This window comes from Aethalodelphis obliquidens, unplaced genomic scaffold, assembly GCF_003676395.1.
Source record: "Aethalodelphis obliquidens isolate GAN/ISIS:26980383/991018 unplaced genomic scaffold, ASM367639v1 scaffold53, whole genome shotgun sequence".
Taxonomy (NCBI): Eukaryota; Metazoa; Chordata; class Mammalia; order Artiodactyla; family Delphinidae; genus Aethalodelphis; species Aethalodelphis obliquidens.
The window spans coordinates 7658833-7728663 of NW_020837997.1; the positions used below are offsets into that span (position 1 = coordinate 7658833).

Sequence of the window (69831 nt, forward strand, 5' to 3'; positions counted from 1 at the left end):
GCATGTGGGATCTTCACGGACCGGGGCACAAACCCGTGTCCCCTGCATCGGAAGGGGGACTCTTAACCACTGCGCCACCGGTGAAGCCCTTGCCGGTTGTTTTTGTTTGACATAAATAATATAGCCACATGGTCCAGCATTCCAAAAGGGCAAAAAGATTCAGAAAAATTCCTTTGCCAATAGATTTAACCCTGCTAATTAACATTCCTTATCTCCAGGAATTTATCCATTTCTTGTCTCTTTCCCAAGATTTTATGTGTAAATAAGTAAGTATACATAATTCCTTCCATCCCCCCCTTTTTTACATAAACAGTAGCACACTATGCTTTCCGTCTTATGTCTTTTTTTATACCCACTTACAGATAGGAAACAACCTCTAGGATATTATATAGAAAAATATTCTTTTATTTTTTGTTGTTGTGGAGTCTGTCACCATATGAATGGTAAACAATTCCTTTATCTAATCCCCACTGATGGGGAACTAGGTTCTTCCCGGTATTCTGCTACAGACAAGGCTCAGTGAATGGCTGTGTCCACTTCTCTCTCTCTCTCTTTTTTTTTTTTCTTGATCACACCTCCCGGCTTGTGGGATCTTAGTCCCCCGACCAGGGATTAAACCCCAGGCCCTGGCAGTGAAAGGGCCGAGTCCTAACCACTGGGCCACCACGTGCAGTCCTAACCACTGCACGTGTTTGTGAGTACATCTTAGGAGCAATTCCCAGAAGTAGAATAGCTGAATAAAAGGGTGTGTGCATTTGTTGTTTTGATGGATGTTTGCAGACTGAGCAGTTAATGTGGGGGAAGAGGCATCACACGCTCACTCATGCAGGGCTACCTGAGCCTTTGCTGTGTGCCAACTACATCGTAGGTACTTTGCTGGGTGCTGGCATAAAGTTATCACCCCAAAATGTGCGATCACCAGCTGAGGCAAAGGCTCTAAAAGAAAGATCTGTGGTTTTAAGAGCCTATCGAGACACCCTGATAGTGTTGGGGGAGGTCAGAAAAGGCTCCTTGAAGGAGGTGATGGGTGAACTAAAATAGGAAGAATGACTAGCGATTCTCCAAGTAGGAGAAGTAGGCATATGGAGCAACAGGGCTTTCCAGTTTAAAGGAACAGCAAGTGCTAAAACCTTGCAATAATTATTTATGGCCGAATAACAAAAAGCCCCACAGTCTAGTGGCTTAGAACACTACCACCCATGTATTCTGCAAGATGCTATGGAAAAACCCAAAGGAACTTTTTGGCCAACCCCACATTATCATTCAGTGGTTTCTATAGGTTGGGAAATGGGGAGCAGCAAAGTGAGCAGTTCCAGCTGGAGGGGTCTCATGAGGTTACAGTCAGATATAGGCTGGGGCTACAGTCGTCTGAAGGCTTGACTGGAGCTGGAGGAAACACTTCCAAAGCAGCTCACTCACATGGCTGACAAAATGGTTCCTCTTCCCATGGGCATCCCCATGGGGCTCCTTGAGCATCCTCACAACATGGTGGCTGGCTTCCCCCATGAGAACAAGGCGGTGCTGTGATGGCTTTTATGGCCTAGCCTCAGAAGTCCTGCACCTTCACTTCCAGGGAGTGGCCCTGATTCACTGTTGGAGAGGACTCCACAAAGGCATGAATACTGAGGCAAGGAATGTTGGAGGCCCTCTAGTAGGCTGGCTTCCACAGCCCTGAGGCAGGAAGGGGTAGGGAGTGTCCAGGATGTAGCTCAGCTGGGGTGAGTCAAGGGATGAGTGGCAAAAGCTGATGGGGGCAGAGCTAGGGGTTGGCTGTAGGGGTAGGGGTTGGCTTTACCCTAAGAGCACTGAGAAGCCATTCAGGTACCTTCAGTGGGGCAGGGAGGAGGTGATACGATCAGATCTAGATTCTAAGAAGATCCTTCCCAGTTCCTTGCAGAGAATAGGTGGTGAGAGGGCTTAGTGGCAGCCCAGGAAGGAGGCCGGGCAGGCATCCGGGACAGAGGGGAGGATGACCTGAGCTGGGGTAGTAGCCCTGGAGGGGCAGATCAGCTAATGGACTCAAGGGCTGTTTGAAGGAAAACCCCTCCAGGCTTGGCAGTAAGCCTCCTTTGGTCCCAAACAGAAAGCCCTTCGCCCGCTCAAGGGCCCTGCAAAGGAGCAGGCTGGTTTGCCCAGCATACCCCAGAGTTGGTTTCCCCAGATCCGATTTCCGGTCACTTGAGCCTGGAGAGAGAGCGTGCGAGGGCTGCCCTTGCGGTCTTCCTGCCTGGCCGCCTGCCTGGAGTGAGAGTGGCGAAGTGTTCCTGTCGAACCCTCGAGTGCCGCTGTCACCGCCCGGGGCCTCTGCTGGGCTGGCACCAAGCGAGAGCTCAGACTAATTCCCCAGCATGTGGCGTGACTCAGCTTCGGCCTTCTGCCTGACTGTGGCTCAGGACACGCGACCATCCCTCCACCAGCCCTGTGCTCTGGGCTGCCTGGACCTTGGTTGTGCTGACCCTTGGTCTCTCCTGGCCTCTTGAGTATGGCCCTCTAGCTAGAGGCAGGAACGTGGCCTGGGAAGCAGGGAGCTGGGGCAGATCTTCTGAGGGGTTTGTGAACGCTACCGAGAGGTGGGGTCAGAGTGAATGCCCACAGGAGCTGAATCTAACTTTCTGGAAGTTCCGGTTGCTTCTCTCAAGGGATGAGCCCATTTCTAAGTGGGGAAGGAGTCTCTGGTGGTCCAGCCAGTCACTCTGGAGCCTCCTGGAAGCCATCAATATCCCTTCCCCATGACCTTGACTGATATATTACTGGTCAGGTGAGTCGAGTGAGGCAGGTGATTCAGGGATTAAAGACAGAACCTGGGGCTTCCCTGGTGGCACAGTGGTTGAGAGTCCTGCAGGCGACACGGGTTCGTGCCCCGGTCGGGGAAGATCCCACATGCCACGGAGCAGCTGGGCCCGTGAGCCATGGCCGCTGAGCCTGCGCGTCCAGAGCCTGTGCTCCGCAATGGGAGAGGCCACAACAGTGAGAGGCCCGCGTACCGCAAAAAAAAAAAAAAAAGACAGAAACTGGGTTTGCAACTGATCTGATTTGGGCCTCAGTCTCCCTGTTTGTGAACTGGAAATCACTGTGTTGTGGGACAGAAAACAGCTCTATACCTACCAACATTTGCATCAGGCACCTCCCAGGTGCGATCTCCCATGTCCTATATATTTTTTTAACCGATGTTTGGATTCCTACTGAGTGAGCCCTTGGAGGTCAGCTGTGAACGAGGCAGATCACCAAGTCCTTGCCCTCTGGAGCTCAGTCTTTGCAGGGGTCGGCACGCTAAGGCCCATGGTCTAAATCTAGCCAGCCAAGTTTGTTTTTTTTTTTGTCTGTGCCACACCGTTTGCAGGATCTTAGTTCCCCCACCAGGGATTGAACCTGGGCCCACGGTAGTGAAAGCACCGAGCCCTAATCACTGGACAACCAGGGAATACCTTGGCCTGTCAAGTTTTTATAAATAAAGTCTTATTGGAATACAGCCATACCTATTCATTTGTGTATTGTCCATGGCTGTTTTTATGCTACAAGGGCAGCACTGAGTAGTTAAAACCGAACATGTGGCCCACAAAACCTAAAATATTTACTATCTGATCCTTTATAGAAAAACTGCTGACCTCTGCTCTGCTCTAGTGGAACAGAAAGGCTACAACAGACAGAAATGAGTCTGTGACAGTGGTAAATGCTATGAAGCAACAGGATAATAGGAGAGAGAGACTGGGGATGAGGGGTTGCTTCCAGGTGGGCAGGGGGAAGCCTCTGGGCAGTAGCAATCTTTGAGCTGTGAATCTCCCAGAAAAGTGGCCTGGGCAGAATTGGCAGCAAAGGCAAAGCCCTGCGGCACTTAAGAGCTTGAAAGACTGAAAGTGGGTCAACGAAGCTGGAGCTCAATGAGGGAGAAATGAGCTGCATCCAGGCAGGACCCTGTAAATGGAGTTAAATGCTTACATTTTATTTCAAGGGCAATGAGAAGTTCTGGAAAGTTCTAGTGGGAAAGAAAAAGGCATTAACATTTTTTTAAATTAATTAAAATTTATTCTTGGCAGCATTGGGTTTTCGTTGCTGCGCGCGGGCTTTCTCTAGTTGCAGCGAGAGGGGGCTACTCTTCGTTGCAGTGCGCAGGCTTTTCATTGTGGTGGCTTCTCTTGTGGCAGAGCACGGGCTCTAGGCACACGGGTTTCAGTAGTTGTGGCGCACGGGCTTGGTTGCTCCACGGCACGTGGGATCTTCCTGGACCAGGACTTGAACCAATGTCCCCTGCATTGGCAGGCAGATTCTTAACCACTGTGCCACCAGGGAAGTCCCACATTTTTTTTTTAATGCCCTCTGGATGCAGTGGTCTGGGAGACTGCGGAAGAAAGAGGCTGTTACAATAGTCGCGGTGAGAGATGATGGCAGTCTGGGTTGGAGCGGCAGCCCAGTCAAAAAGCAGAAAGACCTGGGTGTATTTCATCAGAGGAAGAACAAACAAAGATTGCTCACCTCCTGCATGTGAGGGAAGAAGAGGAATTAGAGGTGGTGCCTGGCTTTTTGTCTCTGAGCAACTTGAGAGCAGAGCAGCTGGGCTGGAAGCCCAGCTTTGGCACCAACTTGCTGGGGGCCCTTAGGCAAATCTTTGTCCCTGAGCCCTTGCCCCATCTGTAAAATGGGTCAAATCATCCCTTGGCAAAGGGATTAAAAAGAGAACCTACCTGAGAGGGAGGCTCCAATAAGTGCAGCTGCTCTCCTGTGAGCTGAGACCCCTGAAGAGAGCAGGTCAGCTCATCTATCTCCTCTTCCTTCCCTGTCCTGTGAGCGCCCCCTTTCCTAAGGTGGGTTAGGAACCCACATGCTGGCTTCTGACAGGTCTACAGGGCTTGACAGCTGGGTCACTGTTTTACATTCAGGCTTTGGAACTAAAGACACCTGGATTCATTGTCCCTGCTGCTTACTGAGCCTGTGATCTTGGGTATAAGCAGCTTCCTTTGTGACAAATATCCTAGGCCATGGGAAATAGGGGTCCTGATATCTCCCTTTATGGCGGCTAAGGATTAAATTAAATAACTCCTAAAGATTCTGGTACAGTAAGAACAGAAGTGCTGATTAAATATGAAATTAATAGCTATTAGTTCTATTCCTAATATTTCAGTCCTCCTGGATCCTGCCCTGTGTGGGTAATGCATGGCAACCAGAGGGTCTGAGGTCCACTTCTAGAAGCTGTCCACCAGCTGTCGGAGAAACCTAGTTTGTGTGTGTTTACAAACATGTTCATTTGTAAATCTTAATACAAAAATGTAAATATATGCCATAACTTCTAACTCCATTCTGATGCTTTTTTTGTTGTTGTGGCAGATAAGTACTTTTTTTTTTCAACTCAACCCTATCCTATTAATGGTTTATTTCTTCTTTATTGTGGTAAAAAACACATAGCATTTACATCTTAACCTTTAAGTGTATAGTACAGTAGGGTTAACTACATGCACATTATTTTGCAGCAGATCTCTGAAACTTTCATCTTGTAAAACTGAAACTCCATTCCCATTGAACAAATCCCCTCCCCCCCCCCAGCCCCTGGTAACTACCATTGTTCTTTCCCTTTCTACAAGGCGACTAAATTAGATACTTCAAATAAGTGGAATCATGCAGTGTGTCTTTTGGTGACTGGCTTATTGCACTTAGCATAATGACCTCGAGGTTAATCCAGGTTGTTGCAAAAGGGCAGGATTTGCTGAATAATCCACTATATGTGTATGCCACATTTTCTTTATCCATTCATCTATCCAAAGACATTTGGGTTGCTTCCACCTCTTGGCTATTGTGAATAGTGCTGCTATGAAGGTGGGTGTGCAAGTATCTCTTTGAGATCCTGTTTTCTATTCTTTTGAATATATATCCAGAAGTGGGATTGCTGTATCATATGATAATTCTATTTTTAATTTTTTGAGGAACCTCCACACTTTTTTCTTTCTTTTTTTTTAAATTTTGGCCGTGCTGAGTGGCATGCGGGGTCTTAGCTCCCTGACCAGGGATCACACTCGTGCCACCTGAAGTGGAAGCACGGAGTCTTAGCCACTGGACAGCCAGGGAAGTCCCCACACTTTTCTATAGCAGCTGCACTATTCTAAATCCCTAGCAACAGTGTACATGGGTCCTAATCTCCGTGTTCTCCCCAATACTTTTTGTTCTGATGGTGGCCATCCTAATGCCTGTGAAGTGATCTCATTGTGTGTGTTTTTTATTTAATTAATTAATTGGCTGCGTTGGGTCTTTGTTGCTGCAAGTGGGCTCTCTCTAGTTGCAGCGAGCAGGGGCTACTCTACGTTGTGGTGCACGGGCTTCTCGTTGCGGTAGTTTTTCTTGTTGCGGAGCACAAGCTCTAGAGTGCAGCCTCAGTAGTTGTGGCGCACGGGCTTAGTTGCTCCACGGCATGTGGGATCTTCCTGGACCAGGGATCGAACCCGTATCCCCTGCATTGGCAGGCAGATTCTCAACCACTGTGCTGCCAGGGAAGTCCCCTCATTGTGGTTTTGATTTGCATTTCCCCGATTGGTCATGTTGAACTTCTTTTCATATGCTTGTTGTCCATCTGTACCTACTTTATGGAACTGTCTATTCAAATCCCCTGCCTGTTTTTTAATTGAGTTGTCTTTGCATTGTAGGAATTCCTTATACATTCTGGATATTAAGTCTTTATCAGATATACGATTTGCAAACATTTTTCTCCCATTCTATTGGTTGCCTTTTCACTTTGATTCCTTTGCTGTGCATGAGTTGGGGTTAGGATTATTTTAATGTAGTCCCATTTGTCTATTCTAGCTTCTGTGACCTGTGCGTTTGGTGTCATATTCAAGAAATCATTGCCAAGTCCAATGTCGCGAAGCTTCCCCCCCCCCCCCCCCCCCCCCACATTTTCTTCTAGGAGTGCCATAGTTTTAGGTTTAGGTTTAGGTCTTTAATCCATTTTGAGTTAACTTGTATATACGGTGTAAGGTAAGGGTCCAGTTTCATTCTTTTGCATGTAGATAGCCGGTTTTCTCAGCACCATGTGTTGAAGAGATTATCCTTGCTCAAGTTCTGGTGTTTTTTAAAGCACACAGACTGTGGAAGTGGCCCAGGTCTCCCTACCAGTGAGATCTTTGGTGCTACCCGCGTATTTTGTGCATCCTCAACATTTTCTGGAGTAAGTGCTATTAGACCCTTTTCACAGATGAGGAAACTAAATGGGTCCAAATGAGCTGCCCAAGATCGTCATAGTAAGCAAATAGGTGTAGGTGGGATTGGAACTGAGGACTTGAACTCTAGTGCCCACATCCTGGAACACCCTGAGGATGTTCCTCATTTTTTCCCTAGCAGGCGGGGAAAGAACGAATGAATGAAGGTCTCAGGCAAAGCTCCCAGCAAACGGAGGAGCTTGGACAAGCCCACTGCTCCACGCGGGGGTGCGCTCCCGTCCCGCGCATGCGCGGCCCCTACGCACGGCCAGCCTCACTGCGTCTACCCACACATGGTACGGCCTCCCTCCGTGTGGTACGGCCCGCTTTCCCCCACGCCCAGGCCGGGATGGTACGCGCTGCCTCCGCTCGCCGCCCCTCCCCATCGGTTTCCGCGCGAAAAGCCAGGGCTGCCTGTGCTGCCGCCGCCTCTGCTGCACCTTCCAAGATGCCTGCCCGTACCGCCCCAGCCCGGGTGCCCGCGCTGGCCTCCCGGGCCTTCTCACTGCCCGACGATGTCCGCAGGCGGTAGGTGCTGCGGGGGACTGCGAACCTGGGGTGGGTTGCACGGCGTTGGGGGTGGGGGTGGGGGTCGTTTCCCCTCCGGGTAGCCCGTGGCCGCCGCTGACAGGCGGGCGCGCATGCGTGGGATGGCGCGGCGCGCGGCGGCAGTTGGCGCGGGCAGGGTGGCACTTCCGGTCGCGCGCGCCCCTGGCCGTTTGGCGCCAAAATGGGCCGAGGCCCTCTCACAGCTTCCTGGTGACTGGAAACTTGGGGGTCTCTTCTGACCTCAAAGTAGAGCAAGCCTTGGGTTCGCCTTGGGGATCCCCTTCCTGGAGCAGCCTCAGGCCCAGCCCCTGCCGCCAGCCTGGTCGCGCAGGAAGTGGGCAGCCCGCGGCCTCAGAATACCCCTCGGCCCGGGCACTAAGGCCTCCACTTCCGGTGCCCGGTCCTCTCGAGGGGGTCGGGCCGGCCTGGTCCCCGGGGGTATTTTGGGGGTCCCCTCGGTGCCCCCACGCCACGCATCCCGATGGCAGCCTCCAGAGACAGATGTCGCCGGTCGGGGGACGGGCGCGGCCGGCTCAGGTTTGCGAGCCCCGTCTTCCTCTGGGGGCTCCCTCCATCACCTAATACGGCTAGGGTAGGCGCATTCTGCAAGGAACTCTTCACATACCGTGAGGGCTAGGGCTCGGACGCCGTGAAAGCTGAGTGGTTTCTTCTAGTAAATCGGTGCCTGTGAGCCGTGGGCATCAAGGAAGCCTTGCTAGGGAGAACTGGCTGCAGTTTCCTCCGTGTGTGTGTGTGTGTGTGTGTAGGGGGAGTGAGGGGCCAGCACCTAACATCGGGGACTTAGCCAGTCTTAGCTAATCTGTGCACAGGAGTCAGCGGCAAGACCGTCGGGCCCAGGCTTCTTGTTCCTGAAGGGCATCAGTTTCACTCCTGGAAGCTTGCACACCTCACTTGGAGCACTAGTCACGGGAGCCTCGACCAGCCCTGAACACTTCCAGCCAGATTTGTGAACCTGATCTTGCCATTTCTCTATTTCCCTGTGCTTGTTTCCTAAAGTTGTGCCAGTCCAGTTCTGATTTGGGCTTTGGGGCGTGGAGAGTAGGTGTTGCAGGCATTTGGGTCTCCCTCCCAGGCGTCAGACCACTTCTTAACCACAGTTAGAGGGTGCTCTGCCTTGCTGAAGAATCCCTATAACTTAAAAATGGAAACATAACTTAAAAATGGAAATGGCGTTAAGGAAGTATCTGGCTTCACTTTAGACCCAGGACAGAGATGTTTGGGCCCAGCCTTCTTTAACTTGATGGTGGGAATGCCACCTCCACTGGCTCATCTGACCTTGGGCAAGTTTCATAAACAAGTTACATCTGTGGACTAGGACAGTTAACATGGGCTTTAAACTGCTATTGGATTAAATGAGAATATGCCTGGCACATAAAGGCCCCCCCCACCCTGTGTTAGCATTATTGACTAATCTAGCTTGCTTTTTTTTCCATTCTGCTAATTGTATAAAACACTTTACATTGTCTCATTTAATCCTCAAGTGTTCTCAAGAGTGGTTGCCACAGGAGTTAACAGCAAGGAAGCAAAGATTCCTGCGGAAGTCTGCTTCTTGCCAAAACCTTTCCCTTCAGCTAGGGCTTTTATTGGGCCAGAGCAAGTGTTTTGTTTGGTTGAATTTGAATGTTCTTAGGTGAGTGTTACAATCCGCCATTCACCCTAGGTTCCATATTACTTTGAATGAGAATTGCTTACTGTGGCTTAGAGTCTTGGGTTTCTGCCTCAGACCATTGACATTGTCAGCTTATGTGACCCTCTCAACAGCTTTTCTTAAATTTTGAATTTCAGCCTATAAAATACACACATAAGCATGGCATTCAGTACTCCTTTTACAATACTCCCTTATACCTCCTTGTAAACGGAGGTAGAACTTTTTGATTCATGGAAATTAGGGACCTCATATTATGGATTATACTGCTAAGTTCAGTAGAATGCTCTAGGAACAAAATGTAGGCCTAGACCTCACTCAGGCATTTCTGTCACTTGTGCTAACTTGTGTTTATATAGCAGCTTCTTTTAAAACTCATACAGTTACATTAACTATGTAACGATACTAGAAAGTATTCTTAACATTTGGGTTTTTAAGTTTAACTTTTTTTTGAAGTATTTTATGTCCTAAGTCTTCTAAAAATAACGCCTTTCAGGACAAGCCACATTTTTCCACTTGAATTTTCTTACTCTGTCCAAGCCACCATCTTTTGTATAGAAAAGCAATAGTCTTCCTACTCATCTTTCTGTTGCCACTCAGGTCTGCTTTCTATAAGTGGAAACTGTGGTCCTCTTTCGATACAAGTTGGAGACAGAGGTTTTCCTGCCCCTTACACTGCCTAATGCACTTGGCTTCAAGTCCGGGATCCCCGTCCACTTGCCTGACTCATCTTGTGCTCTTTTCCTCACAAACCACACAGGTTACCTTTTAGGTTCTCAGGACCTGGGACCGTGCAGAGCAACCAGTGTGAGGCTGGGTTCCACCTACCCCTTCACCATGCTGGGTATTGTCTGTTCATCTGTGAGACTGCTCAGAAAGACACTCCCCTTTCCCTGCGATGAGGTGTTGAATTCTGTCAGCGCATCCCGCATGCTGCCTTTGCAGCTTGGGAGTTGATGATGACTTGTTGTCTGAGCATGTTTGCCCCATTCATTGTACTTGCAGCTCGGTGTCCACTAGACTCGAATGCTTACATGCCAGATGTTCCCCTTCACCGAGGCCTGGATTTACATATTGATTCTAACAACCTCATTGCACAACTCATTTAGCCTTTGTTATTATGACAGCTTTCTTATCTGCTAGCCACTCTGATTAGATTAGAGTGAAGTTCTTAACTAGTTCCATGGCTCCTGAGTAGGTATGGAGGGCAAAACTGAGTTACCTTTTCTAGTTCTCCCCTGCACTAGGATTCTAGAGGTGCAGACTACTGGAGTTCAGATCCCACCCCACCCCTTGCCAGCTGTATGACCGAGTCATCTAACCTCCTGATGCTTTATCTGTAAAATGGGATGGAGGTGCCTGCTCCACTGGGGCATTGTGAAGGCTGAGCTGATAGGTGTAAACGTGGTAGAACAGCACCTGCACAGAAACCTCCTTCACTGCTTATCACGTGGCAGCTGTATGTTTCACTCCTGTTATTGGGGTGGGGGGCGGTGCATAACTTAAAGTACCAACACGCAGACCTGATACTAAGGCAGATACTAATATAGCAGTGTATGTCTGCTTATCATTCCAACCTTCCTGTTTGCCTGGTTTCTTGTATTATCGTCTCAACTTGCTCTTTTTAATTTTATTTATTTTTGGCTGCGTTGGGTCTTCGTTGCTGCGTTAGGGTGTTTTCTAGTTGCGGTGAGCGGGGGCTACTCTTTGTGGCAGTGCGCAGACTTCTCATTGCGGTGGTATGGAGCACAGGCTCTAGGTGCGTGGGCTTCAGTAGTTGTGGCACGCGGGCTTCAGTAGTTGTGGCACGCGGGCTTCAGTAGTTGTGGCACGCGGGCTTCAGTAGTTGTGGCTCACAGGCTCTAGAGCGCAGGCTCAGTAGTTGTGGCGCATGGGCTTAGTTGCTCCGCGGCTTGTGGGATCTTCCCGGACCAGGGCTCAAACCCTGTCCCCTGCATTGGCAGGCGGATTCTTAACCACTGCACCACCAGGGAAGTCCCTGGTCTTGCTCTTTCTGCTGCCACCTTAGCTTAGCTTTTGTGCCGGGTGTCCAGTCTATTCTTCAGTTAAGGTGGTTTTCTACCCTTAATTCTTTGTATCCTTGGCTTTTGTGATGCTGTTTGCCACCAGGGGACCTCTTCCCTGATTTCTGCCATATTCCTTTTCAATTCCTGGACCCTTATTTTCTTCCAGTCTTAGATTTCTGCTTTCAGCAGTTGGGGGTACAGCTGGAGAGGCCTCTTTGGAGAGCCCGTTCTAATTTCTGGCTGCCGAATAGCCATCTAGATAGCTATTCACTGAAATGTCACTCCTAAAATTCATGGTCTGCTTACTTTCTCCCACCGAAAAGTTCAGAATTTCTGGTACTGTATTAATTTTTAATTGCTGCCGTAACAAACTACTTCAGTCTTAGTAGCTTAAATAAAACAAATTTGCTATCTTCTGATTCTGTAGGTCAGAAATGTGGTGTGGGTCTCACTGGATTAAAATTAAAGTGTCAGCAGGCTACATTCATTTCTGGAGGCGCTAGGGGAGGACCTGTTTCTTACTCTTTCAGGTTGTTGGCAGAATTCGGTCCCTTGTGGTTATAAGACTGAGGTCCCTCTTCTCTTGCTGGCTGTAAGGTGAGAGCCATTCCCAGCTACTAGAGGTGATGACATCTGTTGGCTTGTGGCCCCCTTCCTCCGTCTTTAAAGCCAGCAAAGCCAGTTCTCACATCACATCTTTTTGACCCTTCTGTAGTCACATCGCTTGAAATGTAGCTGGGAAGTTTCTCTGCTCCTAGGATTTAAGTGACTCGATTGGGCCTACCTGGATAAGCCAAGAAAACCTCCCCATCTCAAGGGCTGTAACCTTAATCACATCTGCAAAGCCCCTTTTGCCCTGTAAGGTAACATATTCACAGGTTCTGGGGAATTAGGGCATGGATATCTTTGCGGGGGGTGGTCCGTTTTCCTTCGTACCACAAATATTATCTCTGGTAGCCCTATACCAACGGCCATGCAGCCCATTACAAAAGGCAGAGTAGACGGAGCTTTGTAACTTCTCTAGCATGTTCTCAGCTCCTGCTGCTAAACCATATTACAGACCAGCATTTCTAGTTTAGGATGTTAGAGTGATTTAACATCTTATCTCTTCCTGTCTGATATATTGTTTATTTCTGCCAGATTGACTTTATTTTTTCCTACTAAAAGATGCCTGATACCTTGGGTTCTACCACCCCCATGACTCTTCCGATGGTTTGTTAACTATGGAGCAAAGTCAATGATTTTGAGCCTGACATTGCTGACCTCCCTCAGACTGGCACCCACCTCCTCTCTCTGGACTTGCCTTTCTTCCCCTGTGTCAGCCCGACTTGTGTGGGTTCCTTGGGTGAACTCTGAGCCAGCGCCCCTGCTGTGCTGCTCCTGTTTCGGACAGCTCCCTCTGCCCGGTTCCCGCTGAGCTCTCAATGTCTCTGGATCCCTCCTTCCTGATGCTGATTATACCCTTTTGCTTCAGAAGCCTCAGATTTGAACTCTGTTTGTCCACACAGTGGTTTATGTATATCTTTTTCTCCTTTAAAGAACTGCTCTGAGGGAAGCAACTAGGAATGAATTGTGGGATCTTAGACTGGAAGGGAGCTACGGTTTTCTTTTATAAGGTGGTTGCTGTTCTCTGTGACTCCTCTACCTGGTCCTTCATGTCTGCTTCTAATCCTCCTGGCTATGAATGTAAAGCAGATGTGAGGTAGTGTCACCAGTTTTACTGGGAAGGGGATGGGTACTCCAGTGAAAGCCTGGGTGTCAGGAGCGGCGCACTGGCCAGCCTTCTTCCTGCCACACCTCTGGCTCCTCGGTGCCTGCCCTGGGCTCCAACCTTCCACTCTGGGGCCAAGCAGGTCAAATCCAATCTTCACAGGGCAAGACACTTCAGATAGTCTGAAGATTTGTTTCTCCCTGCCAGGCTAAATATCCCACTTCACAGGAAAGCTTCAAAGAATTCAGACCCACAGATCTGTCTCCTGGCCAGATGTAGTTGTCAGCATTGTGGAAAGGGCCCTTTGATGGGCTTCAGTCTAAGTGTTATCCTTGACACCTGAGGTAACCTGGTCGAGGTAGGAGCTGTGTCCTGCCAGGGTTTTGTGAGGAGAATGACTGAAGACAGGTAGGTGTGATGCTCCTGCAGCAGCATGTGAGTACCGAGTTATGCAGTTGTCCTCATCCAAGGCTCTCCCAGGACCTGAGTTGCTTTGAGGGTAAAATGACTTTTGCCTGGAAGGGGCTTCACATGCTTCTGGAAAGCTTGACTCGGAATCTTGAGTCCAAGTTACACAACATATGTGAAATATAGTATATTACCACTGTATCTGGAGGCTGCTAAGTCTTTCTTTTTTTTTTTTTTTTTTTTTTTTTTTTTTGGCCGTACCTTGTGGCATATGGGATCTTCGTTCCCCGACCAGGGATCGAACCGGCGCCCCCTGCCTTGGAAGCACGGAGTCTTAACCACTGGACTGCCAGGGAAGTCCCTGCTAAGTCTTTTCTATAGAAAGGCCTTTCCTGACCATCCAGCAAGTCATGAGGTCCCTGCCTGGTAGTGCCTACATCCCATCACTCAGCTTGTTGCCTGGAACAGGGCCTGGCGTAGAGTAGGCACCCACAGATGGCAGTGGTGGTTGAAGCTAGAAGCAGGATCCACGTGCACTCGGAGTAGCCACTGTATGTCATTAGTCCAGCAAAGCCTGTCACTCAATTCCTGGCTGTGCTGCTTACACTTGCCCTCTGGGAAGGCCAGCCCGGCAGAGCTCTGTTCCTGTCCTCTGGGCTGCTGGTAACTGAGTACCTAGCCTGGGTGCTGGAGGGGAGGAGCCATAGATGGTGGAGGCCCAGTTCCCGCCCAGGGTGCTGCCCCTCTGCTGACGGACGCTTGCCCAGCTGGTTAGACCTGTTCTCACCCGACTGCCCACAGTCAGCACCCAGGCTAGGAACAGCAGCCTCCCCATTTCCTCGGTGTCTTCTAGTTTTGTTCCTTTATTCTTTTTGCTCCCTTCCTCCCCAAAGAGGCAAGATACTAATCTTCAATAATCAAATCAGACCATGATTTTCCAGCTAAACTCATGACAGTTCTGTACTTGTGAATGACTAGGTACAAACATTTACAAGGATGAGCTCTTGGGTGAGGCGCCAGCCAACTTTTCTAGCTTCATCTGTCTTCCTTGTGTGTGGGCACCCCCTGCTGCCTCAGATGCCTTGACTCCTCCATTTTCCTATATTCCTCATCAGGAATATGCTGCCACCACCCCATCCTGGCCTTTGGGAATGTTAGCTGGCTGTTCCCCACAGCATCCTGTCACCCTGGTCCACTCTTTCTAACCTCTGTATGCCCTCCTATGAAATCTTGTCAGGTCCAACTGGAGGAAGACCACCTGTAGGTCAGTTAACTTGGGAAGGACCCCAACTGTGTGACCTGCTTCCCCTTTCCCAGTGTCTTTAAAAGAATGTTAAAAAAAAAAAGAAATAATGTTGTTCTAGAGCTCCTATATCATCTCTTACCACCATCAGAAAACCACCCCCCAAAAGGGGGGCCTCATTCATATTGAAAATAACTTTTTAAAAAATTAATTAATTAATTTTAGTTTTGGCTGTGTTGGGTCTTTGTTTCTGTGCGAGGGCTTTCTCTAGTTGCAGCGAGCGGGGACCACTTTTCATCGCGGTGCGCGGGCCTCTCACTGTCACGACCTCTCTTGTTGTGGAGCACAGGCTCCAGACACGCAGGCTCAGTAGTTGTGGCTCACGGGCCCAGTTGCTCCGTGGCATGTGGGATCTTCCCAGACCAGGGCTCGAAGCCGTGTCCCCTGCATTGGCAGGCAGATTCTCAACCGCTGCGCCACCAGGGAAGCCCGAAAATAACTTCTTAACGTGTAGGCATTACAGTAGGGCATTCTAGACACTGGGGGAGGGAAAAACCATTGTATTTTTTTCTAACATTCATGTTAAACTTATTTCCAAAGTTCTTTAAACTGTGGTATTCTTACAGGTAGACAATGTTGCTTAACAAGTGTTTGTTTCTTCCCTTTTTCTTCCCCCAGGCTCAAAGATTTGGAAAGAGATAGTTTAACAGAAAAGGTAAGGTAATCTCTACCTTAACAAAATTTATGATCAAATGTGACCAATTGACAGATACTGTGTAGTTCATAAAAACAAATTTAAGTGGAATTGGCTCTCTTTTCCCTAAAGTTGAGGATACGTTGGATGTTTTTGTCTAATGTGCTGTACTAATAGGATATTATTGGTTAGCTTTTGGTAGCTCATCGAGTTTCCCCGTCTGGGTTCTGTAGCCTCAAGTCTGGATTATAACGTGTCCCGGTCACACTGTTTTTCAAAATCAGTTTTGTTCTAGTACACTATTATGTATCTGTTTCACCTCTAATCTTTCCATTTTTCACCACTCTGGAGATGGTGTGATATGATCTTAGTGGAAACATCACGAACATGTCTTGTGAATATTTAGTTTTCTTTTTAGCTGACTCAGCATTGCCTGCCATTCAGTCATTGTTAGGTGACCAGGCAGTGTAACTATTTGTGTATTAGTCCATTAGTTCATAGCTTGGGAGTGCGGAGACTTCTAAACCTATATCCTTCCCTTAGGAATGCGTGAAGGAGAAATTGAATCTCTTGCATGAATTTCTGCAGACAGAAATAAAGAATCAATTATGTGACTTGGAAACCAAATTACATAAAGAAGAATTATCAGAGGTAAGTCCTCAGCATCCCAGTGGCTAGAAAATGTTTCCTCCCATGTAACTTGTCTGTGACCAGGGAGGCAGAATAATCCCACCTCTCCCTGTTACCTGATAGTTACACGGGAAGCGCATGTGTTTCCTTATTCTCTCATTGCCACTTGTTTACATTCACTGCTACTTAAATTATCCTTTCCTGCTGTAGGAGGGCTACCTGGCTAAAGTCAAATCCCTTTTAAATAAAGATTTGTCCTTGGAGAACGGAGCTCATGCTTTCAGTCGGGAAGTGAATGGATGTCTAGAAAACGGGAGCCAGACAAGTGGTGAGGAGCACAGAGTGGAAATAGCAGAGAAAAAGAAGTCCCCCAAACCTGTTTCCAAACTTTGCATGCCCAGGAGAAGCAAGTCCGATGCAGAAACAAAATGTAAGAGTGCTTGACTCGTTTGACCTCGTTGGAGTCTGGTACCACCTAAGGGGAGGACAGACTTGGCGCCATAGGGTCTGTCTGTTCCCCCCACACACAACCCCTCCACCGGCAGTACTTGTTTTTTGTGTATCTTTTTGGGTTTTTTTGTTTTTGGGGGGCGGGGTTGGGGGGTGGCTGTGTTGCTCGGCTTGTACTATCTTAGTTCTCCAACCGGGGATCGAACTCGGGCCCTCAGCAGTGAGAGTGCCGAGTCTTAACCACTGGACCACCATGGAATTCCCTCTTGTGTATACTTCTAACTAGCTTAGATATATACCTGCAATTTTTGTCTTCAACCAAGTTATAGAGCATTAGATCCCCAAATGTGGTTGAATTTATGAGGTATAAGATAACAGGAGCTACTGATGTTTATTACGTCTAAGTTACATGCCTGTTTAAGCTGAACATTTATTCTTAGACTCCTTCCCCGCTTGTAGTCAGAGTAACTCTTCTGGAATTTTTAAAAATAAGAGCATGGGACTTGAGCTCAGGTCAGGTGCTTGGCCACTTCATCTTTTGACGAAATAAGCGGAGGTTCTGTTTCCTTTTCCGTCTCAGGGTTGGGCCCCTCATACAAGAGCTTGTGTTGAAATGGCCCAGCAAACTGGCAGGTGCTAATTTGATGACTTTATCAAGATGGTGGTTGCTTAGAATAAGAAGAGAAGGATACTTAATCCTCAGAACCTGGTCTCTGCACCAGCTTGGTAATGCTGAAGAACTGTACCTTCGCTGTGAACTCTTTATTCATAGTGGCTTTTTTGTTTCTTTTTCTTTAAGCAGCTGAAGTCTCATCTAGCCCCAGGATTACAAGGCAAACTACCAGGCAGACCACCATCACATCTCATTTCACAAGGGGGTCAGTATATAATGAATGGACAGCCCCCATTTTAGGGGCCAACTGTTTTTGGTAAAACACGTATAGAATTAGTAGGATGTAACTTAGTAATTCTGACTTCCACATTGTTAGGTTTTCCTTTTGATATTCTGTAATTAGACATCCATGAACAGCATTTCTGAAGACCTCATCCATTTTTACTCTTAACATAGGAAACTTCAAATGTACATACACAAAATTACCAAGGATAGTAAAATGAACCCCTGTGTACCTATCACCCAGTGTCAACAACAGTTAACAGCTCCTGTCTGTTGTTTCATCTATACCCCCATATGCTCCAAGTGAATTATTCCAAATGGATTACAACTCCATACACACCCATGTCCCCCCAGTTGGATTACTTTGAAACAAATCAGACATGTCATCTGATCCACAAATATGATATTTCTAGATGACAAGGTCTCTTTCTTTGACAAGTTTTTTATTCATATTTTGCTATAATTGCTAACATCTAGCAAACCGTCTTTTGAAGAAGACAAAACATGCCTTATAAAGTGTAACAGTTCCTTACTAACAAATACATAGCAGTGTTCATTCTTCCCCTTGTGTAACAGAGTTTGGTTGATTTGCTCCTTAAGCCTTTCAAGTGATAGATTCCTTAGTTTCTTGCCATTTATTTAAAGAAAATAGGTCTTTTGTCTACTAGCTTCTAGGTCTGGCTGACTGCATCGTTTTGGTGGTTAATGTGTTCCCTTGTCTCCAGTTCTCTGTACACTGGTAGTTAGGTCTAGAGTCTTGATCAGATTCCAGCCTTATTTTGTGAGACTTCATTGACGGCATGGGGCTGTCCATCAGAGGCATGTAATGTCTGTTCGGTGATTCTAGCAGCCGTTGATCAAAGTCTAGATCCATTACTTCTTAAGGTTTGCAAAATGGTGGTATTCTAAACCTGTCATCCAAAGAAACATTAAGCTCGAAGCTTCTTTTAATGTCCTGGCAGAAAGGGCTTCTCCTTGGAGGGAAGAGGGTGTCCATGCCCTGAATCTTTCCAAACAGAGGGTACTCTTGGTAGGGAGGAATATAAGTTGTTTCGTGCCCACTGGAGGACTAGGGTCTGGCTGAGCTAACAGTTGGCTTTACTGTGTGTGACAGCCCTGCCAAACGGAAACCTGAGGAAGACGCTGAAAAAGCAAAATCAGATGATTCTGTCGATGAAGAAGAAAAAGACCAGGTAGGGCTCATGTTTAAGTTTCTTAACTCTGCCTTATTTTGGTACACTTGCTGGTAGTTGTGAATGTATACTTGGTCTATCTATGGCCCAGAAGTCACTGAGAGGATGTTAGAACATATCCCTGGACCCTGGGCAGTACGAAGTGTGTTAGGGTTAGACCTGAGGGCTCAGAAGGCCCGTAACTTTGGTCTGTTCCCTCCTGTCTACTTTCCTACCTCTCCAGTTGTCAAGATTTGACAGTCAAACCAGCAGATGTGATGTGTTTAAAGCATTTCCTTCTGATGTCAGATAAGCCCCTTTCCCACATCTAATTTCTCTAGAAAAGCAGAATTGTCATGTTATGTGTATTGTAATAATGCTGCTTAGACTTTTTAGGTTAGAAAACTGGCGGCTTGCCAAAGGCCTCCAATATCGAAAATGTCAGTCTCTAGCACTGTCCCATGTGACTTGAGGGGCAAACCTAGATAATACCAGATGGTCACACACTATCTATTTCAGTCCTGCCACAGGATTAGCTGTGTAAGTCGGGAAGTCTGTAGGTTACAGGTGGGTAGTAAATGCCCCGTTACCTGCTAAAGATGAGTATCCGTGGTTTGCTCTAAGGCAGGGTTTCTCAACGAAGGCATTGACTTTTGGGGCCAGGTAAACCTTTGCTGTGGGGGTGAGTCCTGTGCATCATAGAATGTTTAGCAAGGTCCCGACCTCTACTCCCTAGATGCCCGTAACATTCCCTCTCTCCTCCCAGTTGTGACAACCAAAATCACCTTCAGACTTTCCCAGATGTCCCCTGGGGGGCACAGTTGCACTGAGCGAGAAGCACTGGACTCAAGGCTACCAATATCACTGAGGTGGACTTGACGTCCTGTTGTAAAAGACATACTCATTCTCCTGTTTAGTCAGACTACCCACTCACAGGTGGGACACTGAGACAGAGGGAAACAGCTTGTCCAAGTCACGTGGCCACATCCCTTGCCTCCTAAGAAAACGTGTCACAGGTGAAAGCAAGCTGGCTCTTGTAATATTGGCAAGTCTTTTTTTTTTTAACAAGTGTGCCAGTTTTAGAGTTGTTCTTTGCCCTCTAACCTTTTGGAGGGCTTACATAGCCTTTTAGCTTCTAAAGAAACGAACTGGGGCACTCTTTCCCAAGCAGGAAGCAGTTTCACTGGCAGTGTGTGTGAGACCTTGGGGACTTGGAGGATGAACACTTGTCGAAACAGGGTTTATCCCGATATGCTAGAGTAAGGCTCAGTGCACCACACCAGTGTTATCAGGTGGTGGTGGTCAAATAAGTAGTACTACAGAGAGAATCTTACTTTAGTCAGTTTAAAGTTTTGAGATCTCACTATGTTTTTTAAAACAGGTATTAAATACATGCATTTGGTAAAACAGTACAAAAGGCTGTTTGGTACATAGGGGTGGTACTCCCCCCTCTCCATCCTGTCCTTCCTTTGAGAGGCGAGCATTCATCAGTTTCTTCTGTATTGTTTCAGATGATATGTATGTATGTATAACTGTAGTATAAAATCTATCTTAGGGTTCTCCAGAGAAACAGACCCAGTGACGTCTGTATGTATGAGATTAATTTAAGCAACTGAGTCACACGATTTCAGGCTGGCAAGTCTGAAATGTGCAGGACAGGCCAACAGGCTGCAGACCCAGGGAAGAGTTGATGTTGTAGCTCGAGTCTAAAGGCAGTCTGGAGGCAGAATTTTATATATACACATACAGATTAATTCCGTATAATATAGTACAGGGGTTCTGTGGAGTTTACCCAACTTTCTCCAATGGTAACATCTCACATAACTGTAATAGCAAAACCAGAACATGGACATCGGCGTAATCTACAGACTTTATTCACTGTGCATGTATGGTCACATGTACGCATGCATGCATTCTTGTAACCTCCACCTCAAACAAGACATAGATCGGTTTCATCACCACAATATATTTTTTTTTTCACCACAATATTTTTATCCCTCTTAAATACATAAATACAGATATCCTGGAGATGGCAAGCGTTGTGAACTTAGGGAAGTAGTGTACTAAGGTATTCATCAGAGAAGGGCTGGTGTCCAGTTTAGGTTGTCATCATCACTTCCTGATGTGAATCCCAAATTACTCCTTTGGTTTTTTTCTAGTGTTAACAAATTCCTGACATGAGGCGGATCTTTGACTTTACGTAGCGTCACTAGATGACCTCTAGTGCCCAGATGTGTGCCGGGCCAGCTCCTGGGCCTCTCTTTGTTTTGAGGGTGGTGGGACATCAACACCAGGCTGAAGGTTGCCCAGATCTCCCCCAAACCCAGATTACCCCTCAACCCCTGTTTTTAACCACATCAAATGTATTTATTTAATACTTTGACTCATGCTTTTGGTTTTGATCTTCTTTTGAAATATTGTTTTTCTCTTTTTCCCTTCTCTCCACATAGGAGGAAAAGAGACGTAGAGTTACATCCAGAGAACGGTAAGAATAATAATCTTTTCTGTGCAATATGTAATCTTGATGACTGAAATTACTTTTCTGAAATCTTCTAAAAAGAAGAACTTTATAGTGAGTTGCCGGGGTGACCATAGATAGCTTAAGGATGCCGAGTTTGCAGTCAGATTATTAACCTTGTGATTCAGGTAGAATTGTCTTGCAAAGAGTGAATTGGGGGCAACTGGCCGTTATCAGAACTAGATCTAAAGGTTGTATTAAATATTAAATGTTGAGGTAATATGTGCCTTTCAGGGCTCCTGAGATGAAGATTGATTTTTTGGGGCGGTGGGTAGGAAGGAAGACCTTTTGAAAATTGCTTCCACGGGAGGAGTCTGTGAAAGTCAACATTAGGGTGTGTGATTTTGCTTGACAGAGTTGCTGGACTGCTCCCTGCAGAAGAACCGGGAAGAGTAAGACCAGGAACACACGTGGAAGAAGAAGAAAGAGATGATAAAGTAAAGCCTGGTCACCTCCAGGTTTGTCACTTCCACCTTAATCTCAGAACCCATTTGGTTCTAGGAAGGGGGGTGAGGGTGTGGGGAGCGTGTAGGAACAGAGTGACTTTCACTAACGATCAAAGTGACCTTGAATTTAGCTAAAATGCTCTTCAAACTCATTTTTCTGCTGGTTCTCTATGTGGAAGGTGTGTTACGTGGCTGTGGTGATAGTAAATCAGCGGTAGGCCTGGAAGTCAGCTGAACCTCTGCTACTTGATCAGTCAGTCACAGAGCTTCAGTCTGTCCGCTCTCCTGCCTGCCTCTCCTGCCCATGAGGTCCTTGTGAAGGTCTCATTTTCAAACACATGAGGTGCTAAAGTGCTATAGTATCGTCCAGGTATAGAGTTGCATTCTTAACTGAGATCAGATGAGTTCTTTCCCCAGACCTCCAGCTCCTTTGTAAAATCAGAGTTTAAGGTTCTGTGAAATACAGATGTACCCACTGAACCCCCATGGGAGGGGGTAGGAGAAGGAATAGGGGGTCTGATACTGGAAGCTTTACCATTAGACAGCACTGCCCCATATGACAAAGGGCTGACATTGGTCAGTCACAGGTGGTAGAACAATATCAGGTCCCTTTTGGGTTTTTTGTTGTTGTTGTTTTTTGTGGTACGCGGGCCTCTCACTGTTGTGGCCTCTCCCGTTGCGGAGCACAGGCTCCGGACGCGCAGGCCCAGCGGCCATGGCTCACGGGCCCAGCCGCTCCGCGGCATGTGGGATCTTCCCGGACCGGGGCACGAACCCGTGTCCCCTGCATCGGCAGGCGGACTCTCAACCACTGTGCCACCAGGGAAGCCCTAGGTCCCTTTTGGTTTTATTAAGACATTGATTAGAGGTTTCTTAGAAACTCAAATGGGTGGGTGGTGTGTGCCCTTATTGAGAGCCTGTTAAAGGATGGGTGTCTGTTATTTTGTCCTAATGGGGAATCAACTAAAGATGTATAATTCTTGAATTATTTGGTACTTGAAACTAGTCTTTAACTGATCACTTCCCTACCCTGATCCTAGTTAAAGTTAGCAGCAGTTACAGTTGGGACACATGTTGAATTGTTTGAGAAGAAGCGGTTCTAGTGGACTAGCGTGACCACCACCCTCCAAAGAAGGATTTGAGGGCAAGATTGAAATCCCTTGTCTGTGACCAGACTCCCAGGATCTCTTCTTCCAGGAGGAAGGTCTGCAATGTGTTCCTTCTGTTAACATCACCAACCTTTGTGATCTCCTTACAAAGTGTGGGGTTCCTGAGGCTGAATTCTGCTCTCTGGAGAGGCGTGTTTAGCTCTCTAAATTCAGGCTCAAAACAATTTGTTGTCCATGTTTGAGACGGAGCTCTTTTCCAGATTGGGTCATTCTACTTCATTTCTTTATTAGATTCCTAGTTTTGATAAAGTTTTCTATGAGACTGTCAACACTTAATAATGACAAGTAGATAGTATTTTGCCCCCAAATCCCTCTTAAACATCAGGATCTGTCTAAGAGTTCTTTAACTTCCTGCCTACCTACCCCACCAAAAAAAGTGCCTTTTTTTTTTTTTAAATTTATTTCGGCATTCGGGATCTTTAGTTGTGGCATGCGAACTCTTAGTTATGGCATGTGGATCCAGTTCCCCGACCAGGGATCGAACCTGGGCCCCCAGCATTAGGAACACAGAGTCTTAGCCACTGGACCACCAGGAAAGTCCCAAAAATGTGCTGTCTTGAAAGAAGAGAATCTTTATTCCAACTAGACTGCAGGATCAGTTTAAGTATTTTATTTCCGTAAATCTCTTTAGTAGAAAGATTCAAATCAAATGCAAAAATTAACTAATCTGGGCTTCCCTGGTGGTGCAGTGGTTGAGAGTCCGCCTGCTGATGCAGGGGACACGGGTTCATGCCCCGGTCCGGGAAGATCCCACATGCCGCGGAGCGGCTGGGCCCGTGAGCCATGGCCGCGGAGCCTGCGCATCCGGAGCCTGTGCTCCGCAACAGGAGAGGCCACAACAGTGAGAGGCCCGCGTACCACAAAAAACAAAAAAAAAATTAACTAGTCTTTTTTTTTTTTTTTTTTGGTCTCCCCCTCCCCTCCACTTAGGAAGAAAAGAGACTCAGAAGTCAAACCAAAGAACTGTAAGTACAGTTAACATGCCTTTGTACTTTGTGAAGCTTACTTGCTAAAATAAGCGTTCTGGTAAAAATAATGGATTGGACAGAGTGTTAAGTGCACTGATCATACATATAATGTGTGGATGACTTCTGCTCGTGTAAGGTCAGACCACCACACTGAAGGCTGAGGTCAGGTGAGATTTAGCTGACCTTGACCCCAGGCCTCTTCTTAGTGGTGCTCATACAGCAAGCAGCTAGTCAGGTGGTGGTTAAAGGGCATTGAGCAGCTCTGTCTCTTCCCCACAGCTGTGAAGGCGCTGTATGACAAACTGCCCCAAAGCTCAGTGGCTTACGAGAGTAACCATGTTTTGAGCTTACATGTTTGCGGCTCAGTGGCCATTGGCTGATCTTGGTCAGGTGGACCCGCTTCAGCCCCAAGACTTGGCCAGCCTGGGTGTGCTCTCATGGCAGTGGCAGCACCTGAGGGCAGAAGTGGAAAGCAGCCTCTGACAGACAGTGGGCTGAAGCAAATGTTGAGACTGGGCCTGAGTCTGGGGTGGGCAGAGCACCTGAACTGAGTGGCCGGGCCCTGGCGGACGGAGAGGTGAGGACTTTCTGGACGGCACCTCAGGCCAGCTAGCAAACCTGCACAGGAATCCACCACAGGCAGGATTCCCATCAGGTTACCAGAGATCAGTGGATCCCTGTTGTCTCTTTTGTTTTTAAACTACTGCGTGTCTCAGCAACAGGGAAGTGTAGACGGCGCTTCCGAGATCATACTTTCTGAAGTAATAAATGCCTTCTGGGTTTCTTGCTCTGAAAACTTGCCCTTCAGATAAGAAATACAATCCATGCTCTAACTTAGGGGAGGAGACCGTGTAAACCCCTCACTGGGGCTGCTTGAAAGGGCAGCGGGGGCCCTGAGCTGACTGTGTGTTTCGTTCTGCGGCAGAACACCTAAACAGAAATCTAAGGAGGAGCCAGACAGAGATGCAAGGCCCGGAGGAGCTCAGGCTGAAATGAATGAAGGAGAAGACAAAGTAAAGACTGACTCTGTCACTTATCTCTACCTGATCCTTACGTTCCCAGTTGGTGGGGAGAAATGGCGTGGGGTAGGGCTCTGTGTTCAGCTCCAGCCCTACCTGCCCGTGGGGTGGCGCTGGGCAGGTCAGCTGCTACCCTTCGTGGGGGTGGGTGGCTGTCACTTCATGTCAGCGCCTGATACATAGTGAGTGTTCAGTTGTCTGTGCATCGTAACGGTGGGGAGGGCCTCTGTGTGCTGGACTAAGGCGTGTGCGGAGCCAGCTTCTCTTCAGAGCCTCTGCCCTGAGAAGGCTTGACGTGTCACCCCAGCTACATGGTGTCATCACACTTGTGCTGCTTTACCAACCAGTCAGTCTCCTGAGTTCTGAGCCTAGCTCTTCCCTTCCCTGCCAGCTTCCCCAGTTCAGCTAAGTGAGCACATTTAAACCCTAAAACACTACATTGATCCAGGGGTGGGCCTGTGTAAACGTCCTGGGCAGCAAGGTTATCCACAGGGCTGTGAACTCCAGGGGAGGGGGACACAGCTGCTGGGGGCCGCAGCACAGGACTCTTAAGCTCCTTAGCAGTTTGGTCCCTGTCTAAGAGAAGCCAAACGAGGGTGGTCCCAGGATTGTCTCTGGTTTTCTGTCTGAGATCTAGAGAGCAGAGCCAGAGGTCAGACTTGCTGGGTCGTGAGCATTCTCGCTTCCAGCGGGCACCCCTTCTTGTTCTATGGCAGATGATCCTTTCGGTGTTTCCTCCAGCTTGTTCTATCTAACATCTTATTGTCTCTCATCTTTTCTGTCTGGATATTCATTACCTTACTGTCAGCACTCGCCTGGCATCCCTTCAGATCTAGAGAGATCTTAGCGGTGCTGTCAAACCACCCATTTTCCTCAGACGGCAACTGGTAGGAGCTTTAGACCACACAGCCAGCACTTTTGCCTCACGGCAGAAAAGGACAAAAGGATCAAACATTTGACTTTGTCTAATGAGTTGGTGACCAAGTCGGGAATTCCTACTTCTACTTCTGTCCCATACTGAATTCTGAAGTTTAGTGTTGTCACCCCCTACCCCACTCCTACTGTCCCAATGCCTGTCTGTATGACATCTTCACCCCTGACCAAACGACAGATGGAGCTATGGGCATTTTGGTCGACATAAGCAAAATGGCTATAATATTCCCTTTTACTTTGAGCTATCCTAGGACAGGGGTTGGTAAACTGTGATCCACAGGTCAAATCTGGCCCTCTGCCTGTTTTCATAAAGTTTTATTGGAACACAGTCATACCATTTCACTTATGTATTGTTTCTGGCTGCTTTTGTGCTACAGTGGCAGAGTTGAGTAGCTGTGACACAGGTCTGTGGCTTGTACATCTGAAAATGTGTATTTTTTTGCCCTTTACAGGAAGTTTGCCAACTACCGGTCAACTCTTGTTTGTAGGTGTTAGGAAACTGAGTTAACATTTTTGAAGCCTCATCTCTACCCTGTAGACCTGCCCAGATTTTCCTGTTCTCTCATTCCACAGTGCTGCAATCCTTAACTGATACTTCGGGGTTTTGTCTCGCTCTTACTCAGAAATTAATTTTCCCCCCTTTATTTCTCCACCCACACTTTCCCCTCTCAGGATGAAAAGAGGCACAGAAGTCAACCCAAAGATCTGTAAGTGGTTAAAATGCTTGTGCTTTTGTGCTGTGCTTTGTGTAATTTAAATTAGCGAAATAACTGTTGGAGATCTGTGATGTAGAGGTTTACAGGGAATTGCTGGTGCTATTGGAAGATTGGATCAGTTTGGGCGGGGCTGGATAAGAAATCAAACTCTGGGCCCCATCTTACCTGATACCCTCTGCCACGTGGGTAGTGCTCCTGTCACTGCACTGTCACGTGTCTCTTAGTTTCCGGCACCTCTCATCAGGCCCCACGTCTGAGGGTCACATGGGGCTTCTGAAGGCTTCCTTTCAGGATCACGAGTTAGTGACACACCTTTGGAGCTACTGTGACAAGGGGACTTTCTTTTTTGGATGGGAAGAAAGTATCTGTTCACCACATCTATTGGGAATAGTTTGCTTTTCTGTAGGAAGGCATTAGTTTGTCATTTTTATGTGAATTGGCAATATAGTTTTTTTTTTTTAAGCTAACATCTGACTTATTTGTTTATCCAATAGAGCTAGCAAACGGAGACCAGAAGAAAAAGAACCTGAAGGAGTAAAACCACAAGTTTCTGATGAGAAAGATGAGGATGAAAAGGTAAGGCCTAGAGTTTTTTCAATTCTACTGTGTTTCATAATATCCCATTGGCTGGAATATATTAAAGTGTTTTTTAAACAATTTTTCTTATGGAAACATTCAAACATACCCCAAGGTAGGCAGAAAAGGGTAGCAAACCCTCACATTGTCATCAGCCTTCAACAGTTATCAACCCATGATTAGGCATGTTTTACGCAAGCCTTACTCGTTCTCCTTACCCTCCCTCGCTCTGAAGATAAACAGATCCCAGATGTATTGCTGAAATATCTACAGAAGTGCTTCTAAAAGGAGAGGAGTCTCTTCTTAAACATTACCACTGGGCTTCCCTGGTGGCACAGTGGTTAAGAATCCCCCTGCCAATGCAGGGGACACGGGTTCGAGCCCTGGTCCGAGAAGAACCCACAGGCTGCGGAGCAGCTAAGCCCGTGTGCCACAACTACTGAGCCTGCGCTCTAGAGCCCGTGAGCCACAACTACTGAGCCCGCGTGCCACAACTAATGAAGCCTGCACGCGTAGAGCCCGTGCTCTGCAACAAGAGAAGCCACTGCAATGAGAAGCCTGTGCACCACAACGAAGAGCAGCCCCGACTCTGTGCAGCTAGAGAAAAGCCCGTGCGCAGTAACAAAGACCCAACTTAGCCAAAAATTTAAAAAATAAATAAATTTATTTAAAGAAAATCACCGCTATACCATTATCATAGCACAATAATATAAAAACCTAATCTCCGTTCAGATTTCCCTGATGGTCTCCCTTGTGTGTTTTACAGTTGGATTCAGGACCCCAACACAGCCTATATAATACACTTGGTTCCTGTTTGTCCTCAGTGTGTCATCTGCAGTTTCACCCTGTCCTCTTTCTTGCACTTGGTGGAACTAGCCAGCTTACCTGTAGCGTCTGTGGGTTCTCAGGCTTGACATATCCCTCCAGCCCTGTCCACCTGCAGACCGGTAGTTAGGTCCAGAGGCTTGACCAGAGGCAGGTCTCTTGTTTCCCAGAGTACTTCTGAGGTGATGCTGTGTACTTACATCATACCATAAGGCATGGTTATCTTTTGAAGGTGTTAGGATTGATCACTGAGCTCAGGTGCCATCTGCCTGATCCATCCATTATAAAGTTCCCCTCAGCTTTTCACCTAATGTTTTTAACAGTCATTGCTTAAATCCATTATTTCACTGGGAGTTACAGATTGTGATAGTTGTGTTCTACCATTCCTTCATTTACCCAAAATAATTCTAGAAATAAATTTTCTCTTATATTAGTCAGCAGGGGCCGTCATAACAAAATATGACAGTCTGGGTGACTTAACCAATAGACATTTATTTTCTTACAGTTCTGGAGACTGGAACTAAAAGTTCAAAGTGCCAGCAGGGTTAATTTCTGGAGAAGTCTTTCTTCCTGGCTTGTGGACGGCTGTCTTCTTGCTGGTTCCTTACATGGCCTTTCCCTGTGCAAGCACGTAGGGAGAAAGAGAGCTCTGGTGTCCCTTCCTCTTTATGAGGTCCCCAGTCCTATTGGATTAGGTCCACACCCTTGTGACCTCATTTAACCATAGTCACTTCCTTAAAAGCCTCATCTCCAAATACAGTCACATTTGGTGTTAGGGCTTCAACGTAGGAATTGGGTGGGGGGCCAGGGATACAACTCAGTCCATAGTACCCCTCTTCAATTATATACTTACTCTGAGGTACCACTTATACAGTAAAGCTGGGTTTTTTTGTTTGTTTTTTTAAAGTGATCTTATGAGTCTTTTAAGGAAGTCTGGTTATAAGAATTTTGTTTAGGGGCTTCCCTGGTAGCGCAGTGGTTAAGAATCTGCCTGTAAATGCAGGGGACACAGGTTCGAGCCCTGGTCCGGGAAGATCCCACATGCCATGGAGCAATTAAGCCTGTGCGCCACAACTACTGACCCTGCGCTCTAGAGCCCACAAGCCACAACTACTGAGCCCACATGCCACAACTACTGCGTGCCTAGAGCCCGTGCTCCGCAACAAGAGAAGCCACCGCAACGAGAAGCCCACGCACTGCAACGAAGAGTGGCCCCCGCTCGCTGCAACTAGAGAAAAACCCGCACGCAGCAACAAAGACCCAACACAGCCAAAAATGAATAAAAGAAAATCAATAAATTAATTTTTTTAAAAAAAGGAATTTTGTGTATAAGACTAGACACTGGAGATGGCTTGGGTCTCAGTGGTTCTCTGACTGCCTTCCTGCCTCTGACTTTTGTGATAACCATGTACATTTTGTGATAACCTTGTACATTAAATTCTTAACTGAAGCATTATCCAGATGGAAAATACTTTTTTACCCTCCACTCTTTTGTTTTCTCCGTTTAGGAGGAGAAGAGACGCAGAACTACATGCAAAGAACCGTAAGAACGTATTTTTGTCTTTATACAAAGCAGATCATAATATTAAAATGGTTGTCCTAGAAAGCAAGTAAAGGGGCTTTTAGTGAATTCTGGAGTAGCCTTAGCTTTGTACGTGATGGAGTGTGAGCACAGGACCGAGACGTTCCAATCCTGCCGTGTGAGGCAGCTCCCCTCCGCGTGGTAAAGATGCTTACGGCCTCGCACCTTGCCCCTTATGCGGCGTCTGGTGCTCATCTGTGTCTGGTGGATTAGGTGTAACTTTGATGGCAGATTCTGATATGTTGTGAAATGACTAAAAAAACCTTCTGCTTGGTACACAGAACTGAGAAGAAAATGGCTCGAACCAAAATGGCAGTAGTGTCCTCCAAGGTAAACGTATATCTGGGAGTAAAACCAGTTGTGCACCACTAACGCGATTGCTTGGGGCTGGCTCTCTGAGCGCTGTTTGTGTTCGTGCCTCCACAGACCGATCCTCTGAAGTGCATTGAGTGCGGACAGTACCTGGATGACCCTGAGCTAAGATACGAACAGCATCTCCCTGATGCAGTAAGTTCCAGCTGTGTTTTCAGCCTTATATTGATAGTTTCCTGTCTCTTGTGCCTAGTTAATGGTCAATGTCTCTCAGGTGGAAGAGATACAGTTGTTGACAAATGAGAGACTGTCCATCTTTGATGCCAATGAATCTGGCTTTGAGAGTTACGAGGATTTTCCCCAACACAAACTGACCTGCTTCAGGTAACTGATACGCCTCTGCTTTATCGTAACGGGGCATTTTCCTAAAGACACCTAAGTTCTTAATATCCTAGTGGAGTTTTTAATACCTAACCTGCAACATTTCTTAAGCTGCTGACACGAGATAAGGGCCAGCAAGCTGGTGGTGGTGGGGTGGGTGGGCGGGTGGTTACAGCTCTACCTGTTAGGTCTTGAGCAGGTGAGCATCCTGGAGCTCATTCAGGTGAGGGCCAGCTATGTGCTAGGTCCTGACGAGGTCTTACAGATGCAGCACCTCAGCTCCCTGGTCTCGTGGAGGCAGAACAAAAGTTAGGCCTGTCAGCTAGTGACACTGTGACAGATGTGAAAAGCATGGGGAGCAGAGAGTGGGTGGGGGAAAGTTGTTTAGAATGGAGAGGAAGGGACTGGAGCAAAGACTCGGTGGCTTAAGAACAAGCCGAGGGGCTAGTGAGGGAAAGACATCCAGGAGAAGGGAACAGCACATGGAGGCTGGGAGGTGGGCACATCGGCTGGGGAAGGCTAGGTGAGAGGCTGTGTGGGTGGAGTAGAGGGACTGGGGGTGAGTGGTAGGGGAACAGGGGCCCGGGAGGGGCCTGGATCCTGCAGGGCTCTGCAGGCCGTGTCAGCGATGCCGGGCTCTTTGGCGTAGAGGTCCGTGACGTCTGGACTGTACCTTTGGAAGGGCTCAAACAAGCCTGTGAGTGAGCAGAGTCCCCGTGCTCTCCAGCCCCCTTGGTTCCGTTCTGTCCCCCTCACTGGAGGTGCTTCACTTTGCTTCTTGTGGGAAATGGCTTGGCTCCAGGACCAGCCCATGTCTCCTTTCAGGCCTTGGCACATGCTTTTCCGCTCCCTGGACCAGAGAATAGTAGGGGTGGGCGGGCCGCCTGTTGTAGCCTCAGGTGGAATCATTTCTGGGCAGCCTTTCCGACACTCCTGCCCCACAGTGGGCTGGGGGGCTCTGGGCCCAGGGAAACCCCAGTATGTTTCTCCTGCAGTACTCCGTACACTCGCTGTGGTTGGTGGTGTCTCCCACGCTCCACGATCAGGATCCTGATCTGTAGTGGGATGCTGCCCATCTACCAGCGATCCCCTGGCTCAACCTCTGCCTGACAGCACAGCTGAAACGTGCTGTTGGCATTGCTGACGTTCATGGCCTCCTGCTTCCCTGTGGCATTCTTGGGGCAGAGGTTCAGGAGAACCAGGGGCCGGGGCCGCTGTAGTCAGGAGTGTCAGGGCTTGGGGTCTCCTGGCCACTCCTCAAGAATAGCAGGTTGGGAAGGGGGCAGTAAAAACACACTTCGTAGGAATGACATGCCTTTGTAGCATCAGGCCATTGGAGCCAGACCACCTGGGTAATTAGGAACTCTGTTTACCTCTGGTACTTGGGCTGAAAGTGGCAGGTGGAAACAAGCCCTTCCTGTGAACCAGTGGGTCCTGCCCCTGCCTGGGACTTGGCACTTCTCCCTGATGTCCCCTCTACTGAGGGAGCATGTGGACAGCCCGTCAGGCTGGGCGCTGGATCCTCCTCTTCTGTGCGTCCGCGGTGTCCTGCCCTCCCTTGGTCCATCTTTCCCACATCTTCAGGTCCTGATGGCAAGGCTGTGACCCGTGTCTACCTACCGTGCTTGGTAGGGGAACTCCACTCAAAGTGGTCATGTTTTAATTTTTTTTAATTGTGTGAGAGTCCAAGATGCGGAATTTTGGCCTCCAAGGGCCTAGGTGGTGGGAGCGTGGTGGTGCTCTCAGACCTGCACGGATTCCACGTGACCCGCTTGGACTCTGAGGGGTAGCACGGCACCTCTGGCCTCGAGGCCAGCGTGAGCAGGTTCATAAGCAGAACCCACCCCAACCCCATGATTTTCTCAAGTTTGGCATCCTGCTTAATGATGCACATCCTCTCAAACGTCAAGGAGCATCTCTAGGCAGTGGATGCCCTTAAACTGGAGGCTGAACCCCCAGAGGGAGGTGGGAGTCCCTCCTTCCGATGTCCTTGATGTACCTCACCTTTTATGCTGTTGTATAATGTGCCTCATTTTAATTTTTTTTAATGAGGCGAAAGTCACATAGCACAAAATTAACCATATATGAAATGCTATGAAGCAGTAAATCCACAGGAACAAAGCAGATTAGTAGTTGCCAGGGGTGGGGAGGGGATAGGGAGTGACAGCTCAGTGGGTGTGAGGTTTCATTTTCAGCAACAAGAACATTTTGGAGCTAGAGGGGATGGTTGTACAGCTCTGGGTAGGATGTGTTTGAGAAGCCATTGTTTCTCCACTAGCAACTCACCGAGGGAGGGTGTAGCAGGTGGTGCCTTTGTGAGATTTCCCGCCATCCCACTATCAGTCTCGCTGACCTCTCCACGTTGCCTCTTCAGACACTTATACTCTTGATACCCAGGTGGGCGAATCGGGTAGAAGCTGTCTGGGTGAAAGAACACTGTACTGAGCCAGTGTTCTGGCAGCCAAGGAGACAGCTGAGCCTAGGGACGGCACGTAGTCCACCTCGTGTCTGAGCTTGACTCTGTACTTCAGCCTGCCTTTGGTTAGCTGGTAAATCCACTCTGTCGCCTGTCTAGCGTGTACTGTAAACGAGGTCACCTGTGCCCGATCGACACCGGCCTCATTGAGAAGGATGTCGAGCTCCTCTTTTCTGGTTCAGCAAAGCCAATATATGAGGATGACCCGTCTCCCGAAGGTACGTGGCACGTTCCAGGTTGTTTGGGAGAGTTTACAAACAAAACTTTGAGATGAGAGCAATATTCAACTGGAACTATTGCCTCTTAAAGTTAGGGCTTGAGACTGGGCTGTGAGCAGCTACGAGCAGACTCTCTCTGATGGCTCCAGTAAGGACTGCCCGGCTTGGCTGATAAGAGGTGTCGGCTCAGGTGGGCACTCAGTGCCACTTAACCCTCCTCAGTTTTTGAGAGGCATATTCTTAGTCTACTTTGCTTTCAGGAAACTTTTTTCCCCCCTTTTAGGTGGTGTTAATGGCAAAAATCTTGGTCCAATAAATGAATGGTGGATTGCTGGCTTTGATGGAGGTGAAAAGGCTCTCCTTGGCTTTAGCACCTGTAAGTATGTGACCAATCGTGGACCTTTCTGGGAGCTGAAAGGGGCCTTCGCTCCTGTCTTTCATAGGGTTTGGTTGGGCTCTGGGAAGTGTCAGGCTCTGGGAAGTGTCAGGCTCATGTGACCATGTGGAAAGCATGTCAGGTTTGAATGGAATGGGCTCTTTTTTTTTTTTTTAAGATTTATCATTTACTTATTTTATTTATTTTTGGCTGCATCGGGTCTTTGCTGAGGCATGCGGGCCCTTCGTTGTGATGCGCGGGTTTCTATCTAGCTGTGGTGTGCGGGTTTTTTCTTCTTCAGTTGTGGCATGCGGGCTCCAGGGCACGTGGGCACTGTAGTTGTGGCGTGGGTTCCAGAGCGCGTGGACTCTGTAGTTTGCGGCATGTGGGCTCTAGTTGAGGCGTGTGAGCTCAGTAGTTGTGGCATGTGGGCTTAGTTGCTCTGTGCCGTGTGGGATCTTCGTTCCCTGACCAGGGATGGAACCCGCATCCCCTCCATTGTAAGGCGGATTCTTAACCACTGCACCACCAGGGAAGTCCCTGGAATGGCCTCTTATATTAGCTACAACTGGCCCTGGAACTGACCCTCTGGTGTAAAAGCAGGTCATGTTCTTGCAGCTGAAACCCAAACTGAATTCCAAAAACCAGAATCGAGCCAAAGGAAAGCCACTTGGCCAGTCTCCGTCCTCTGACTGGCTCAGACAGGCCCCTTCCGAATGAGCTAACTCTGGACTGTACTTCATGTTTTTTGACATTTGGGTACAGAATGACTCTTAGCCTGTTCTGTAAGCCTCATAGCCTCATCCCTCCCCTTTGGCCACTGTAGCTGCCATCAGGTTCAAACTGCTCTCTTAAACATCCTTTCACTGCAGCATTTGCCGAATACATTTTGATGGATCCCAGCCCAGAGTATGCACCTCTGTTCAGTGTGATGCAAGAGAAGATCTACATAAGCAAGATAGTAGTTGAGTTCCTGCAGAACAACCCTGACTCAACATACGAAGACCTGATCAATAAGATCGAGGTAAGAGGTTTAGGTTATTCACAATATGGGATTCACACCTATTTATATGAGATGTGCTAGAAAACATGTTCAGAGTCAGCAGAAATTGTTTGTTTGATTTAGATTAGTTTTGCTTAAGCCTAAGGGAAACCTCTGATTTTTTTTTTTTTTTTCCCTAAAAGACCACTGTTCCTCCTTCTATGCTCAACCTGAATCGATTCACAGAGGATTCTCTCCTTCGACACGCCCAGTTTGTGGTGGAACAAGTAGAGAGTTATGATCGGGCTGGGGACAGTGACGAGCAGCCCATCTTCCTGACCCCCTGCATGAGAGACCTGATCAAGTTGGCCGGGGTCACCTTGGGAAAAAGGTAAGGATGCAGCAGGAATGAGACTGAAGACGTGAGACAGAAGGCAGAGCATCCTGTGCGCTCTTCCCAGCCCGCTAACACCATGGAAACTCTCTCCCAGGCGAGCTGAAAGGCGGCAGACCATCCGGCATCCTGCCAAGGAGAAGGACAGAGGCCCCACCAAAGCCACCACTACGAAGCTGGTCTACCAGATCTTTGACACTTTCTTTGCGGAGCAAATTGAAAAGGATGACAAAGAAGACAAGGAGAACGCCTTTAAACGCCGGCGGTGTGGCGTCTGTGAGGTAACCTTGCCTGCTCCCCTTGTAATCTCTGAGGAACTCACTTCTTTCTCTTTCTGGCTTGAGATGCTCACTCCTCAAATGTGACCCCTAAAACAGAAGCTAGAAGAAAGTTAGTGATCTGGGGGGACTTGCATGTCTTCTGGGACAGCTGTCAAAAGAGGCATGCTCGGGCACTTTGCTGTCAGCGCCACTGTTGTTGCAGAGGAGCCTGGCCTTCTGGGTGCCTTTGCTCTGGCTGTGTCTCATTGTGTCCTCAGGCCCTGGTGTAAGGGCAGAGGGAGTGACTACCCCACAGAGGCGCTGCTTCCTCCAAGTAGGGACATCCACCCAGGAGCCTGCCTTGTCTCATGGCATCAGTTCCCTGGGAAAGTGGGGACTTTGTCCAGCTTAGCTTTGAGGCCTGAAAAGACCTCTCTTACTGAATTTTTTAATATATATTTACTTCACTCTAGAGGAATTAATCCCCCTAATTCTCTGACCCAGGGATCGGGTCTGTTGGGTAGGCCATAAAGTTCATTTGGGTTTTTCCATCCAATCTTTCGGAAAAACCCGAACGAACTTTTTGGCCAACCCAGTATTTTGGTATCTGTTTGACTTAATTTGGACGAAAACTTAAACACAAAAATACAGCAGCTGCCTTCAGAACTGCCCTGCATTCACACTGGCCACTGACTTCAGAGTGTCTCCTTTGTCTTCAGGGGCTGCCCTTAAATAGGGATTTGCATGTCCTCGCCGTTCTTGTTGTGGTTTTACTTTATTTCATCTAGTGCATATGTATCCAAGCTTTAAAAAAAATTTTAAGGAAAGTATACGTAAACTGGAATCTTTCACAGCTGTTATGTGTGTTTGTTTCTTTTTCAAATTGTATTCATGCATATTTTTAATTGAATTCTCACAGTACCCCGGTAGGTGAGTCAGATATCTCCCAGAGACAGCGTTAACATGACATATTCAAAGACGTCCAGAAGCCAGGAGTAGAAGTGAGCTGGAACACTCCTTACCGTGGTGCCCCCAATTCCGTGACTAATCTGTGTCTGACACGTGACCTTCAGTATGTCCGCGGGAGCTGTTTGGAGGTCACACTAGTTAACACTTTAACTTTTCCATAATATTTCATTGTGACTCTTCCAGCTTATCCCTCAGGGATGGACAACTTGATATTCTAACGAGGCTTCCTGTGACTCTTCTCTACTTAGAAGCAGAATTGCTGGGGTGTAGGTCATGTACTTAACTTTGATCTAGAACAGCATTCTCCAGAGTGGGGTTACCAAATTATCCTTTGAGCAGTGCGCGTTCTCGTTTCCCCACACCTGTCCCAGCACCATGTGTCAGGCTTAACCTATGCAAACCCCGTATCTTGTTCCTAACTCTTACTTCCCTTCTAATGAGGTTAAATTTACAGTTTTTAAATTCACCAAAAACTGGTTACCAGCTATTAATAATGACTGTTTGATTACTTTTTCAACGTGTTTTAGATTTGTCAACAGCCTGAGTGTGGAAAGTGTAAAGCCTGTAAGGATATGGTTAAATTTGGTGGCAGCGGAAGGAGCAAACAGGCTTGCCAAAAGAGGAGGTAGGTTTGGCCAACGCTTGTTCTTGAAATGGAGGAAAATGCCAGCTGATGGCAAATAGGCTTTGTGTGGGACAGCTGGGTTGACAGGTACAGAGCAGGCAGGGTCCCTTTGTCTAGCACTGTCACCAGGCCTGTCCCCGATTTCTAAGTAAAACACCTTCAGTTGGTTTTACTTTTATTTTTTTTTTTTATTGCCTGCACCGAGAGGCTTGTGGGATCTTAGTTCCCCGACCAGGGATTGAACCCGGGCCCCAGCAGTGAGAGCACAGAGTCCTAACCAGTGGTTTTACTTTTAAAGAGGACCTTGCTTATAATAACTGACTTTGTAGGTGTCCCAACATGGCCATGAAGGAGGCAGATGATGATGAAGAAGTGGATGACAATATTCCAGAGATGCCATCACCCAAAAAGATGCATCAGGGGAAGAAAAAGAAGCAGAACAAGGATCGGATCTTTTGGGTTGGAGAAGCTGTCAAGGTAATCCAGGATCAGGCTCTCAGTCATTTTAGCGCTGCCCTTCTGAGAAGCCGATTGTCTCGTATCTCGCTGCCAGACGTCTTAAGCAGCCTGAGCCCTGCAGCTGAGAAACCTGCCCGTTTGTCCCTGCCCATTTGTCCTGTTAGCGGAGCAGAGCTGACTGAGAGGCCAAGGCCTGTGGTCAAGCACCTGAAATGCATTTTTTTGCTTGTACGCCCAAGGACTCAGTTCTCCTCACACTCCAAAATGGGCTTTTTAAAACTATATGTATTTATTTATTTAATTTATTTATTTTTGGCTGCGTTGGGTCTTCATTTCTGTGCGTGGGCTTTGTCTAGTTGCGGCGAGGGGGGGCTACTCTTCGTTGTGGTACACAGGCTTCTCATTGTGGTGGCTTCTCTTTGTTGTGGAGCACGGGCTATAGGCGCATGGGCTCCAGTAGTTGTGGCACGCAGGCTCAGTAGTCGTGGCTCTCGAGCTCTAGAGCACAGACTCAGTAGTCGTGGTGCACGGGCTTAGTTGCTCCACGGCATGTGGGATCTTCCTGGACCAGGGCTCGAACCCATGTCCCTTGCGTTGGCAGGAGGATTCTTAACCACCACGCCACCAGGGAAGTCCCCAAAATGGGCATTTGATACAGTTCTTGGGGTGTCAGGCTGGTTCCCCTCCCAAGCTTGTTTTGAAGAGAGCCTTCACAGTCCTCTCTGGCCTAGGAGTAGGTGTTTGGGGGCACTAGCAGACCGTCTCCCGGGGGTTCTGTGGTTACCTGCCTGTCTAAGGGTCAAATCCTTTACCAAAGCTGGAGAGTGAATGTCATCTCAGTGTTGTTCTCTCGATGTCCATAAGGCAAAGATGGTCAGTTTCCTCAACAAGCGTGAGGCCTACCCTGCTGGATGCTGCTCTAGGCCTAGGCATAACTAAGCCCCTGCCTGTGACACATGTACTGTCAGGAGGGCAGGGGGCAGGAAGGGTGCTGGGGCCACGGAGGCTTCTTGGTGGGGCAACATCTGAGCTGAAACCAAAAGGTTGGAGAGTAGCCAGCGCATGAAGGTCTGGGGAGGAACCAGAGCACAGGCCCTGAGGTGGGACCAGCTTTCCTTGTGGGAGAGAAAGAAGGAGGTCCGTGTGGCTAAGGGAGGTGTGAGGAGTGGGGTACGGTGCTATTACAATTGAATGCTAGAATCCCATTTGCTGCTGACACAAGAGGGCAGAGGTGGTGATAGAGGGATGTGAGCGGCCTTTGCTGCAGGCTTCCAGCCAAAGAAGTTGGGTGTTCTCTATAGTAGCCAGGCTGGTAGAGCTCACGGCTTCTTGGAGAAATTGTTATGAGTGATACTTTCCTATAAAGTAACAGGAACTCGCAGGTCAAGCCTAGCACGGACCTTCAAACCCATCCTCACCTGAAATTAAGCTCTTGTTTTCAGACCGATGGGAAGAAGAGTTACTATAAGAAGGTATGCATCGACTCGGAAACCCTGGAAGTGGGGGACTGTGTTTCTGTTATTCCAGATGATTCTTCAAAACCACTGTATTTAGCAAGGTTTGTGTCCTTCCCTCTGCTTGACTTCAGCCCACACTTTCTGTTGAGTAAGTAGGATGTTCCTATTTTGTAAGAATAGCAGCAGCTCTTTGCCCTATACTAAAACCAAAAAATACATGTCCCCCAAGGAGACTCGGTCCAGATCTGCCGGTCAAGTTAGAACTTCCTTCCCGCCCCCTCTTCCGGCTCCAGGGTCACGGCGCTGTGGGAGGACAGCAGCAACGGGCAGATGTTTCATGCCCACTGGTTCTGTGCTGGGACGGACACAGTCCTCGGGGCCACGTCGGACCCCCTGGAGCTGTTCCTGGTAGACGAATGTGAGGACATGCAGCTTTCATACATTCACAGCAAAGTGCAGGTCGTCTATAAAGCCCCGTCGGAAAACTGGGCCTTGGAGGTGAGTGCCTGGCGCCCCTCGTGTGCCCCTCCTCAATGCGTGGGGTCATCATGGCTGACGGCAGTCTTGTCCCTAGGGAGGCGTGGACCCTGAGGCCCTGATGTCGGAGGGTGACGGAAAGACCTATTTCTACCAGCTTTGGTATGACCAAGACTATGCAAGATTTGAGTCCCCTCCAAAAACTCAGCCAATGGAGGACAACAAGTACAAGTGAGTGCCGCGACTGCGCTCCTGGGCCGCTCTGGTGGTGCTCGTGGACGCCATGCGTCTGCATGAAGCCCTCGAGCTTTTCCCGTGCTTCTCTCTGCTGGGTTTGCTTTCCCCACGTCTTCTGATCGTCTTCCTCACCAACCAAAGAGCAGCCTGACTGGGTTGCAGTGGCTGTAAGTGTGTGGACAGCCTGGTGGGGAGAAGCTGTCCCATCCAGGGACAGGATGTGTCTTTCTGGGTTCCTCAGTGTCTGTACCACAGATCTTGTGTCTTTTCTCGTAAGTGAGATCTTTGATTCCATTTTATTGGAACTGGTGGGGGAATGCTTTTAGGGAAGCTTTTGCTTCTTATAAAGTGTTCAGTGCCCCACGTCTTCCTTTCTAACCTTGGTACCTCACTTGTTTTAACTAAAAGTGGCAGCCGGCACCTCCAGAGCGAGTGGTGTGTGACAGTAAGGCTGACAGGGCTGAGGCTAGGAGGGCTCGCTGCGATGCCTCTGGTGTTTCTCCAGTCAACCTGGAGCTGCCTTTTGGCTTGATCTGTTTTTAAGGCAATCTCTAATTCTCCTTTTAAGGGTTTATTAATCAGAAATAATGTTGCATTTTACCAAATACCTCTTCAGCCTTTAGAAGTAATAGCGTGAACCTCCTCTGACGTTTTGAGTTCCTGTCTTTACCACTGTCTGCATTATCGCTCGTGGTGGATTCTTGACCATATTCTAGACTGTTTGTTAATGTCTTAGGATCGACTACTCAAAAGTGGGGTTGGCTTGTCATTTTCCTATTGTGTGTATCTCTGGGCTTTGGTCCCAAATAAGTGCTTTCAAAGTGTGAACATAAAAGTGCAGGAAAGCCAGTTCCTCCTAACATCTGTAAATCCTTCCTCTTGGTCACCAGAGTCTGGATTAAGCCAGTGGCAGCTGCTTGTAGTCACTACCAGTCACTTAAGGGCCTTTGGTTTCTGTCCTTCACTCCTTCAGGTTCTGTGCAAGCTGTGCACGTCTGGCTGAAATGAGGCAGAAGGAAATTCCCAGGGTCATGGAGCAGCTCGAGGACCTGGACGGCCGGGTCCTCTACAGCTTAGCCACCAAGAATGGCATCCAGTATCGAGTGGGCGATGGCGTGTACCTCCCCCCCGAGGCCTTCACCTTCAAGTGAGTGCCCCTGGCTGCAGTCAGGGCCAGGAGCTCTGGGTCAGTACAGAGCTGGCTCCACAATGTCCCCCACCCCGCAGCCCAGTACCTGCTGCTGCCAAGCTGTCACAGTGTCATGTGCGGTGAGCAGACGTTATCCAGCCTTCCAGTGCAGAGCGACTATAATTCTGTGGCAGTGAAGCTGTCTGTGAAAGAAGTCAGACAGAGAGCCCGCTGGCTAAGGGAGAGCTTTAGGGTCAGTGGTGGGTTCCTGCCCAGCTGGTCATGGCAGAGAGCCCCTCCCAGTTCCCATCTATCAAGTGGGGAGAGGAGTGCCTTGCCTGCCAGGCCCCTAAGGAATAAGTGAGTTAAAAGAAAGTTGCTTATTAGCACAGCGCCTGGCCTAAAGTAAAGGCTGACTGTGAGTTACTTGTTGGTAAATGGGAATTGCACCAAAAGACTTGCGGGACTTCCCTGGTGGCGCACTGATTAAGAATCCACCTGCCAATATAGGGGACACGGGTTTGATCTCTGGTCCGGGAAGATCCCACATGCCGCGGAGCAACCAAGCCCGCACGCCACAACTACTGAGCCTGTGCTCCGCAACAAGAGAAGCCACCACAATGAGAAGCCCGCGCACCGCAGCGAAGAGTAGCCCCCGCTCGCCACAACTAGAGAAAGCCCACACAGCAACGAAGACCCAACACAGCCAAAAATAAATAAAATTTAAAAAAAAGACTTCCACATCAGAGGATTGACGCTCTTCAGGGAAAAATCAAAGCCACAGATATTGTCCACACTTGATCCATTCCTTGTTTGTTTTAAGAACTAGTGCGTGGTTGGATTTACAACCACCATTTTCTGAGCTTAGTCAACTCAGTTTCCCGACTTGCAATTCCATTTTCCTCGAGTCCTAATTGGAGCCCAGTCCCCAACCTCCATTCAGTCACCGTACATTACAAAACATCGGTCCTTCCAGGCCCGCACAGTGAGTGTGCATCACGCCCTTTAGCTCCAGTTTTTGGCCTCGAAGGGGAGGACTCCCTGTAGTGCTGTCTACCAGATGCTCCTGGCACAGCTGAAGTGAGAGCACAGGTGTTCAGAGACACCTCTGGAGCCCGTCAGACTTCAGGGGGTCTGATGGGAAAGCACAGCAGCTGCCTCCCTGAGCTGCAGTCTTCAGAGTTTACAGCCCTGCGGTCTTGGCAGCCTGGCATCTCATTTGCTGGCCTGAGTTAGCCAGTACGCGGTCAGGCCAAATTCGGCTTGCCCAGACCACGAGTCTTCTCCCCATGCCTCTCGCGCATTGCCTCTGGGTCGATGCCTCAGTCAGAGTGTAGGCTATGCCGTGGTAACAACTCTAAAATCACAGAAGTTTACTTCTTGCCTGTACTGTGTGGCCATTGTGGTTCAGGGGACTCGGACTGTTGTGTCACTCAGGGCCCTGGGCTGACGGAGCCCTGCCTTCTCAGGAGTCGGCAGTCAGAGGCGAGGGGAAGCACGCTGGAGGCTCTCCTGGCGCTCAGAGCTCCCGCTCCAAGTGCTTGTGCGTCCCTGCTGCGCACACCTGTAGAGCTGAACGAGCCACACGCCTGCCCTGAGGCTGGGAGCGGGGAGAACCTGAACAGCCTTAGCAACTATCCCCAGAGCACAGATGGAGAGTACCCATTTTAAAGTGTGGGTGAGATTTAGTCTCTAAATCTGGTCTAAGGGTACGTAGCTGCATTAGTTTAAAGTGTTTGAATTTAAGTGGTTATCGTCACTGATCAGTCATGCTGAGACTGCTTTTTAAGGCTTCATGTTCAGTCACTCATAACAGTTGCTTCTCTGCAGCATTAAGCTGTCCAGTCCTGTGAAACGCCCACGGAAGGAGCCTGTGGATGAAGCTCTGTATCCAGAACACTACCGGAAATACTCTGACTACATCAAAGGCAGCAACCTAGATGCCCCTGAGCCGTACCGTATTGGCCGCATCAAAGAGATCTTCTGCAGTAAGAAGAGCAACGGCAGGCCCAACGAGACGGATATCAAGATCAGAGTCAACAAGTTTTACAGGTCGGTGAAGCCTTTGCCCTTCGGGGGGCTCTGCCTGAGGCGGGGTGGTAACCGCACACACACAGTGGTGGTCTAAGAGTTGGGTGGAGGTATCTGTTCTTCCAAGTGTTTCTGATTACCTGGAGGGTACCGAGGATGACTACAGCTACATATCACAGCCCTCGCTTTCTCTCTTAAAGCTGCACAGCTTTGTCCAAAAGAAATCTGTGAGCAGAAGTCCAGAGTGTGACAAAGATAGGCGTGGAATGTCCTGGGCTTTGCCTGAGGCGCCCTCAGAACCCTGAGTTCTGTCCGCGTGTCCTGTCTCTGAACACTGTCCGTGTTCCGCCCCCCTCCCCATTCCCCATCCCCCTGTTCTTCTCAGGCCCTCTTCCCTGCTCTGGGGTTTCTCTCTGTCCAATGTCTTGGCTTCACTCAGTCTTTTTCTGGGATCCTAATAATGGTTAGGAGATAACCTGAAACTAATCCATACAGATAGGTCTAAAGTTGCTCCATGTCTTAGCTAATGTACGTGGAAGAGTTTTTGAGGTCTTTGCAATAATCAGTTGAGTAATGAGAAAGAACAAGGAATCTGGCTGTTATAGGCGAATGAAGGCAGCTCTAGACATGCTTTCTAACAGGAGACCAGCAGCTGGTCTTAACACAGGACAAGTTTTTTTGGGCTACACTGGGGGCATAAAGAGCAAGCAAACCATTAGTTGAGTTCATGGCAAGGAACCCCACTTAGTCTGTGGTTAGTGCCAACTAAGGGGGTCAGTAATCAAGGTGACTTGCTGGGGGTGGGGAATGGTCTTTACCCACCGATCATCTGAGCATTGTCAGGAATGTGCCTTTTAATTGCCTGTCAGCTCGAGGCAAAAGAACTAACAAAGACCCTCGCACTCGCAGGCCGGAGAACACGCACAAGTCCACCCCGGCGAGTTACCACGCAGACATCAACCTGCTTTATTGGAGCGACGAGGAGGCTGTGGTGGACTTCAAGGCCGTGCAGGGCCGCTGCACCGTGGAGTACGGGGAGGACCTGCCTGAGTGCCTCCAGGACTTCTCCGCTGGTGGCCCCGACCGCTTCTACTTCCTTGAGGTGGGGCCCTGGGCTTACTGGAGGGAGGGCCTTGGGGTCAGACACAGCCCCCGAGAAAGCAGTTTATCCAGAGTACGAATCGGTGACATTCAAGTTGTTCTGGAATTTGACACTTTGGGCTTAAAACAAAACAGAATGTCACATTTGAGTGTCCTAAGGCAATAGCGATTTTTGAAGACTGTTAAGTGGCCTCTGCTGGCCTGGCCAGTGCCTGTGAGTTAGGGGAAAGTTCCTCTAGCCCTGGGAGATGCAGCCCTGCCCCCAGTGCCTTCAGCCAGGGTTCCGTGTCCAGGTCGGGGCCATACAGCCGAGCCTGTGCCTGGTTATTGAGAGTAGAGCCAGCAGTTTGTTGATTAAGCTAATCACTCTTAAATTGTTTGAGCATGGCTTTTCTGTGATAGGCATGTATCGTTCTAAGATAACCCATGTTTCCCCCAGGTTCCAGCGTGTACAGTCTAACTGTAACACTTGCCTGTTTTTAGAATGAGTAGTCCAGGTACTTGAAATAGCAAGAATTTCGGCCATATAAAATGTGTGTGTTAGTAGAATTTTCCCCTCATCTCTAATGTAATAAAACTCAAAACACTTTTTGCTTATGGCCATGTTTAGGGAGAAATTAAGTAGATCTTATCAAATTAACTTAAATCGTATTTGTTAGAGAGGGGACTGGTGTTTCTCTTCCAGACTGTTGTGGTTCTTTCCTTCTCAGGCCTATAATGCCAAGAGCAAAAGCTTTGAAGATCCTCCAAACCATGCCCGTAGCCCTGGAAATAAAGGGAAAGGGAAGGGAAAAGGTATGTCGTTACTCCACGGGCTTCTTTTCAAGTCCGTCTCCCGTAACTCGATTCTCGTGAATCAGTCAGTATAAAAGAGGAGCCTCTGACGTTACCTCGCTCTGCTGCCGCCAACTCAAAACGAGGCCGTCTCTGAATCACCAGGGTGTTTGAAGAGAGCACGCTAGGGCCCTGATCTGACTTGGGGCCTGTCTCCCGCAGGGAAAAGCAGGACAAAGTCGCAAAGCTCTGAGCCGAGCGAGCTGGAGACGGAAATCAAGCTGCCGAAGCTGCGGACCCTGGATGTGTTTTCTGGCTGTGGGGGTTTGTCGGAAGGGTTCCACCAAGCAGGTAGGCTCTGGGTTTCTCTCCGCACAGCTGCAAAAACCGGACCGGGCGTGTTCTGCCTGGAAGACCTTCCTGGCTCTGGTCACAGTTCTGACTAAAGAGTCTCATATGCTACAGGGTTCGCAGCTCATCTTTGTCCTTGTGTCCCCCAGGCATCTCGGAAACACTGTGGGCCATCGAGATGTGGGACCCCGCGGCCCAGGCGTTCCGGCTGAACAATTCCGGGTCCACGGTGTTCACAGAGGACTGCAACGTCCTGCTGAAGCTGGTCATGGCCGGGGAGGTGACCAACTCCCGCGGCCAGAAGCTGCCGCAGAAGGGAGACGTGGAGATGCTGTGTGGCGGGCCTCCTTGCCAAGGCTTTAGCGGCATGAACCGCTTCAACTCTCGAACGTACTCTAAGTTCAAGAACTCCCTGGTGGTCTCCTTCCTCAGGTAAACAGGCTAGAATTCCCTCTGCGTTCGGTGCTGCCCCAGGGTGACTAGACGGCTGGTCCCGGGGCTGCGCCGCAGGCGTGCCAGGGCCGAGCAGTAACTGCTTTAGCCTTCGCACCTGCTGAAGGCGGAGTGCTGAGTGAGACGCCGGTCTTTGCCTTCAGGAAGTTCACGGCTGCCCCTCCGCTAGGGAGAGACCTTGAGAGTTGGCAGGTGCGTCTTGACAAACGTCAAGCATTTGGGAGTGGCTTCTGGCAGAGTAGGTCTCCTCCTCTCTCGTCTCTCCCGCCTCCACAGCTACTGCGACTACTACCGGCCCAGGTACTTCCTCCTGGAGAATGTCAGGAACTTCGTCTCCTTCAAGCGCTCCATGGTCCTGAAGCTCACGCTCCGCTGCCTGGTCCGCATGGGCTACCAGTGCACCTTCGGCGTGTTGCAGGTGGGCCCCCCGGGCAGGGGCAGAGCGGGCAGACGTGTGTGGCCGGAGAAAGGGCTGAGCAGTCCCTGGACAGCGGCAAGCTGTCTCAAAGGGAAAGTAGATCTGAGAGGGGCCACAGTGTGGTGACGTGCAGCACGGGCGAGGGCTGGGGAGGCGGCTGCCGGGCCCCTCCCATCCAGCTTCCGTAGTGTCTCGGCCTCACTGACCAACCTTGTTGGCAGCCGTGTTCTTTCCCTTGTGACCGTGGGCTGCCAGGCAGGTGGCATGGCTCCTGGTGTCTCCTCTGGCCGCTCTTCTCCCCAAGTGCTCCTTCATGTGCTGTTTAAAGAGCTGGCTGGGATCGCCAGCAGGGTTCACTCCCATCTTCTCCAGGGGCTACCGACCACCTCCTGGGATCTTTCGTCCTCTTCTCCGGTCCCACCTCCTGTTAGGCATGAGCCCGTGGGTTAACTAGGGGCTCTCTGGGTGAGCTCCACACCAGCCAGATGCCCCAGAAAGTCAGGTGCTGCGGACCCCAGCCCTTCGCCCAGCTGCTCGGAGGTGCCCACTGACCATGTGTGTGTCTGGCCCTCTCCCGCGCAGGCTGGTCAGTACGGCGTGGCCCAGACGCGGAGGCGGGCCATCATCCTGGCCGCGGCCCCCGGAGAGCAGCTCCCTCTGTTCCCGGAGCCGCTGCACGTGTTCGCGCCCCGGGCCTGCCAGCTGAGTGTCGTAGTCGACGACAAGAAGTTTGTCAGCAACATCACCAGGTAGGAGTACCCCCGGCCAGCCCGCTGTTCTGGCGCTTGTGAGCCTTCCCCGGCGAGGCCTGGTGCGGGTGGACCTCTGTGAAGAGGCCCGAGCCGAGGAGACAGTGTTAGCGAGGGCAGACAGCGCCGCGTCCGGCCTGCCCTGCGAGCGCTCTGCCACCTCTGCTCTCGTTCTGACCCCGAGTGCCCTGTGTCCGGGGCAGTGGCCAGAAGCCTGGCCGCAGTCACGGGCAGAGCCCACGCTATAGCCTGTCCCCTTTTCCGATGGGGTCTGAGAAGAATGCTGCCCCTGTGACCTCGGGCGGCCCTTTGACCCCGAGCGGTCCTTTGGCCCCGAGCCGGGTTGCCTTCTCTGGAGAAGACGGTGCCAGCAGTCGGGGGATGGCAATTGTGACTCACACACATGATAGCTGTGTGTGTCCCCAGAGGTGCCACAGTCTGTGCTCTGTTGCAGGTTGAGCTCGGGTCCGTTCCGAACCATCACCGTGCGGGACACGATGTCCGACCTTCCCGAGATTCGGAACGGAGCTTCGGCGCAGGAGATCTCGTACAACGGGGAGCCTCAGTCCTGGTTCCAGAGGCAGCTCCGGGGCTCGCAGTACCAGCCCATCCTCAGGGACCACATCTGTAAGGTAACGTCACCTCCATAGAGCAGGGCCTCCTCCCAGCGGCCTCCCAGGAACAGCTCTGTGGTTGGAGCCCAGCCAGGGCTTGTGGGGGAAGCGGGGTCTGGTCTCGGCCCCCTTCCAGCTCCTTCTGCTCTTGGCCCCTAACCCAAAATCCGCTACCTCAGCCGGCCCCCAGCCTCACATCTCACTGCCTCCTGCTTCTCCTTGCACCCCACCCCCGCCCCAGTACATGGTCCTGGAAAGTATCAATCAGAGCTTATACTCTGCCTAGAATCGGGCTAGAATGGTGTGTCTGGCCATCGTCTCCTATGACTGGTCTTGTCTCTCAGCACCGCTGTTCTCTGGGTATCTCCCAAACGCACCAAACCCCAGCTCTCCCCACCGCCGGCTCCTCCTGTCCTGCAGGGCTCAGCTCCGACGTCACCTCCTCAGTAGCCCCGCGCTTGCCCGAAGCTGTCCCTTCACCCGTTCCCCCGTCGTCCACATCCCTGCTCTGGTGTCTTCATGGCACGTGTGTAACCCCCAGGCTGTCGATTGGGGTCACTGCTTGTCTCCCAGTGGGATACAAGCCCCTTGGGGTCCTGGTCACCGTGGTATGCCCAGTGCCCAGTACTGTGGCGCCCAGCCCACTGCGTGTGGTCGGGTGCTCCGGGGGCTCGGCGGCAGCGGGGCCTGCTCTGCTCTTGCAGGACATGAGCGCGTTGGTGGCTGCTCGCATGCGGCACATCCCTCTGGCCCCGGGCTCAGACTGGCGTGACCTGCCAAACATCGAGGTGCGGCTCTCTGATGGCACCTTGGCCAGGAAGCTGCGGTACAACTACCACGACAAGAAGAACGGCTGCAGCAGCGCCGGGGCTCTCCGCGGGGTCTGCTCCTGTGTGGAAGGTTTGTGCCCTGGCCTCCAGGTGTGGCTTCCTCAAGTTTGGTGTGAAGCCCCAGCCCCCTTAGGCTCTGCAGCGGGGCGGTGGGCTCAGGGTTTCTCAGCAGGAGATGCCGGGGCTGCCGCACAGGAACCCAGCAGCCCTGGGTGGGGTGCAGACTCGCCAAGCCTGGGTGTCCCTGCTGCGCACGGCTGCTGAGGACAGGGTCCGTGATGAAGCTCTGCCTGGCAAACGGGGACTGTCGGCTGCTGTATCATCCCGTTCCGTCAGCACAGCCCCATCGCAGCCCTCTCTTCCAACAGGCAAAGCCTGTGACCCTGCGGCCAGACAGTTCAACACCCTCATTCCCTGGTGCCTGCCCCACACCGGGAACAGGCACAACCACTGGGCCGGCCTCTACGGACGGCTCGAGTGGGACGGCTTCTTCAGCACGACCGTCACCAACCCCGAGCCCATGGGCAAGCAGGTAGGTCTGAGGGCCACTTGGGCCTGGGCGGGGACGGAGGCACGGGCTTCGCGGCTGGGCCGGCCCTCCTCGCCGCCTCCTGCCTCTGCGCCCCGGCCCGGGGTGGGCTTCCCGTGGCCCCGTCTCCTTCCCACCCACATCGCACCTCTTGCCCCCAGGGCCGCGTGCTCCACCCAGAGCAGCACCGCGTCGTGAGTGTGCGGGAGTGCGCCCGCTCTCAGGGCTTCCCCGACACCTACCGGCTGTTCGGCAACATCCTGGACAAGCACCGGCAGGTCAGTGGAGCGGAGTCGGCCCGGGTCTCCTCCCCGCTGAGGAGGGGCGAGCAGCACTGCGCACGAAGCGGCCCTGGCTGGAGGGAGACCAGGGGGTCGGGGGTCGGTGGGGAGCTTGACTCGCAGTCACTTTCTAGGGGACGCTGAGCCCCCAGAGCTGGGGGCTGACTGGCCTCAGCACTCCCACGAGGGGGTGGTCAGGAAGGAGGGACCCTGTCCCCGGGGCCCAGGGCACTCCCGGGTCAGGCGGAGTCGCCAAGTGTGTCGGGTGCCGTGGACAGCTGAGGCACATTTCGCCCAAAGGAAAGTTCTAGCGCATTGCAGAGAGCAGACGAAATACCCGGTGGTGAAAACTCCCTGTTGCTAAGGGTTGAAACGAACCAATAATTCCTCCTGTTTCTCAGAGTGTTCGGTTTGGCTGTTAATGAAATGTATTTCCAAGGAGCGCAGGCATGTGGCTGAAAAGGCCAGCAGTGCCTGGGGGTTACAGCGAGACCCTCCCATTTCACCCCTCTCACCCCTCTCGGCCATCCTGTGCTCTGGGAGCAGAGCTCTCAGCTAGTAGTGAAACATAGTAGCTTCCATGTCCAGATTCTAAGATTTTCTAAAGCCCTTTAAAGGCCCCCTTCTCCGAGTGGTGCTTGACCTGCTGGTGTTTGGGGCGGGAGGGTGGGCTGGGTGGAGGGTCTGAGTGCCATCCTGAGGGAAGGGCTTTGGAGGCCTGTGTGAGCCTGAGACCGGGGGCCCAGTGCCCGTGTCCGAGTGGAGGCTAGCGCTGACTCCAGCCATGCCGAACCACATGTCGCCCTCCTTCCCTCCTGCAGGTGGGTAACGCTGTGCCACCGCCACTGGCCAAAGCCATCGGCTTGGAGATCAAGCGCTGTATGATGGTCAGAGCGCGAGAGAGCACCTCAGGTATGGTAGGGAGCGGTGGGGACAGCAGGGGTTTGGCTTTAGGCTCTGAGACTGGGGCGAGTCACCCACCCTCCCTGGTGGCCTTGCGTCTCTCAGGGTTGCTCTGAGATGAGTGAGCGTGTGGGTAAGCACGGAGCACTGGGGCCCGGCACGCAGTGGACGAGTGGTCAGATTTCGGGGTGCTTGGCTCTGTCCTGCTAAGTGAGTCTGGGTCGGCTGCGCCCGCCTCAGACACTAGCCCATAACCCAGGTGGTCTGGAAACCTTTAGGGAGCACCTGAGCAGTGTTCAGTCTCTGAATGCTGGTGCAGAGCTGCTGCAGGTTCTTACGAGGTGGTCCTTTTAGTGTCAACGCCTGGGCATTAACGTAGTTCCTGGTCCACGTACCTGATGTGCTTGCCTATTGCTTCGTGTAACATTACATTACATACTCTCCCTTTTATATCTCTTCAGTTAAAATCAAGGAGGAGACTGCTAAGGACTAGTTCTGCCCTCCAGTCGCCTTTGTTTCTGGCACCGGAGATCCCCAACGTGCACTGATATTGTTGTATTTTTAACATGTCAATCTGTCAGTTCAGATGTGTTGTACACGGTGTTTGTGGCCTTGGCTGACATGAAGCTCTTTTGTGAGATTTGCTTATCGACTAATTTGACTTAGTGATGAAACTGTGCAGTACTTTGTCCGTTCTGGATTTTAAAAGTTTTTTATTATGCATTATATCAAAGTTACCACTGTATGAGTGGAAATTAAGACTTTATGTAGTTTTTATATGTTGTAATATTTCTTCAAATAAATCTCTCCTATAAATCACCCTGGGTGATGACTCCTGATTTGCCAGGGACTTCTGGCCGCCTCTCAGCTGAGGCTGGATGAGAGTGGGCTCCTCAGTGTCGCAGGTGACCCCGCGGAGGCCTCATCTGAAGTTAGACGTCCCACGCCTGTTTGGGGTGGGGGTGGTGGCTCAGTTCTGGCCAATACGATGCAAGTGGAACTTGCTGGTGCGGTTTCCCAGAACGCCCTTTAAAGGAAGAATCTTGGACTCCCCGTGGCCTTGTAGCCCTGGGCTGTGATGCCTGGCAAGGCAGCAACTGTCCTGTGACCGTGAGGCCAGAAGCCCCATGCAATGGATGGTGGAGCAAAAAGAGTCACTCGTAGCCCTGGCCTGCCACCCCCAGGCAGAGCCCTTATTTGTTTAAGCATCTGGGAGGTGGGCTTTCCATACTTTCACCCTGACTCAGTCCTACTGAATTCTGAGATGAACGACCCTTTTCTTTGATTTGTCTTTGGGAAAAGACCTGCTATAAAATGACGACAAAGCAGAAGCAGACAAAGACATGTGAGTCACCAGCACACACAACCCAAAGGGCCGCTGTTAGAATGTCAAGTAACACCTGCCCCACCACCTCTACGTGTGCTTTTAGGAAAGCACTTGGTGGCATCTCAACTATAACTGTCCATGTAAGTCACGGGTGCCTTAATCATAAGACTAAGGGACTAGGACTTCCCTGGTGGCGCAGTGGTTAAGAATCCACCTGCCAGTGCAGGGGACACGGGTTTGATCCTTTGTCCGGGAAGATCCCACATAACGCAGAGCAACTAAGCCCGTGCGCCACAACTACTGAGCCTGCGCTGTAGAGCCCGAAAGCCACAACTACTGAGCCCTCATGCCACAACTACTGAAGCCCGTGCACCTAGAGCCTATGCTCCGCAACAACAGAAGCCACCGCAATGAGAAGCCTGCGCTCGCCGCAACTAGAGAAAGCCACGTGCAGCAACAAAGACCCAACGCAGCCAAATCAATCAATCTATCAATCTGAAAAAAAAAGACCAAGGGACTAGAGATAATTCAAATGTAAAATTTAAGCTCCTTCATGGTAATTAAGATGTTCCCTCTTCTCTTGTAAACGACACTGCACTGAACATCCTTGTATGGACTCTTCCATTGTATCCTTTAAGGAAATATGTAGAGAGCTTCCTGGATCACTGAGTATAAATGTTTTCATATTTCCCTTTCAGGTCATGTGGCTGACCTACCCCCCTGGAGAGGTTTTAATGCTTCTCCCACCAACAGTGCCACCTGGACTTTACCCTACCCTGGCTTTTGCCTCTTCGATCCTTGTCAATGGAATAGTGAGTCTTGTTAGCAATTTTTTTTTTTTTTTGGCCACGTGCATGGCTTGCAGAATTAGTTCCCCAGTCAGGGACTGAACCCTGGCCCTCGGCAGTGAAAGCACTTGAACCCTGGCCCTCGGCAGTGAAAGCGCGTGGGGTCCTAACCACTGGAACACCAGGGAATTCCCTTGTTAGCATTTTTTAGGAGTGATTCAACCCTCCAAAGTGTCTGGTGGCTACTGGAATTTGTTCCTTATCTCCGTGGTGACACATGCTGTAACCTTCGTCCTTGCTAGGGGCTGTCCCCTGCTCGTGTTACTTTCATCTTGAGTCATCCTATCTTTGCTGTAAAGAGACTTTATTTTTAGGGATTAGATTTATATTTGTCTGCTCTTCTATTTTTTTAGAGCCTATTCAGAAAGGCCTTCCCTACCCCTAAATCAAACTAGTGTTTTCTTCCATTATTTCTGTGACGTCTTAACATATGAATCATTTTTATGTGGCGGGAAATTGACATCTCAACTTATTTTTTCAACAGGTAACGAACGCACATGGTAAACACAACAGCTCGACATGGTAAAGTTCCCCTGTCAGATTTTATTTTTTAGCTATATGTTCTGTTTTGGTTTTTTTTTTAAGCTAAAAACGCATGAAAAAGTATATCGTGGGTACAGTGAAAAGTATGCTAAGTCTTCATTCCCAGGCCCCCTGACCAAGACACCAAATCCTTGTCTTTCCAAAGTCCTTCTGTGCCCGAGTGCAGGTGTGTGTGTCTATCTTTGCTACAAATAAATGGTGGCATCGATTATAAGCGCTTTGCACTTTGAAGGTTGTTCTACCTAGGAGTGTCTCACTGGATTCCCATTGTAAACTGAGGTCTAATATGAAATGCACAAGTCCTGGGTGTGCAGCAGTTTATTCCGGTAAATGAATCAGTCTGAGGACCGACATCCTTATCAGACTATAGAATGTTTCCATCACCCCAGAATTCCCCTGTGTCCCTTCCCAGTTCAGTATCCCCCTTTGCCACCACCACCAGGCAACCTCTGGTCCACGTCCATCTTCATGGATGACTTTCACCTGTTGGTGCAGTGTGGGCTTCTCTGTCTGGCTGCTTTCACTCAGCCTAATGGTTTTGAGATTCACCCATGTTGCTAACGTATAATCGGTAGTTGGTCCCTCCTTCTAACTATGCAGAAGGAATGCCCTTATTTTAAACCTCATCAGTCTGTGTTTTAAAGTCTTCATACAGATATTACAAGTTTCTTAACTCAATTCCTAGGTATTTAATCCTTTTATTACTAATGTATGCAGGATGTTATTTTCCAAACAGTGGTCCTTTGCCTACAGAAAGATTATTGACTTTGTATTTTCTATTTATTTATATATATATATATATATATTTTTTTTTTTTTTTTTTTTTTTCCTTTTTTTTTGTGGTACGCGGGCGTCTCACTGTTGTGGCCTCTCCCGTTGCGGAGCACAGGCTCCAGACACGCAGGCTCAGCAGCCATGGCTCACGGGCCTAGCCGCTCCGCGGCATGTGGGATCCTCCCGGACCGGGGCACGAACCCGCATCCCCTGCATCGGCAGGCAGACTCTCAACCACTGCACCACCAGGGAAGCCCTATATATATATTTTTTAACTTAGCCAACTTACTGAATTCCATCATTTTTGTGATACTTTTCCAGTTGAGGTCATCGTTTCAGGTATTCAGTATGCTACCAGGAACAATCTGAGGAGCACGTTAGCATAAAGAGTGGAAACAGTGTTCTGGGGCTCAGCCCTTGGGTCTCAGCTGGGTGGTGGGCTGTCCCTCAGGGGTGCAGTTCCAGGGGTGGCCCAGGGTATACCTGCCTGTGAGGTATACCCACCTCCATGCACCCCGAGCTCGCTGGCCTGAGCCAGGCTTGTGGACCTAGGGGGTGCTGCTGTGCTTGGGTGGGCCAGAGTGAGGGGACACTGCTGCCAGCAGGTAGCTCCTGCCACCCTGGCCGACTGGCAGGGAAATTGTTCCTTCCATCAGGGTGGAAGTTGAGCCTTTTCTGGGGAGAACAGTGATGGTAGTAGATTGGCGTACATGTACTCTATTTTTGTAAATTGAAGTATAGCTGATTTACAATGTTGTGTTAATTACTGCTGTACAGCAAAGTGACTCAGTTATACATTTATATACGTTCTTTTTTTACATATATTCTTTTCCCTTATGGCTTATCAAAGGATATTGAATATAGTTCTCTGTGCTATACGGTAGGACCTTGTTGTTCATCCAATCTATATATAAAAGCTTCCATCTGCTAACCCCAGCTACCCACTCCATCCCTCCCCCAACCCCCTCCTCTTGGAGACCACAAGTCTGTTCTCTATGTCATGTCTGTGAGTCTGTTTCTGTTTCGTAGATAGGTTCATTTGTGTCATATTTTAGCTTCCACATATAAGTGATATCATATGGTATTTGTCTTTCTCTTTCTGATTTATTTCACTTAGCATGATAATCTCTAGTTGCATCCATGTTGCTGCAAATGGCATTATTTTGTTCTTACTTATAGCTGAGTAGTAGTCCATTGTATATATGTACCACATCTTCTTTATCCATTCATCTGTTGATGGACATTTAGGTGAATAGTGACATTTATTGTGAATAGTGCTGCAATGAACATAGGGGTGGATATATCTTTTTGAATTAGAGTTTTGTCCAGATATATGCCCAGAATTGCTGGATCATATAATTTTTTTTTAAGATTTTTTTGATGTGGACCATTTTTAAAGTCTTTACTGAATTTGTTACAATATTGTTTTTGTTTTATGTTTTATTTTTTTGGCCACAAGGCATGTGGGATCTTAGTTCCCTGACCAGGGAACGAACCCACACCCCCTGCATTGGAAGGTGAAGTCTTAACTACTGGACCTCCAGGGAAGTCCCAAATTGTAAATAACCCCCTAGGTAATTCTATGTTTAGTTTTCTGAGGAACCTCCGTACTGTTTTTCACAGTGGCTGCAGATTGGCATACATTTAATCAATGGAAATCCACTGGTGCTCAAAACCTCATTACCGGACTTCCCTGGTGGTGCAGCGGTTAAGAATCCACCTGCCAGTGCAGGGCACACGTGTTCGACCCTGGTCTGGGAAGATCCCACATGCCATGGGGCAACTAAGCCCGTGCACCACAACTACTGAGCCTGCGCTCTAGAGCCCGCAAGCCACAACTAGTGAGCCCACGTTCCACAACTACTGAAGCCTGTGCACCTAGAACCTGTGCTCCACAACAAGAGAAGCCACGCAATGAGAAGCATGTGCACCGCAACGAAGAGTAGCCCCCGCTCACCTCAACTAGAGAAAGCCCGTGCGCCGCAATGAAGACCCAGCACAGCCAAAAATAAATAAATAAAATTAACAAACAAACACACACAAAAAAACCTCATTACCATTTGAGGTGACTATTCACAAATGCCCCCTTTTTTTTTTCGGCCACACAGCACGGCTTGTGGGATCTTAGTTCCCTGACCAGGGATCGAACCCGGCCCCAGCAGTGAAAGCACTGAGTCCTAATCACTGGACTGCCAGGGAATTCTCAGAAGTTCCTTCCTTTTTTTTTTTTTTAAATAGTTTTTAAAATTATTTTTTAAATAAATTTATTTGTTTATTTTTGGCTGCGTTGGGTCTTCATTGCTGTGCGTGGGCTTTCTCTAGTTGCGGTGAGTTGGGGCTGCTCTTCATTGAGGTGAATGGGCTTCTCACTGCAGTGGCTTCTCTTGCTGCGGAGCACAGGCTCTAGGCGCGCGGGATTCAGTAGTTGTGGCTTGTGGGCTCTAGAGTGCAGGCTCAGCAGTTGTGGTGCATGGGCTTAGTTGCTCTGTGGCATGTGGGATCTTCCAGGACCAGAGCTCAAACCTGTGTCTCCTGAACTGGCAGCTGGATTCTTAACCACTGCATCACCAGGGAAGTCCCTCGTTTTTAAAACTGAATAGTATTCCATTGGATGGATGGACCACATTTTGTTCATTCATCCATTGATGGACTCTGTGGTTGCTTCCACCTTTTGGCTAGTGTGAATCATGCTGCTATGAATGTGGATGTACAAATATCTGTTTGAGACCCCCCCCCCTTTTTTTTTTAATCTTTTGGCCATGCCGCATGGCATGTGGGATCTTAGTTCCCCGACCAGGGATCGAACCCGTGCCACCCGCAATGGAAGCGTGGAGTCTTAACCACTGGACTGCCAGGGAAGTTCTGAGACCACACTTGCAATTCCCAGTAGAATTGCTGGGTCGTATTTCTATTCTACAGTAATTCTATTTCTAATTTTTTGTGGACCTGTCATACTGTTTTCCACAACAGAAAGGGTTTTTTTTTTGGTCTTTTTTTAAATGAAATAAATATTCAAGGCACAGCGGAAGGCCATTTGTGTGCCTCTCGGATCCCCGTCTGCTACTTCCCCAGACACAACCACTATGAAAGTGTTGGTCTGTCTCCTTCCTGTCTATGTTTTCCCACAGTTATCTCATGTCCCTAAACTCAGTTATTCTCTGTGTGTTCAGAAACATTAGGTTAATCTATTCTACCACACATATCTATCTGCAACCTGCTTTTCTCCCTCAAGCATGTTGGCAGTTTTTAAAAAGCAAGCTATAGAAAAAGAGACACTGAATCCTACGACTGCCAAAACGAATGGTCAGCACTTATTTCCTCTTTTTGTGTCATGAGGAAGCCTTTCTAACACCCCATCATCACCACAGTGACCATGATCACACACATGTGTAATGTGCCTGTCAGCTTTGTCCACACTGACATGCAATCGTTTGCAACTACTAATCAAAAACTTACACAGACATCGTCACACAGCCACTGATCTACCGCTGACTATTCCAGTCCTGGTTCCGGGGCTGGGCATGCACGTAGCAATAAGACAGACCAATGCCGCCCCTGCCTGTCTCAAGAACAAGACAGGCAGGCAAACTCCACAATGAACAAGGGGATTTGAAAGAGTGAGAACTGCTACAATCAAAATAAATCAGAGAATTGGGATGGAGTGACTCTGATCTTTGCTTTGTTCCTCTCCAGATTTTATTATTAAAATGCACAGATCTTACATGTGCACCTGGATCTTTTTAAAGGATCTGACCCTTTTATTTTTAAGGGTAGCTGGAGTTTTTATGTGTGTATTTGTCTGTGTCATCAACCGCCCAGATCAAGATGGAGAAAAGTCCCATCACCTGCCTGGAACCCCTCGCAAGTGGGTCCCATCCCCATTAAGAGATGGTCACAGTTCTGATTTCTGTTACTATGCATTAGTTTCGCCTGTCTGAGAATTTCACACCAATGGAATCATATGGTATCTATTCTTTTGTGTCTGTGACATGCATCCGTGTCACCGTGCATCAATGTCATTTGCCCCTCTTTATTGCTACGTGGTACTCCATTGTAGAGATGGAACACAGTTTTTTGTCCATCCATTCGTTGATGGACATTTGAGTTGTGTTATGACCTGAACTGTGTCCCCCCAAAATTCATACGTTGAAGCCCTAACCCCTAGTACCTCCGAATGTGAGTGTATTTGGAGATAGAGTCTTTAAAGAAGTGATTGAATTAAAATGAGGTCATTAGGATTTGCAGCAGCATGGATGGACCTAGAGATTATCATACTAAGTGAAGAAAGAGAAGTACCATAAGGTATCACTTACACGTGGGATCCAAACTGTGATACAAATGAACTTACGAAACAAAAACAGATTCACGGATATAGAACACAAATTTATGGTTACCAAAGGGGAAAGGGGGTAGGGGAGGGATAAATTAGGAGTTTGGGATTAGCAGATACAAAGTACTATATATAAAATAGATACAACAGGGAATTATATTCAATATCCTATAATAAACCATATTATAGGATATAATAAAACCTCCCTGCCTCCCTGTCTCTCCCTCTCCGGGAGGGAGGGAGGGAGAGGGAGAGACAGAGGGAGGCAGGAGAGGGAGAGAGGGAGAGGGAGGGGCAGAGAGGGAGGGAGGAGAGGAAGCAGGGAGAAATCAGAGAAAGAACACACCATCTACATTTCTGTCAAATGACACCGGGGATCCTTACACAACCAGGAGAAAATAACACAGCGAGGCTCTTTCTCAGCTGGAACTGGAACTGCAGACGGGGCCAGACACCACCAGGCTGGCCACACATGTCCAGCCGCCGCCCCAGCCCCGTGAGACCGGTCACTGGGGCTCTGAATGTCTGTTCCAGGGAGCTGAGGTTCACCCTCTCGCCTCGGGTGAAGACAGCAGGGCCCCGGACTGGACACACAGGGGGAAAAGCAGCCCCACAGCACAGCTTGTGTGAGCAGATTCAGCCGCCAGATTCCAGAGGCCCGGGATCCCCCTGTGGCCCGTGAAACCCAGGAGCCACGTGGGTCTTGCTGCCCGGGACAGCGGCTTGGGGAACAGAAGTTAGGGCAGCAGAAGTTGGCGTGATGGACCTGAAGCATCTGCCTGGGTCCGCGTGCATCCGTGGCTGTCCCCGAAATCTAGCCGCCCAGAGGCAAACGAGGTGTCACATCTTATGCAGCAGCCTGTTACACAGAAGCGGTGAGGATGCTCAAGCCCCACGTCCCTTTCTAGAGATAGGAGAAGAGAGAGATCACTGTCCTGGGAGAGAAATCACAAGCTGTCCCGATCTTTCTCTAGGTCTCCTAGCCGATCCAGGTCAAATGAAAGGAAATAGAAGACCACTTTGCAAGAGGAGTGGTGCACAGGAAATAACTTCATTTGACAGGAGTATGTACAGAAAATTCAAGTTTTGTTTGAGACTTCCGAAGCTTGGTGCATTTTTAAAATGTTTTAGCTGTTCACATTTGTTTGTCTCTTGGGACAGTGACACATAAAGGTGTCATTCTCTATGGTTTGAAATGGGTCATATGAGGCATGTAATATGAAGAGTTGTTACTTTACAATGTTCCCTTTAGCAAAATTGAATTTGCTTTGAAGTTTTGGTCTTGCCTAGACTGATAATAAAACTCTAACTCCTGCCCACCTAAAGTGTGATGTTTATTATTATGGAAACAACACTGGCAAATACTGAAAAGACTTTCTGTAGCTGGGCTATGGTATGCAGCTGTAGTTAAGCAAGCAGTCTTTAAAAGGTGCTGTGAACACAAGCCAGCAGGTAAAAATTAAAGCTGCACCTTTACCCTAGATTAGAGGTTTAAAAATTCCACCAGTCTTCACACCGGACAAGAGGTTGTCCAGTGGGTTTAGAATCTAAGAAGTTTCAAGAAAGTTAGTTTACCTTTGCTTTAGGTCATAAGTTCCTTCTGTGATTGCTGTATATGAATACATAACTCTTTGTAATATTATTTGGAAATTTGAGACTATTCAAGATACCAATGTCCTGCCCGTTTAAGGGTCCATTGTAGAGCTGAACTTTTGAGTTACTGTGCAAGATTTTTTTTTTTCATGCTGTCATTTGTAACATGTTGTGTGAGAATCCTTGGGGATTAATGTTTTGGTTACAAAAAACAAACAAAAAAAAGAATCCTCCTGCCAATGCAGGGGACAGGGGCTCGAGCCCTGGTCCGGGAAGATCCCACGTGCTGCAGAGCAACTAAGCCCGTGCACCACAGCTACTGAGACTGTGCTCTAGATCCTGGAATTCACAACTACTGAGCCCACGTGCCGAAACTACTGAAGCCCGGACACCTAGAGCCCGTGCTCCGAAACAAAAGAAGCCACCGCAATGAGAAGCACGTGCCCACAACGAAGAGCAGCCCCCGCTCGCTGCAACTAGAGAAAGCCCGCGTGCAGCAACAAAGACCCAACACAGACAAAAATACATAAATTAATTAATTTTTTAAAAAGACCGCCATCGGGACGGCTGGGGGACAGCTTCCCGCTTCCCGAGGGGGGCCTGCACCCGGGGACTCAGGAGGCGCCCTTGCTCCTGGCGATGTGTCCGGAGGCCCCGGCGCAGGAACAGCACACATGGCATCCACGTAGGGAGGCCGGGCCCGAGGAGCACACGGGGTCTCCCTGGTACTATTCTTGCCACTTTCCTACAGTTTTCCTGCAGTTTTCAAAATAAAGCATTCGGGGAAGAGGGCAGAAGCTGAAAAAGCCACCCAGGCCCCAGCCTTTCAAGACCCCACGCCAGGTCAGGTGGGGGAGGACCCTGTGAGATTAAAGAAACATCACAGAGAGCAGGGGGGCGCGGAGTCTCGAGGGACAACTCCCTTTCGGGGCAGAATCTCGGTAGACAGACCGCCACATTCCCCTAGGAAGGATCCAGAACCTTGGGACCCAAACAGTCTGAGCACCTCAGGGGAAGAAGGCCCTCCCGGGGGTCAGGGGCACACGGACGCCTCTCCACCCCCGCACGGGGCCCGCACGCACCCAGCTCCTCGCGAGTGAAGGGCAGGAAGGTGGTGTCCTCGTTCAGGTTCTTGTTGAAGTCGATGCACAGGAGACTCAGCTGCTTCTTGATGCTCTTGATTTTCTGAAGGAAGAAGACGGCCGTGAGATCGGGGGTGGGGGGCGGTGGGGGGGGGCGGGGGCACGGAGGGGGGTTAAGGTAGAAGAGGCGGATGAGAGGAGGGAGATGGGAGAGAAAGGGCCTCGGGTCCTAACTGTTAGGACCCTCCTCAGGAGTTACCCCAAGGTGACAGCCTAAGCTTCAGCCATTTCAACGGAGCTAAGTTTCTGCCCCTTCAGGGTCTATCTGGTTTGCAGAAACAGGTAGAAATGGACCTGCCTGGGGAAGGGAGCGACGTGGGGTGCAGGGGAAGGTGCCGGTTCCCCGGGGCCCCTGCCGGGCCAGCAGCAGGCGGGGCGCCTCGAGGACCTGCCCAGGCTGAGCGCCCTGCCCAGCCCAGGACTCAGCGCGCCCGCCCCGCTCCCGGGCTGAGCAGACGTGCCTGTCGGAGGACAGGAGGGGCGCTGGGGGACCGTGCCCGCTGGCTCTGCCAGGAGGAGGGGCTCGTCGGGCACGCTTGGCTCAGAAGCAGCCCGAGGGACACCGGGCCTCTGTGGGCAGCAGGCGCCGTGCCGGGTACTGGCCTCCCTGCAGCCTCACGGCCCCACCGGCCACTGCTGGGCAGGAGCACAGGGCGCCCTGGGAGGGCGGGGCGGCACTCAGGACCCCGCCCCGCGCCAGCAGGCCGCCTCTCCTGGGCGCCCCCCTCCACGGGCGTCCCCGTGGTCCCTCCGGCCAGTGGTTCTCAGGTGCCAAGGCAGTCTGCGCAGCCCCACGGTCCATACCCCCGCCTCCCCCAGCCTCGAAGCTCCATGCGCCTGCCGCTCCGGAGGACTTCGGGGCCCCCGTGCCCAGAACCCACCCTGGATGCCAGAGTTCCACAGTCCTCTGAGTCCCGTTTCCTCCACCACAAGGCACAGCACCGGCCAAAGCAGGACAGCATTTGTGTTGAGTAACAAGAACTGTGGCTGAACCCTGGGTTGAGCCTGGTACCCGCGTTAAGCGTTAACCGTGTCTTTCACTTTTGACGCAAACCAGCCAGCGCAGGGCTGCACCCCAGCCCCTTCTGTACGGGGCTCCCACACTCGGGGCCACCGTCCCCCTGCGCTCATCATGCCCGGTAGGCCCGGAGCCCCGGGTCATTCTAGCCGATCCTGAGCTGCTCTTACCGGGGACCCACACCTCAGGCTCCAGTCCCCAGCCACCCCTCCCCTCCTTGCTGCTGAACCCTCGTGCTCCCGGGAGGCCCTAGGGGACGAGGCGGGCCCCTGCCCAGGACCGCGAGTGACAAGCTCTTTCCTCATCTGCTGGCCTTACTGTTCTCTGTCCTCCACACAAACCGACTCGGTCAGCGCTCACGACCACCTGTGAGGGGGTCCTCGGGTCACGCACGTTGCAGAGGGTGAACAGGGACAACGGGGTCCAGTGACCGGCCTCCGGGGACCCAGCCGGTTGGTGGTAGAGCTGGGTCTGATCCCGGCCATCAAGACGCGTGCAGCCACGGCGCCACACGTCCCCCACCGAGGTGACGCGCTCGACCGTGGGTGGCTCACCATGCCCGCCCCCCTCCTCACCCTACGGGGCTGCCACCCGGGAGGGGCCGGGCTGCCCATCACCCGCCTGTCCAGGGCGCCGCAGGGACCCTGTCCGGCTGGACCAGGGGTGGGAAGAGCTGAGGGCTCTGGGGTCCACGCTGGGGGCAGAGGGGTATCAGGCAGCTGGGAGGACCTGAAGGGACGGGCCCTGGGGGACTGGGCCCACTGGGACCCCACGGGGCCGCAGGGCTCAGCCCAGAGAGGAGGGAGGGGGTGAAGGCAGACGCCACGCTCGTCAGCCTCCCATCGCCATGCAGGAGGAAGGAGACGCCATGCACCTCCATGCAGGAGGAAGGAGACGGGGCCAGGGGCTGGCTCTGCATCCAAGCCACGCTTTCCAGCCGGGCGGTCCGGGAGCCCCCTTCCCTTCCCTCGGCCTGGCCGCACCTGGGTTGGCCTGCTGGACTTGGTGAGCTTGTCCAGAAGCTCCTGGGGGATGGCGCTGCCCGTGCGGTGGTGCTGGGACATCCTGAGCAGCGGCTCCACCTCCCACACCCCGTTCTCCAGCGTCTGCGAAGGTGCCTCCACGAAGTCCCGCTCCCTGTGGCGAACTTGGCCTGCAAAGCGGCCTGTGGAGCTGCAGGAGGGCCCTACCCTGGACCACAGACCTGCCCGGGACACAGTGAGGCAGAGAGCCAGCCGTCCTGCGGGTCACCGTGCCCCCTCCCCACCCACAGAGCCAACAGTCTCCAGCCAAAGCCCCGCGCCCAGGAGGCAAAGGCACAGACACAGAGGATCCGGATGGCGGCCGTTGGCAGGTGCTCGTTGTTCCTCTTGCGTCTGAAATTCTTCCTGAAGACACGGCACCTGATGCAGTGCGGCTGGAACCCAGGCCCGGCAGGTGTGGGTCCACACGAGCCCAGTGACCCCGGCATGTCCTTCCCAGGCCCCAGGGAGCAGGGCAGAGGCTGCCTCCTCACTCCTGGGTCACTCGACCCCCAACTTCTGGTTCCAGCCCCAACTGCAAACAAGCGTCCTTCTCTTGGTCTGCTGAATGCCCCGATGTGTGCATTTTTGTGTTTTTGGGGTGATTTCTCTGCTCAACACGGCTCCAAGCATAGAGCTGAAGTGTTGGCCGGTGTCCCAAGTGCAGGAGGGCGGTGACGTGCTCACGGGGACAGTGCGTGTGTTAGATGAATTTCCTTTAGGCGAGGGTTACAGCCCCGCCGTGAGTGAATCAACAACTGCTATCAGACCAGGTGTCTCTAAACAGAAACGCATATCACATGTGACCGCGTGGGGATCGGTGGCGACAACGTGGTGACAGAGGGTGACCCCCAGCCTCACACCACAGAAAACACTCCACCACAGTGGACAACAACAAAATGAAAAGCTTGACTGCAAAACTTCTAGGCAGAAAATTTAGAAGAAACTCTTAGTGCCTCGGGTTAGAGAAGGATTTCTTCCATAGGATACAAAAGGTGCAAGAAAACACTTTAATAGACTGAACTTCAAAGTCAAAACCTTCTGCTCATAAACATACTAGTAATAAGATGTCCCTCCACACACGGGGACGTCCCTCAGCCACGCAGAGGGGTGAAGCCCTGACACTCGCTGCCACATGGATGGACCTTGAGAACACGATGCTCAGCGAGAGAAGCCAGACACAGAAGGACACACAGGGTGTGACACCACTGAGGAGAAACGTCCAGAACAGGCAGATCCACAGAGTCAGCGAGTGGGTTCCTGGTTGTCAGGGGCTGGTGAGGGGAAGGAGTGATAGCTAAGGGCGTGAGGGACATATTTGGGGTGATGGAAATGGTCCAAAACATGGCAGTAGTGACGGCTGCACAGCTCAGTGAACTGTCCCCACGTGCTCCGATGCAGCCTGTGACAGCATCGCTCTCGGGACGGAAGGCTGACCGCAGGAAGACTGAGCGAGCAGTGGGTCCTGGGCCCAGCCGCTCAGCTGGGGGCGCCAGGTGGGGAAGTCACTGGGACTTGCTGAGCCTCCACCGAGACTGGCAGCAGCCCCAGGGCCTCACTGGGCGCGGCGTTCCCGGCCCCAGAGCCTTCCCTCTGGTTCTCATCACCGGCTGTCACCAGACTTGCAGGCAACAGTTCCTTTCTTTTGTCTTTTTTAAAGGCAACTCTTGAGTACATGTATTTAACATGTAGGGAACTAGCCCTGACACCTTGATCTGGGTCTTCCTGCCTCCAGAACCTCAAGGACATCCATTTCCATTGTTTACGCACCGAGTACGTGGGGTTTGATGATGGAAGCTGACCCACGTGCGGGGTGACATCAGCGGAAGAATCCCGTGGCGAGGGCCTGCCTGAGGACCACGGGCGCCCGGGCCCTCCCCGCCCCCTGCCTGCAGCTCTGTGCCCGCACCGACCTGGGAGCAGAGCAGGTGCATCGCCTGCCGGAACTCGTGGAAGTAGGTCTCCAGCTCATCGTGCTGCAGTAGGGAGGGCGGGTCGGGCGTGGGCCTGGTGAAGTTGGCCACCGTGGCCGCGATGGCGATCTGGCGGCTCCCATCCTGCTGCAGGCAGCCCGGCTGCAGGCTGAAGCAGGCCGTCTGCTGAGACACAAGAGGAGTTTGTGGATGATTTTCAAGTTGGGGAGCGAGTTTGGGTGAATGGGAATAAGCCTGGATTTATCGAGTTCCTGGGAGAAACCCAGTTCGCACCAGGCCAATGGGCCGGGATCGTTTTAGATGAACCCACAGGCAAGAGCGATGGTTCAGTGGCAGGAATTCGGTATTTCCAGTGTGAGCCTTTAAGGGGCATATTCACGGGACCTTCAAAGTTGACGAGGAAGGTACAGGCAGAAGACGAAGCGGACGGCCTGCAGACAACTCATGCTTCCAGAGCGACTTCGCCTCTGTCCACTTTGACAGCCAGCATGGTGTCCTCTTCCCCAGCCACCCCCTCAAATATTCCCCATAAATCGCCCCAGCCGACCGCAAAGGAACCTTCAGCTACGCCTCAGACCAGCAACCTTACAAAAACCACCAGTGAATCTATTTCCAATCTTTCGGAGGCCGGCTCAGTCAAGAAAGGAGAAACAGAGCTCAAAACTGGAGACCGAGTAGTGGAGACGCGGGTTTGATCCCTGATCTGGGAACTGAGATCCCACGTGCCGAGGGGCAACCAAGTCCGGGCGCTCTGGAGCCCGTGTGCCACAACTAGGGAGAAGACTGCGCCGCAACTAAGACCCGATGCAGCCAAATAAATAAATATTAAAAAAAAAATACAAACAATACAAACTTGGACTTCCCTTCCCTGGGGAGGGACGCGGGGTGAGGCCCAGCTTCTGCAGAGGAGCCCCAGCCCATGGCCGGCAGGTTCCCCCACGCACGCACCGACGTAGAGGTCCAGGTAGAACTTGTCGATGGAGGACCTTGCCCGAGGCCGCATCCCGGACCATGTAGAGCCTCACGCCTTCGTGCCACACGTTGGCGCCCTCCTCCAGGTCGAAGGTCAGCCCCAGCAGCTCCTGGGAGATGCCCAGCAGCCCGCGTGTGAGCGCCTGCATGGGGAAGTACTCCTTGAGCAGGTTTGGTCCACGCGGTAGCGCGTCTCCTCCCCCTGGTTCATGGAGTAGCGCAGGTCCCAGGCGTTGATGGGGCCGTCAAAGTGCAGGCCCCGCCTCTGGCACTCGGCCTTCTTTAGCTCCAGGATCACGGCCGCTCCTGGCTCCCCGAGGGGCTTCAGCTCCTGGGCCAGCTCATCTGCGGGCGGAGGGGAGAGGCTCGGCTACATCCCTGGGGCGGCCCCCCAGCCGCCCCCCACCCCGTGCCCCTCGAGGCAGAATGAAGGGTCCGGGAAGGCGACCCCCAAGGGCTGACACTGTGGGTCTCAGGCAGCACCACGTCCGGTCAAGGTCCGCCTGACCCCGTCCCCACTGGGACTCTGGGAGAGGCGGGGTTACCTAGGACAGTGGCCACCACCTGGCTGGTCTTGGCCATGTTCACCTCCAGCACGGAGTCGGCATGCGTGCGGAACCCCAGCAGGTGGGACTTCAGGGCCTGCAGCCTCACCAGCTCCCCGAGGATCGCGCAGTTCTCCTGGAGTCGGGCCAGGTCTCTGCGGGTGGGCAGGGCTCTCAGGCCGCTGGCGGGCACAGCCAATCCCCCTCCCTCCTCCTCCTGGCCCGGATTTCTAGACACTTTGGTGCTGTCCTAACACGTGGTCTTTATAAACACAGGTCCTTTTGGAACAAGAAAGGGCATGAACCGTGATGGGTTCTAAGGCCAAGGGCAGGAAGAAATGCGGCCAGGCTCTCCAGGAGTCACCAAGGGGCCTCCCCGGGCTCAACAATACAAACTCGGCTGCCATGCAGACAGCAGCTCATCCCCACGGCGCCCGAACACCCAGCGCCTGGACGGTGAGACACCTGTTGCTGCAGGTGGCCCGTGGCTCGCTGGTGAGGCCCGGCCCCAGGCGTACGTCCCCTTCTCCGGGGCCACCTCTTCGGTTCTGTGGTGGGGTTCTCCTGGGAGCCCCCAGTCACCACAGGACCAACGTAGCCTGTGTGCAGCCCAAGAAGGCGGGGACACAGGACTGTCCCCGGTGCCCCCCGCATCCCCCGCAAGGCCGAGCGAGCACCAGTGGTGTCTGCAGGGAGGATGAAGGGCTCACGCACAGCCCCCATCTACTGAAGATGCGAAACGGGAGAAGCACAGACTGCAGCCACACGCGGTATGGACCAAACACAAGTGTCCATGCAGGACCTGATGTCTGAATGTCAAGGCTGTGCCCGGGCCACAGCGAGAAGGCCCAGCCGCCACGCAAGGCACAGAGAGGGGATGGGGAGGCCACCTGTGCATCTGAGCTCATCGGGCATCACCCCAGAGGGAGAGGGAGAGGGAGAGAGGGAGAGACGTCTCTCCCTTCCCTGGGGGTTCTCTAGTGCAGCCAGGGCTGAAAACCACTGCATTTCGGGAGATGGGTCCTCGTGGAAGAGTTAAATAGTAGCTCATGGCATTATCGACACATATTAAAAAGGCTCAAATTCTTGGGGAGTCAGGGAGGGTAGCTGGCAGCTGCCTCGTAAGCAAGGAGAGATTGGGCATCAGAGGAGGTGCCTGTGCAGCCCGCCGCCCAGGGCCCCGCAGACCTCAACTCCCAGCGGTGGTCCCGGGCTGGAGGTCAGCGGGGAGGTCAGGCCGTCCAAGCATCAACGTTGACTTCAGGGCTGATCTAAAAGGCGCCTGGTGGTTGTTGAAGCAGAAAGAAGAGAGAGCAGTGGGGAGAGGATGGGAGGGGGAGGGAGTCCCCCTCCTCTGCCCCTCTCCCTCTCTCCCTCCCTCTCTCCCTCTCTCTTCGCTGTACACCTGAAATTAACACAATACTGTAAATCAACTATACTTAACTATATTTTAAAAAATAGATAAGTAGGGCTTCCCTGGTGGCGCAGTGGTTGAGAGTCCGCCTGCCGATACAGGGGACGCGGGTTCGTGTCCCGGTCCGGGAAGATCCCACATGCCGCAGAGTGTCTGGGCCCGTGGGCCATGGCCCCTGAGCCTGTGCGTCCGGAGCCTGTGCTCCGCGATGGGAGGAGCCACGGCAGTGACAGGCCCGCAAAAAAAAAAAAAATAATAAGTAAAATGAGGTCATTAGGGCGGGCCCAAACCAATACGACTGGTGTCCTTATAAGGAGGATGTGAAGGCACGGGGAGAAAACAGCCATCCACAAGCCAGGGAGAGAGGCCACAGAACGACATTTTGATCTCAGATCCCCAGCCTCCAGAACTGTGAGAAAATAAAATGCTGTTGTTTATAAGCCATTCAATCTGTGGTATTTTGTTATGGCAGAAACGAATTCAAATTGTTCCCAGTTTTGGCCATTGTGAATAAATCTGCTATGTACACACTCTAATGCGTGGTCTTTTGTGGACGTGTATTTGTGGCTCTTCTGAAGAATACTGAGAAGTGGAATTCCACGTGGACATCCAGTGAGTCCCCGAAGCTGCTGCTGAATTTCCAAGGGATGGCACACCCCGCATGTCCACGCTCTCCTCCTCATGCCTTTTGCAGGGGTTGCTTCTGCCCTTGTCTTGGCTGCTGTCCTGTGGAGATTCTGGATGTGGAAAGAATGTTTGTGCCATGAAAAGGACCAAAAGAAGGGCTCGGGGACGTTTTTCCTTTCAGTCTTGGACTCAGGCTTCTCCCCACTGCCCTATGCTTCCCTGGGCATATTATTCCTTGGAAAATTCCTGATTTTTAGAAAAAAATAATACACACTTGATGTTTAAGAAAAAGTGTTCCAGGGACTTCCCTGGTGGTCCAGTGGTTAAGACTCCACGCTTCCACTGCAGGGGGCACGGGTTCGATCCTCAGTCGGGGAACTAAGATCCCGCATGCCACACAGTGCAGCCAAAAAAAAAAAAAAAAAGAAAGAAAGAAAGAGAAAAGAAAAAGTATTCCATACAGAAAGAATACTGAAAAGGAAGTACGTGCATACCTCAGAGATATTGCAGATTTGGTCGTGAACCACTGCAGTAAAGCAAATATCAAAATCAATCAATGGGGGCTTCCCTGGTGGCGCAGTGGTTGAGAGTCCGCCTGCCGATGAGGGGGACACGGGTTCGTGCCCCGGTCCGGGAAGATCCCACATGCCGCGGAGCGGCTGGGCCCGTGAGCCATGGCCACTGAGCCTGTGCATCCGGAGCCTGTGCTCCGCAACGGGAGAGGCCACAACAGTGAGAGGCCCGCGTACCGCAAAAAAAAAAAAAAAATCAATCAATGGATCAGTCAATAAAGAGAATATCATGAGTCACCGTTTTTTCTTTGGTTTTCCAGTACATATAAAAGTCACATTTACACTGTACTGTAGTCTATTAAGTGCACGATAGCATTATGTCTAAAAAAAAAATAAATCTTAGGGACTTCCTTGGTGGTCTAGTGGTTAGAAATCTGCCTTCCAATACAAGGCATGCAAGTTCGATCCCTGGTTGGGGAACTAATATCCCACATGCTATGGGACAATTAAGCCCTGGCGCCACAACTACTGAGCCCATGTGCTCTAGAGCCCTTGTGCCACAACTAGAGAGAAGCCCGCGCACCGCAGCAAGGAAGATCCCGTGTGCCGCAACTAAGACCTGATGCAGCCAAATAAATAAATATTTTTAAAAACCCTTAATTTAAAAATATTGCTAAAAATGCTAACCATTATCTGACAACACACGGTTCCCACAAACGTTCAACTGGTTAAAAAAAAATCTGCAAAGAGCAATGAAACGAAGTATGCCTGTAAAGATGAGGCCAAACTGAAACACCCAGAAGCATCAGTGTTTAGTGGTTAACGTCCTTCTGGGCAGCCAGAAATGGGCACAGTTTTCCCTCAAGGGGTGGTGCTCATATGAGTGGGGCGACATTTAGCTAGTCCCTTAATCATGATGGTTGTGCAGCTTTCAATTTTCCAATCCTTTAAGCCACACTGTGCTGGACACTTTCTTACAGATAATTTAGTGCACTTGGATGTGTATTTCCTTGGGCCAGTCCTGGAAGAAGAAGTGCAAGTTCCTGGATATGAAAAACATATTAAAATACATTTATATGTTACATCTCGCATGTATTACATGAATGTGTGCTATATATTAATATACAAAGTATAATTTTATAGTTATGTATGTGTTTGTACTTAAACCAAAAAACATCACATGATAAAAATTTTAAATACAACAGAAAAATCTGAAAATAAGCTTTTCCTTCCTAATGGCTTCCTCTCAAAGCATCCCTTAGCAACAGTTTGATATTTCTTTTCCAAAAATAGTTTGCATATATTTACATATATATGTGCTATTAAAGATTTACAAAATTGTTTCCTATAGCATTTGCCATTTTATATCTTGCTTTCTCTCCTTATCATATATATATATATATATATATTTTTTTTTTTTTGGCCGCACCGTGCTGGAATGTGGGATCTTAATTCCCTGACCAGGGATCGAACGTGTGTGCCCCGCATTGGAAGCGTGGAGTCTTAACCGTCTGACCACCAGGGAAGTCCCTCAGATATATTTTTTAACATGACCACAAAGGGATCTACTTCCTTAAAGACTGCATAGCATTTAATAGATTACAGCATAGCATGTCTTAATCTATTTAAACAGCCCCATGAACGGACAGATAGGCGTTGCTAGTTTTTGTTATCAAAAACAATACTGCCCGGATAGCTTATTCTCACATCTTTGCATACATTTACAAGTTTTTCTCACAGGTTGAGTTATTAGCTAGTTCAAAGGAAAATACATATGTGCATTTAAGTTTTAGCAGATGTTGTCAATATTGCATCCAAAGAATTTGCATAATTTCACGGAATAACAAAGTGTCGGAGTGTCTTTTTCTCTACATCTTTGCTACCATTGGGTAAGATACATCTTTTACAGTTTTGCCCATCTGCTACATTGTTTGGATTTTGCATTCCTTGGAGTAAACTTGAGTGAGTTTGCACAAATGTTTATAGGTTCTCTGTACAAACTTTATAATAGTTTCTTCTGTGTGGACACTCTCTTTCTTTCTGTCTGTCTTTTTTTTTTTTTTTTTTTT

The 69831-nt window shown here is 50.3% G+C and overlaps 1 protein-coding gene and 2 pseudogenes across 6 annotated transcripts; 2 read left to right on the forward strand and 1 right to left on the reverse strand.

Moving 5' to 3' along the window:
- The first annotated feature begins 7573 nt into the window (after positions 1-7573).
- DNMT1 (DNA methyltransferase 1) lies at positions 7574-49980 on the forward strand. 6 transcript variants are annotated; one of them, XM_027085234.1, is made up of 40 exons: positions 7574-7706; positions 15461-15497; positions 16020-16127; positions 16317-16536; positions 17356-17434; positions 18566-18644; positions 21074-21108; positions 21497-21599; positions 23687-23721; positions 24650-24737; positions 26349-26383; positions 26887-26968; positions 29302-29336; positions 29657-29705; positions 29802-29882; positions 29962-30071; positions 32644-32762; positions 33046-33138; positions 34011-34162; positions 34324-34511; positions 34612-34795; positions 36271-36368; positions 36698-36845; positions 38270-38385; positions 38578-38782; positions 38859-38992; positions 39972-40145; positions 41958-42179; positions 43068-43260; positions 43970-44054; positions 44256-44384; positions 44534-44816; positions 45114-45255; positions 45838-46004; positions 46459-46636; positions 47323-47518; positions 47817-47980; positions 48139-48255; positions 49080-49175; positions 49623-49980. In XM_027085234.1, the coding sequence occupies exons 1-40, from the start codon at positions 7627-7629 to the stop codon at positions 49707-49709; spliced, it is 4926 nt and encodes a 1641-aa protein (XP_026941035.1). In that variant the 5' UTR covers positions 7574-7626; the 3' UTR covers positions 49710-49980. The 6 variants fall into 6 exon arrangements, with proteins under 6 accessions (XP_026941035.1, XP_026941030.1, XP_026941031.1 ...); XM_027085229.1 differs by having other exon boundaries at positions 49080-49170; XM_027085230.1 differs by having other exon boundaries at positions 17359-17434; positions 49080-49170.
- A 13864-nt stretch (positions 49981-63844) lies between these two features.
- Positions 63845-64731, forward strand: LOC113608894 (CAP-Gly domain-containing linker protein 1 pseudogene; annotated as a pseudogene).
- Positions 64518-66483, reverse strand: LOC113608960 (thimet oligopeptidase-like; annotated as a pseudogene).
- Positions 66484-69831: the final 3348 nt, after the last annotated feature.

Bases quoted from the DNA above. Each gene is read 5' to 3' on its own strand.
- DNMT1 (XM_027085234.1), top strand. From the start codon at position 7,627: ATGCCTGCCCGTACCGCCCCAGCCCGGGTGCCCGCGCTGGCCTCCCGG. The intron at 21,600-23,686 runs GTTTGTCACTTC...CCCTCCACTTAG, and splicing joins TAAAGCCTGGTCACCTCCAG to GAAGAAAAGAGACTCAGAAG. The intron at 33,139-34,010 runs GTAAGTATGTGA...CTTTCACTGCAG, and splicing joins TCTCCTTGGCTTTAGCACCT to CATTTGCCGAATACATTTTG.